Source organism: Spinacia oleracea, chromosome 6, assembly GCF_020520425.1.
Source record: "Spinacia oleracea cultivar Varoflay chromosome 6, BTI_SOV_V1, whole genome shotgun sequence".
Taxonomy (NCBI): domain Eukaryota; kingdom Viridiplantae; phylum Streptophyta; class Magnoliopsida; order Caryophyllales; family Amaranthaceae; genus Spinacia; species Spinacia oleracea.
Window position 1 is genome coordinate 19,690,824 of NC_079492.1, and position 72,089 is coordinate 19,762,912.

Genomic DNA, 72,089 nt, shown 5'->3' on the forward strand with positions numbered 1-72,089 from the left:
TAATAATAATATATTTAAATACGGAATTAAAAAAGAAAGGATAAAAGTATACGGAGTATACGGAGCAAGACACAACACACACACACCACACACGGTGTGCGTGTTTTTTGCGGGCAGCGACGAGCAGGCAACAACAGGGGCGACAAGGGCACGAGTAGCGCGGCACGAGGCTCGCGTGCACGAGCAAGAGAGAAAGACAGAGAAATTCTGAAATTTGTGAGGGGATCATTAATGAGAGGGGTCTTATTTATAGGTTCCTAATCCCTAGTGGGACTATGTTAGGGTTTTGCATTGGGCTTTGAAATTGGGTTTAAATTAGAATTAAATGCTTTAAGGCTTTGTTGGGTTCACCAACTAAATGGAATTGGGCTCGGAATTGAATTTAAATTGTTATGAAATCTGACCAAATAAATTTCCCGACTTAAATAATAAAATAATAAAATCATTTATTTTTATTTTGGAATTAAATAAAAATAATAAGTATGTTATTTAATTAAAATTACATTTAAATCTACATTAAATGTGATTTAAATTCTAAATTTCGTAAAAATACTTTATAAATACTTTAAAATATATTTATAAATTCAGAAAAATACGAGGTATTACAACCATAGATTAGGAAATCATCTTTGTGCCTTTTCAGGTACTTCAGAATGTTCTTGGCAGCAGTCCAATGTGCCTCTCCTAGGTCTAACTAGTATCTACTCGTAGCACTGAGTGCGTACGCAACATCCGGGCGTGTACATATCATAGCATACATTATTGAACCAATGGAATCTCACTCATTCGTCTTCTCTCATCTAGTGTTTTTGGACACTGAGTTTTTCTTAGGGTCATTCCATGAGACATGGGTAGGTAGCTTTGCTTGGAGTCAGCCACTTTGAACCTATCAAGCACCTTATTAATACAAGTGATTTGACTAAGTCTAATCATCTTTTTAGATCTATCTCTGTAAATCTTGATGCCCAATATGTACTGTGCTTCCCCTAGATCTTTCGTCGAAAAATATTTCTCAAGCCAAATCTTGACAGAGTTCAACATAGGAATGTCATTTCCGATAATTAATATGTCGTCGACATACAATACTAGGAAAGCAATTTTGCTCCCACTGACTTTCTTGTATACACAAGATTCGTCTGCGTTCTTGACGAAGCCAATGTCACTTACTGCTTCATCAAAACGTATATTCCAGCTCCTTGATGCTTGCTTTGATCCATAAATGAATTTCTTAAACTTGCATACCTTTTTAGCATTTTTTGAATCCTCACAACTATCAGATTGTGTTATAAACACGGTTTCTGTTAAAACGCCGCTTAAGAAAGCAGTTTTGACAGGGTAATATTGGGTTTTAACCATTAAAAAAAACGGACAATATATGTAAAAGCGGACGTCAAATAGCGTGGCATTTAAAAAAAATTAGACGAAGTACTCTAGTTCTAAGTTCTTAACTAACTTAGAACTTCTTACTAGGGATGTCAATGGGGCGGGGCGGATGCGGATGTATGTCCCTCCATCCCCATCCCCACCTAAAATTTTCATCCCCATCCCCGCCCCATCACCCATGGCGGGTACAAAATTCATCTCCATCCCCGCCCCAACGTTATAAACTAAAATCCATCCCCGCCCCACCACCCAACTGGGTATCCATCCCCGTCTTATCCCCGCCCCATACCCACGCCAATATCCGACTAATTTTTCTTATTTAGCAAACATTTTCCATATGTACGAAGTAATAAAAGTCAACTTTAGAAAAAAAAATACCTTACGACTAAAGAGACATATATAATCGAAAAAATACTCGTCATAACAAAAAAAATCTAAACAAAAAACTTAAAATTCTCACCTAAATTCATATTATCACCTAAACATGCACATAAATACAAACTCACCCCATCACCCATGGCGGGTATGAAGCGGGGCGAGTGGGGATGGGGCGGGGCGGGTTCAATACAAAATCCACACCCGCCCCATCACCCATGGCGGGTACGATTTCTATACCCATCCCCGCCCCATCATCCGCCAAACCTACCTCTACCCCGCCTACTTGGGGCGGATGCGGGGCGGGTCTCCCACGAAACCCGCCCCACTGACATCCCTACTTCTTACTCGTACTTCCGAAGAAACCGTGGTTTTCCCGCCAAAAAAAGCTGAAAACCCGTTTCTTTCATCAAAACATCAAATTAATTTTCCAAAACCCCTAAATTTATTTTAGGGTTCATAATCGCGAACAACCGGAGTTCAATTCCAACTGAATAAATGGAAGATTCCGTCAATCCTAGCACTTACTCTAACCGGTCAATTACCGCCCGCACAATTCGTAGTATAAAGTTGGAGAATTTCATGTGCCACAGCCATTTGGAGATCGAATTATGCGATTATGTTAATTTTATCAATGGCCAAAATGGAAGTGAGTCTACCTTTCCCTCCGAATTTCAGTTACAAAATCGTAGTGTTTTTGCCCTAGAAATTCCTTTTTTGGGGAATTCTGATTTGTGTAAATTTTTGTGGGGTGATTGAATTGTAGGTGGGAAAAGTGCTATCTTGACTGCGTTATGTGTTGCTTTTGGGTCCCGAGCTAAGGCTACTAATCGAGCTGCTACTTTGAAAGATTTTTTTAAGACTGGTTGCAGGTACACGGAGTACTTTCTTTCGCTCTCTTCCTCTAGTTGTTCTTGTCGTCTCGTATAAATGAATTGAATTGACCTGTACTCGATTACCTGACCTGAAATTATGTTTAAGTTAAAATCATTTTTATGCTAGATAAGAAATCGACCAGTAAATCGTTGTTGAACTGAATTCTGGTTTAGTTTGAACTGCAACATTAGTTGACAGTAGCACTTAAAATAGTTCAATGCTACTTGTTGCTATTGTAAATTACGACCTCACTCCCACTTTGCTCGTTCACATGTGGTTGGATGTCATTTTGAGGAATTCCATCAATATGCCGTAGTACAATTGTTCTGAACAAGCATCTTGTTATGATACTATAGATCATATTCAAATAAAGTAACAACTAATACGAGAAAATTCATAATTTAACTTACTAGAATTGAAATGTGGTTTACTCAAAATATATATGAGGCTTATTAAAGTGGGATCTGTATCACTGTATGTACTTCCTTTTGAATGTTAAGGGGTTTGCCTTACACAAATTTTCGTGAATGTATGCATGTGTGGGACTGTGGGGTCTTGATAACCATATAAATTGGTGATATATTGCAGTGTTACTTTTACCAGTTTTACGTCGGAGTATGTTTTAGAAAATTTTGCTTTGATGAAATCTGCCACATGCTTAAGTTTGTATTTGTCTTTCCACAGCTACGCTTCTGTGAAGGTGGTACTGAAAAATGAAGGATACGATGCTTTCAAACAAGAAATTTATGGTGAAAGCATCATTATTGAGCGCAGGATAACTGAATCATCAAGTTCACTTGCCTTGTAGGACCAGCAAGGTTGTTACTTGTGCATTTCTGATTGTCCCAAAAAAAAAATTACGAGTTAGAGTTCCAGTCAAAACCTTTTTAAAACTCACTAGTTGTGAAGTGTAAGGGACATTCAGTTCTATTCAGCACATTAAAAGAAGAAAAAGAAAATACCTAGTAAAAAATTTACACCGAAGGAGTAAACGTTTTTTCCGTTTCACAGAATGAATGCAGATATTTATTGAATGGAGTTGTGCATGACAATAGAAGCTATTTTAGAGGTCTTGCTTACTAGATCTTTCTGCCATGCCTTTCATGAAGCACTTACTGCTTTAGCTGTCTTTTGATCATTCTCCTATTTAGTTTTCTAATTTTTTCTTTATGTAATGGTGGCATATGGTTTCATTTCCTACTGGCTACTAGTTGGACTTAGATTCTCCCATCAGTTAGTAATTTGTTGAGCTTATACATAATTTCCACTATATTTGAATTGACACGGGTAAGTGTTCATCTAGCTTTCTGGAAGAAGACACAGAGGAGATCCAAAGTGAGTTGTTAAAGTGGATTATGGGGTGGAGAAGGAGCCTATCTTGTGCATTATTAGGAAGGGAATCCAGTAGCAAGATTATAGGTTTTGCATGAGTATCGACCATACGAAAGATGGGGTGGGTAGAAGCCTCTAATGCAATTAGGGAATGCAGCTGCCAGTTTTGTTGATAAAAGATGCTAATTGAGAACTTTGGCATCTTTGCCTAAGGCTAAGTTTAAGTCCTTAATATTCGCTACTCAGCGGCACTATTTCCAGCAACAATTCCAGTTGGTGATGTTAAGAATTTTGAGTTTATGCGTTGACACAACCTTTACTAATTCTGATTTTGTCAGAGAGGCTTTCCTTCTTTTCTTTCTAGTTTGTTTTTAGGCTGTTTACCTCTACTTCTACACTACACTACTGCCACTTAACCTTGCTGATTCTTTTAGTTTCTTTGACTTGTACAGGTAGAAGAGTTTCTAGCAAGAAAGAAGAGCTTCGGGAACTTGTAGAGCATTTTAATGTAAATCCAGCCCATTACATGTCAGTTTTCACCTTTTATTTGGGGAAATATTGGGTCGTCAAGTATCAAATTTGACATAATTTACTTCAACTTTACAGATTGATGTTGATAATCTATGTGTAATTATGAGCCAAGACAAAAGTAGGGAATTTTTACATTCAGGAAATGCCAAAGACAAGTTTAAGGTAAGAATTATATGAAAATACTTTGATGCGCTTCTTTTCACGAGGCCACCTGACGGGCTGTGAGCTTTCATTGATTTGCAAAGATTGGCACGGCAAGACGGGTTGTCAACAAGCTGGCACATTCAACATTTCAACTATTGGAATAAAAAAGGAACACCCTTAAGGTGGCCTGGAGTCTGGCCCAAGTGCCCAACACTGCTTGTGGGCCTAGACCCTTGGATGATCGCCGTAGGCTGTGCTGCCTAAAGGCCACGGTACTCCGGCACCGCTCAATGTCAATCTGCCATGTCTATGAAATACATTGTCTGCCTCTTACATTTTTGTATTGATCACTTTTGTTTTTATGTGGTTGCTTTTATACCTGGCTGTCCACTTTTTTTTGTCCTCGTTGATTGTTTACTCGGATTGTTGTCATGGATGCTCATGTATCCTATTGCATTTCTAGTTTTTTTTCAAGGCAACCCTTCTCCAGCAAGTCGATGTTCTATTGCGTAATATCGAACAAATCTTGGGATCTGCCATTGGATTAATTGAAGAGCTGGAGAGATCAACTGAGCCTGTAGCTAGAGAACTTAATGAACTGCAAGTGAAGATGAATTACACGAAGGATGTAGAACAATTATCTGAGAGGGTAAAAGAGATGGAGTTCAAGCTTGCTTGGTCGTGGGTCTATGAAGTAGACAAGGAACTGACGAAGCAAAGTGCAATAGTTGAAGAGCAGAAAATGCGACTTCCAATCTGCCAAGAAAAAATAGATCAGAGCCTTGTAAGTCCTAGAGACATGATAATCTGAATTACAGCTTCTGAAATAAGATTCTTTGGATAAATTTATATTGCCAAATCCAGCATAATGATTGATTTAATTTGTTCCTAGTATTGCTTGGCTGCTAATTCAGTCATCACTCTATATTTTTCTCTTTTTCCTTCTTTCCCCACATATTTTCTCAGCCATATTATTTCTTACTCTTAGTGGGTAAGGGGCATTAGAGTTTCTTACATGTCTGCATGACAGTATGTTTGCTACAGGCAGTCATTATGCCCCTCCTATATATCTCATATCATCTGATGGTTGTTACTGTTTGAAGTAAGCAAAAAGGACTTGGGAATCCTTTCCTATTTCCTGTTAGCTGGTAATCTGGCATTAAAAATTTGAGGTATATATTGCAGGAGGAGATTGAACGTTTGAGAAAAGGCAGTCAGACGTGAAAAGTCGTTATGAAGGTATCAACCAGAAAGAGTCAAATGTGAAAAGATTGATGGTTGAGTTGCAGGGAGATCTTTCCGAGGTATTAAAACACTTTTTACTCTCTATGTTAACATGAACGATAAATAGCTGTCCATCATTGTTTCTGAAAAAATACGATATACGATAGTCTCAGGGTGTCTCTCAAGGAGTCTAGGTAGTATACACTGTATAATTAGCAGATCCACAGATTTCAGATCTACAATGAGAAGAATACTTTTCTCTGCTAAGTGTTAACTTGAAAGAAGAGATATTATGGTCAGTTGGTCACTGAAGCATTGCCCTCTTTCTGAGTTCCAATGGAAGGATTTGTAGAAAGAGAGTTTATTTGATATTGCAATTCTTTACTTCAAATAACCTCTGCTTCCATGTGCACCATTAGACTGAGATGAGCTTGTTTTGTGCAATCCAAATTTCTATTTTTTCTTTTCCAAGCCACTATAACGTCTTAGCTTGAAAATAGTAAAAAGTCCAACTAATACTTATTAATCCATAGAAATTTGAAGAATGAATTCTTGTTCTTTGTAGTTTCTTCTGACTAAACTTTGTAGTGGCTGCTGAGAATAAAAATTTCTTTATTAATACGGAGTACTACTTTGTAGAGCCTTTCCCTCTTGACAGTTGACAAATACCAAAAACATGCTTTAATTTCCAGAGAGAGTGTGGTGCTTATTGTTCAAAAAGTAATATTTATACTAAAAGTGTGAACTCTGAAGTCCTACTACTGTTTTCTCTTTAAATGACTCCATGCCAGAGTTAGCTTGAATATACTGGCATTTGGGAATGGTATCAGGATAATGCTAGTGCTTATATTTTTTTATTAATGATGTATTTATTTTAGTATCATCTTGCTATTTATTTAGTTCACTAGTCAAGTTTTGATATGATTTTTCTTTTTAATTTTAATTTTTTTTATATGAAGTCATATTGCTTCGTCTATTGATTTCTGATGTATGTTTTCCCTTTGCTAATCCCCCCCACCGAGATAGGTGTAATTTGTGCAATAGCTCAGATCCTTGACTCTTGAGTTCTAAATTCAAATAAATGCTCTTGCTTCTGTGCTATATTTGAATTAAATCATTTTGCTCAACTACATTTTTGTCTCCTTCGAAGTGGGTAACACTAGCTTAAGAAATGAAGCAAATTACTTATCTTCTGTATTTCTACGTTTCATCTTTTATAAATTCTCCCTTAACTGGTAGATTTCTTTCTAGCTCTAGTGCTCTACCGAGCTACATGAAGGAAATCATGTATCCTAACTTTTTGGGATTGGTAAATATGTTAGTACCTTTTTTGAATATCTGATTTGTATAGAATATGTGAGTTTGAGAACTAATAGTGGTGATTCTCAAGCTGCTCGAGTACATTTGAATCAAATCATTTTGCTCTTGTACATTTCTTTTTCTCCTTATGATTTTGCTCGGTCAAACGAACTTCACAAAATCTTGTTGTTAATTTAGAGTCGAACGGACCTACACTAAACAATTTGATCAAACGGACCAAATAATAAACTAACTAGAAATGCTAGTATGGGCGAATACGTATCTCATCTACTCTCATAATTTTTATCACAAACCTCAAAACTCTATTAATCTCATTCACAACGCGTCAATAAAATAACAACCTAAGGCCCTTTATATAAGCAATATAAGAATTCTAAATCACGTAGAACACAAACACCTAATTATGCTAGGACTCCTAAAAAAAATAAATGTATTATAGTTTAAACTCCTACTAAAACACTAAAAGATATGACTTATCCTAACACGAGTAGGATTAAGCCTAGTAGACTCCTTGTGCGTCAAGTTTCTGCCACTGTGTAACTTTTCGATCTCGAGCTATGATATTGACTTTGAATCTTGCCATAGCTATTCAAATCCACATCAGACTCCCCTTCTTTTGAGAAAATCCGGCCTTGAATGTTTCCCACTCTTGAAACCAACATTCGAACTTCTTTCTTGGTGTGTGCTTTGCTCCAAATTTATCAAATTCATCAAAAAATTTCAAATAATTATCCAGAACCAAATATAGAACCTTCAAGTTTACTTGTTTTCTCATCCTCGTGAAAAATATCAATCTGGTGGTGTCTCAACAAATAATGCAGAACATTCTTCCACAATCTTCGGTCGTGAGTGCTCAAGAAAGTTGTCAACTTTATCAAAGACCATAGCTTCAGAGTGTTGCTCATCACTAGTTACGACAATATATTCCTTATGCTTCACCTCTTGAGTCTTGACCAACATTATCTACATAATTCGAAATTTTTTCATCCTGAAATTCTTTCTGAATATCTTCCTCAACTAATGAAATTTCTTGCCTTCACAATTTTTGACCTTTTTATATCTTTTTCTATATCTGATAATTGCAACTTGAGTACTTTCAACTCAATTCCCATCCTCCGAAGATTAAATTGGAATCTAATAATTTCTGTTTTCTCCTTGAGATATGCATTATGAAAATAAACAAGAATCTATATGAAATAGGATAATTGATCTTATGTCATCCGATTTCAAGTAAAACTAAGAAATCATTTTATCTACTTAACAATCTGGTTGAGTATTAATGCACGTTCCAAGAAAACAAAGCAGAACCTCAAAAAAAAGAAAAAAGAAAATAAAATACTCCACATAACTAAGGAGCAGCAATTCCCAACTTTACGAACTTTTTTTTTTCTAGAGATATGTGAAACAGATAAAATAAAAGGATACAATCACCAAGATCCGTAAATACTAGAAGGACTGACAATAAACCTAGGCTCTTGGTACCAATTGATATAATTCTGGTCGGTCACACAAACTTCACAAAATCTAGGTGTTAGTTTAGAGTAGAACGGACCTAACTAAACAATTTGATCAAACTGACCACATAATAAACCAACTAGAAACGCTAGTATGGGTGAATAAGAATCTCACCTACTCTCATAAGTTTTATCACAAAACTCAAAGCTCCATTAATCTCAATCACAATGTGTCAATAAAATAACAACCTAAGGCCCTTTATATATACAATATAAGAATTCTAAATTACGTAGAACCAATGTTTTAAAGCGCGAAGCTCTAGGGCGAAGCGCTTAATTAGGTTTGAGCGAAGCGTTTGTAATTAAGCGCACCGAAGTGCGCTTAAGCGCATGAAGCGCAAAAAGCGCGTACGTTGATTTTTTATAATTTTTATTATTACTTTACGTTGAAAGCTTTTTTTATATGTTGCTATTGTGTTTTGGACTACACCCTATTAATCCTTAGCAATAGAAAGTGGGCCAAGAGTCCAAAAGAAAAGGAAAATGAAGAAAAGAAGAAGACAACAGTAACAACAGCCGGCCCTAGCTTCTTGATAAACACTATGTTTATATGCTACTTCTCCGTTTCAAAAATAGTTGCAACACTTTGCTTTTTGCACTATTCAGTATTCACATAATCTACTTTGTTTATGTTTGATGATCTATACTTTAGGAAAAACATATTCTTGGTGGGGTCTTGTTAGATTCGTCTTTACGTATATTTTGCAAAAATCAAATTTTTATAATTTTTACTTATCGATAATTAAAGATAATAATTGTTCAAGTTATGCATTGGCAAACGTGAAAAGCAAAGTGTTGCAAGTTGCAATTAAAAAGAAACGGAGGAAGAACTTTATTGTCAATAGTTTGGAATCGTATAAGTATCTTACCCTTCATTTTTCCATCTTGCCAATGATTTGGATGTTTTTAGATATTTTTAGGATTTGGAATTGTTCTGGATGTTTGGAGGTACTTTGAATCAGAAATTTTGGGCTTGGGAGAATTTATTATTTTTTGTAAGTAATTAGAAATATATTAGAAAAACACCAAGTGGGTATCAGTATCACCCATATGGTCATATACAATTTGATGGCTGAGGACAAATAATCGCCCTCAAGCTATGGTGAAACCCTTCTTCTATGAAATCAAGAAACATGTATTATTGCTAAGAACCTAGTACTGCATCCAGCTACAGAAGCTCGAGAAAAAGAAGCTTAAATCCTAGAAAAGGAGAATCTTACTTACCCTCAAACATCTATTGGTTTCTTTTCTCCAAGTGCACCACCAATTTACGGAGAGAACCATCTTCCGCACTTTAGTAAGCCAACCTTCTTCATCCTTGTTTCCGAGCATCAAGAACATTAGCTCAACCCAATCAAGGATAATTATAATTAGAAAACAAAAATAACTCAACGATAGAAGTGTAAACGATGTTTAACAATTTCTCTCCTCAAGGCTTTACTGCAAAGGCTTGCAATAACATTATCTTTCTCTTAAATATGTTCTCAATAATTAATAGAAAATTACAAAAGATCCATTCTTGTTGTGCCATCAGACCACTTTGTCATTCCCTCCGAATTGAAAGCCCCAACAAAAAGATGCCGGTGGGTAAAACATAGGGAAAATTGTCATGGTATGTGTGTGTGTTATTTGTCTTTGTGTGGTATTCCTGGTTGGATCTATTCTTAGAACTTTTAGGAGTGAAGTGTTGTGTTCTGGGATGCTTTGGAGTGAAGTTACTTTTTCGTTTTCTCCAACAATGTTTTCCCTGGGTATTCTTTATCAGATATTCAATGGTTTTAGAATTTCAAATATAATGCTGCTTTTGCTTTTATTATCATGCCTTAATGAGATTCAAGTTAAATATGTTTCTTTCATCACATTCTTTTTAAAATGTAAATATTGTTGTTGAACCTGAAGTTATGACTCGATTCTCTTTCTATACAATTATTGCTTCTAGAGGTTGCCTGAAGTGGCCGGTAATTTGACTTCAATGTTAATGGTTTAATGCTTTATGGAGATCAAGGGCCATAAAACACCCCCCCTATAGCTCACTGTTATGGACAAGGTGAAGATTGCTATTAGTTGTATTATCACGAGTAGAATTTCGGTGTAGCAAGCTGTAAAAGTGAGAAAAGAATAAGCACGTATTTTTTTTTGGGTTTGGTTTCCCAGGGTGTCCAATCCATGACTTGTAAGATAGGAACGGACGAAGAAGAATAATCATAATCGTGAAATTTGATTATCTTGACTATTCTTGAGGTACTCATTGAAGTGATGGAAGGAAAATAATGGATTCTAGGTGACAATGTTGTATGTAGGTACTCAATTTTTCTTTTTTCTGAAGTAGTTATATACTAGATGCAAGATTTCATTTCGACATTTATACTCCTTATGTTCCTTATGTTTTACTCATTTTCCATTTTGGGTGTTTCATGATGTTCTATTTACTTCTACTTTATTCCATTTCGATTTGAAAACTAAGTGGCCGAGTATTGTCAAATTTTCAGCTTTGGATCACAAGACATCAAAAGTCTTAATGATATAATGCTAGATGCATCAAATTTCTTAATGATATATGGCAATGGTGATTATCTAATAAGCCATAAGCTTGAGTCTGATTACATACTTCCCTCCGCCCACAAGTAAATAACAGAGGACTGTAGAGTTCCTTGGTAGACAGTGTAAAAGAAGGAAAACTAATCAGAGAAACCTTTTGAATAGGCCTTTTTGCGAGAGACAACCTTTTAAAAAACTCCTACCAACTTACAACCTTCAAATATTTTTTTTTTGTGACAAGAAACCTTGTCCTGTTTTTGAAGTTGACTTTGCGTGCCGGTTATGTGGTTTTTTTTTGCCCTATGTTCACTATTTGTCCCCTCAAAATCTACATTTTATTCTTCATCACAATTATCATCAATCACCCAAAAACCCGCACTTACTAAAGTTCAACACCCTTAAACTCTTCATATTCCCAATTCTTATAGGAACCTCCCAGAAAAATTATTAAAAATGAGATTCATAGTGGCCAGATTAATGATTTGAAGAACTTCATTCTGGACTATTCTAGTCAACTCATTTTCACTCAAATTCAATACTTCTAAACTTTGATCATCAAAGTCAATAAAACCCGAAAATCTGTTCCTCCTAATTATAAACCCTCAAAAACTTCCAAATTTTTAATGAGATTCCCTTTAGTTTTCACAAATTCATGAACTACTCTTGTAGTTTTTAAAATTCACCGAACGTCCTCGAGCTGTTCAGAAATACACAACATGCCCTTACTACTGAAGGAAGTCTAACTCGGTTTACATTAACCCCTAATTAAATTAATTAATCCACTAATCTGTAATTAACGACTAAATAAACCCATTAAATGACATAATGCCCCTAATGTTTCCTCTCTCCTTTCCCTTTCTATCCTCCCCTTCTCTCTTGTCACCCCACAATCCAACCAATGCCGGCCGTCTACCCCTTCTTTATCCTCTCTCCTACACCATCATGCCTGATCACATCTCTCCGGCAATTCAACAAGACAACAATCACCAATTTTACTATTTGAGCTTCACCACTCCAATTGGTATTGAGGGGAAACCGATGTTGGTATGGGCTTCAAAATATCGCGGACATGGATTTTAATCTCCGGTTTTGCAATACTTTTCGACACCGAAGTCGGTCATGGCGGCAATGACAAAGGGGATTCCATATAGAAGTTCTTCTCAAAATTGTGTTGGATGAGGTTAACTGCAACCATCTTTTTCAAAAAAAATACTTATTTAACAAAAGCACGAATTAGTTTAATTTGAAGATGAAGTAGTTGAATGGAATTTGTGAAATATTCTTTTTTTCTACGGTAAGGAAAATCTATGTTTTAATTGGTTTTGTTTGTGGAGAGGAGAGAGAAAACAAGGAATGGGAAGGAGATGGATTAGCTTGGTAGGCATAGCACCATGCATGGCGTCAGTAGCTTGTGAAGAACCAACAAATTCTTCCTTCACTCAGTCACACACTCGCACAAAAATATAGAAAAGAAGAAGCTTTTGATTAGCACCAAACAGTACGGATACAAATAGGAAGTAGCTTGAGGCTATAAATCTCCAAAAGAGTGACTTTAGGTCACAAGTCTCACAATTCACTACCTATTTCCTGCCTTCTCCCTCTTCCTCTCATTCTATTTATACTAACATTCTCTGCTGTCCCTGTTATGGCTGTTGTGTTGCTATTGCTGTTGGGCTGCTCTTCTTGGGCCTCATTAGTTGGGTTCATTACAATACCGACCCCCTAAACATCCACCTTGTCCTCAAGGTGGATAATAGTCAGCACTAGATTCTCGGCCTCGATCATGATGGGCACTATCGTCGTTGATGCCTGGCTTCCACAACCTATCAAGCTCTGCATTGGTGAGCCTTGTTACTTCTACTGTCAGGATAGAGAAGAAGAGATGATTTGTGTCCTTAGTAACATTCTTAGCACTTACTTCCCATATGTTTTGACACTTGAAACTGATAACTTGCTTCTTCTGGCCTTGAAGCTCCTTAACAGTGAGGTGGTGGCTTTCCATTAATGGCATGACTATCAAAATATAGTCCTCGGACATGCCATTGGATGATGTCAGAACTAGTGGGTTTGAGAAATGGGTATAATTGGTTTTAAAAATTTGGAGTAAAGAATTGGGCTGAAGGTGAGCTGTGGGTCGAAGAGTGTAGATGTGCGTGGAGGATTGTTGATCAGAAAGTTGATTGGGGCTGTATGGATGGGGTTGGGCAATGAAAGAAGGGGAAAAGTAATTGGGTTTTAATATATGGATTGGGTTATTGGGCTTAGTGTTGATTTCTTTAAATAAGGTCCTGATCTCAAAGTTCTCAGATGAAACATAGATAATGGTCTCTTTGTGGGTTTCAATTTGGTGGCCATTTACCAAGTTGCCCTCAACAACTTTTTCTGGAATTTTCTTCTCACTCCCATCCAAGACACGTGACTTCATCCAATTCTGATCTACTATGTCATCACTTTGCTGAATTACGAAATTGCCCTCAATTTTTGAATATTCTGAATCTGACTTCCTCCTCAAGCCAAACGAAAATTCTTCAAAGCTTTTCCCACACTCCATAACTTGAAGGTTCTGCAACAATAAACAATGTGAGCTCCACCCTACTCTGCCGCTTAATATTTCGCCGGAAAATAAGTCTGAGCCTTCGCCGGTATTTATACCTAAAATTTCTTCAGCTTCACCACCTTTAACGAATCTATATCCTTCTCTGTTCAGATCGCCCGTGGCACTTTCACCACCAAATTTACATTTCTCGACAAGGAAACCAGGACCACCACCGGATCCGCTTCCTCCGACACCACCTCTCGTAAAATATCGTCCACCGTGGTCGTTGTCGGAGATGCTATTTCTACAACTGACACTGAAAACACAAGGGACACTACCATCAATATCTGGTAACATACCAGATCTACATTTCTCGATCTCTATTCTTTTTTGCTCAACCTCCGAAATCTTTGGCTCCGTGAAATTCGCCCCTACTGGATCTGCTTGATTTTCTTGCTCATCAGGCTCCTGCTCCAATTCTGTTGGAGAAAATGCTTCACCAATTATCTTCTTTACATCTTCTTTAAACTTCTTGATTTCCTCCTCCAATTTTTCCTTAAAATCTTGCTCTGCTTGTGGTGAGAGGATTGCAGATCCATTAATGAGTCCTCTATTTGGCACCAACGTGTCTCACTGCGTGGGCTAACAGTACCAGCAGCAATTTCAGTCAGTCCGCTATAACCGTGACTTGAGGATGAGTGTCGGTGCTTGTCATCGAACATTAGCGTGGTTGGTTCTTTCTGCCATGAAACCGCTGGTGAAGAACCAAAACAACGCCTCACCTGATTCTTCAATTCCAGCCACCTATAGAACGGCCAACGCTGGTGTTCCCACTCAAACCACCGCTTCGCTTCGCCGTCAAGTGATATTATGGCAGCCTTTAACTTAGCCTCTTCATCTAACCGGAAAAAATGGAAGGTGTCCTCTAATTGCAGAATCCAACCATCAAAATTCTGGAAGTTGAAGCTCTCGTCGGATTCTCCGCTCATCCTCGAGGACTGGTATTCCTCTACCTCTCTTACATGTGATGTACGAAAACTCCTCCTGAATCCATGTTTGCATTTGGTGTGCTGCATATTCTCCGGCAAACTCCATTTTTGATTATTCTTTTTTTTTCTTTTTTTAAATAAAAAATCAGAACTTCTGATGAAACTTTAATCTTTAATCTCCTAGAATCGTCTGCTCTGATACCAAGTGTAAAGAACCAACAAATTCTTCCTTCACTCAGTCACACACTCGCACAAAAATATAGAAAAGAAGAAGCTTTTGATTAGCACCAAACAGTACGGATACAAATAGGAAGTAGCTTGAGGCTACAAATCTCCAAAAGAGTGACTTTAGGTCACAAGTCTCACAATTCACTACCTATTTCCTGCCTTCTCCCTCTTCCTCTCATTCTATTTATACTAACATTCTCTGCTGTCTCTGTTGTGGCTGTTGTGTTGCTATTGCTGTTGGGCTGCTCTTCTTGGGCCTCATTAGTTGGGTTCATTACATAGCTTGCAGGACGTGGTGGGAGTGATGGCGGTGATGGAGAGGAAGAGGTGGTTTTGGTGATTAGGCAGGGTGAAGGAAGAGGAAGGGGTGGTTTTGGTGGTTGTCAGGTGGTGGTGGGAGGAGAGTTAAGGGGGATGGCATTGGAGATGGTGGTTGGTGGGGCTGGTGGAGGAGAAGAGAGAGAAAAGAGGGACATCCACGGTGGTGAGCAAGGGTTTTTATGGCTGCCATATAGGAAAGAGAAGACAAGGGAAGGGGGAAAGAAAAGAAGAAAAAAGAAGAAAGAGAGAGAAACCATTGCCTTCGATGAAAAGGTTGCCAACTTGAAGGAGGTGTACGCTAAAAAAGGCTGCAGAATGTAAGACTGATGAATCCTTTTCTATGCTTCAACCACTATGATAGATAGACCATAAGGTCATCATGAATAAGGCCATTGTGTACTGTCCTGTGACTGAATAATTATTGCATCTGAAGAAAAGATGAGATTGCTTATTTTCTTTTCCTTGCAATTATCCTTTTATTTTTGGGCTTTGGATATCGTCTACCACTTACTTTTTGTGGAGGTTGGACACTGACCATCGAGTTTCACCAAGGGGTTGCCTCATTTGTTCCTTGGCTCCCTTTGAGCTGTTGCATGTGCTGTTGCTGCCTAATATTACGACTTTCTTTCTCTTACTTCCTTTTTCCGTTGTTGACCTATGATGCTAGGACTTAACTACAGGTCTGAGATCAGGTGTAGATCAAGGGAGTCTGGAAAGGGAAAGTTTAATTTGAAGGTTCGCGGGACATGGTTAAAAGTGTCCAAATTAGAATATTGACACGTGGATATATAATATCAAGATTATATATCTTAAAAAATAAATTTGAAAAAATTTAACAAGAGATATCCAAGTTTGATTTGTCTTCTATTACTTGGTAGTAAGACCAAGTTTTGATAATGCTAGAACAGTCCAATTTATTCAACCAAACAAACTGTGTTTGGTTGCGCAAATATGTGACTCTTTACCCGACACCGCAATAAAGTGTGAATTCATGGTGTGGGATTGAATTTAATTACTCACGGTTATCAATGAAGAAGAGGTATGCCTAAAAAGAATTAAGACGAAGATGACCAAGGGTCTTTACAAAGTTCAACCAGACGAATGGCTTTTGGTTGCCCAATTGAAATTAAAAGTAAATATGTGACTCTTTACCCGACACCTCAGTAAAGTATGAATTCATGGTGCACTATTGAATTAAATAAATTAGTCTTAGTTATCAATGAAGAAAAGGTAGGCCTGAAAAGAATAAGACGAATGAGACCAGAAAGGACTTGAATCATTTGAGATTAAAAGGGAAATGCTCTTCATAGAAAGTCATGGCATGTTAGGCGAGCATGTGTGATTATGTGTAAACATCTAAACTTTTCAAAGTTGAGAGCCTTTCTAAAAATGTTTTGCCTTGCCATTCTCACTGTACCTCAATTTGTCCCTCAAGTTTACTTGAAGTAATGCCTTACGACGGTCTTGTGTTTGGTTGCAATTTCTTTGAAGCTTGGTATCTCTTTCTAGCACGGCTCTAAATTTTAGGCCATTGGCGGGAAATCTGCTGGGTTGTTGCTACTGAATTCTTACATAATCGTGTAAATTCCTTTCCAGTATGTGGAATTGTTTGATTTCCTTGATTACTTCCAAGAGGGTAGGGTGAGGGATAAAATTGATTTCTTTTATTACTTCCTTCTTGATTTACTCTTTTGTTATTGTAGGGGGTTCTGATTTTTCATCAATGGTTACATTTTTAGGTTTTCTCGTGGATCTGTTCAAACCATTCTTCCTCCGAATAAAAAAGCTCGAACTGGCCGCCTTTGTAGTTCATATGGTGATCATATTAAGGGCCTGGAAACAGATGCATCGGACATACAGAAACAATCTCAAGATGCCTGTCATAAGAAGAGAATTTCAGAGGAGGAAGTATATGATCTTCAGGATAAGTTGCAAAGTGTCAAGGTACTAATACTTCCATCTTCCATTCTTGTTTGCATACGCATCAAAGTGTTTGCTTGCATCTTATTGGTGTCTTTTGTTTTAGAAGTCCTTCTTGAGTGCTAAAAGATCTAATAAGTATATGAGTATATCATCCTTACTAGTTGCCTCCTGTTTTTGTGATACTTCTTTACCTGTAACTCTAGAATATCTTTGCCAAAGATTAAATTCTTATTTTTTATTGTATTTTTATTACCAATCTGTTAAGACTTAAGAGTATCATATTCCCCCCCACTCTTCAATTCCTGGCTTCACCCCTGATTGTGCCACCTGACGATAAAGAAGTTGAGGGGAGCAGGTTGTGCAGCCCCCAGCCGAACTGACAACATGTACAATGGTACAAATAATCGGCAAGTTGCCTGTGTCCATTTTGAAGCATATTACAATTAGTATATGCAACTCATTCTTTGCTATCATGTAGATAGTATTCCATGCTGTTGGAAGTTTGGAACCATAACCAAACAATTCTGACAAGATAGTATTTGAATAGGTGATTATCCTTATATGTCATGGCTTTCATTCAAGAGGATAGTATCAGCTGTTAAAATGAGTGTTGAGAATTTGAGATGCAGAAATTTTCATGGTATTCATCTCAAATTTTAAAAATAGTTTCAATTTAAAGTCTTACACATACATTAGGAAATCATCTAAAGGGTGACTCAAAATACCGTTCATTAGTCCTATATTCTTTTTGAACATTAATTGTGAAAAACGTGCAGTTTTACAAAAGGTCCATGGCTTCCGTTGACACTCCCAAAGTCCCAATGCATCACAATTGTGGTTTGTGAGAGGATAAAGTAAGGAATGTGATCTTTGTGTGAAAATGTGAACTCGATTTGAATCAAATTACAAATATGTAGTGGAACATTTTGGGCCAGGGATTTCAGGGGGGGTGGGGAGGCTATTAGTTAAGCGCAACTTTTTTAGCTTGGTAGCTTAGTGAGTCAAGCTAAACTAGATTTTTCTTGACAAATTTGAAATTCACTGAAATGGCGTTCTATGTGCAACTCCGAATTTGCAATTTACCATACACGTCTAATGTCTTATGATTGGAAAATGGAAAACAGGACGTCGGTTTTTATACTATGTTGAATACTTCTAAGGAGTCCAACACTTAAAAAAAAAGTCCTAGTAACATAACCCAACATCACCTGCTTACAGTGTTAAAGCATTATGTACTTTTAACATTTAATATGAGAAGGTGAAGATGTGCCCTTCAACTAGTCAAGATTAGATAAGAGGTTATCAAACTCGTGATTTTCTTTTTATCCTCTCAGAAATAATGTATACTCTGGGAATATCACGGCTTCTATTGTCGAGGTCCAAGTATGTGCAATTTGCAAACTGGATAAGACAAAATGCACCCTGACCTTGGAACTTTAATCGTTAGTAGCATGAATGCGAGAAAATGATTGCAATTCCTCTTATATATACTTATATTTGAGAGTCTTAGACTACAATTTTGGTTTGTCTTCATCAACCAATTTTAGAATGAAGCATGTGATATATGTGTCAGTTCTTGTGGTATGAAATAATTTTCCCATGTTTCTATTTCTGATGATTATATATCACAATTCACAATATGTTGCTCATGAGAACACTTGTTTATCTGAGGCCTTTAGTAGAGGTTTGCAATGAGTGTTCGTGATTCAACTGTTCGTAGCTAAGAAAAGTTAGCAATTCATTCCGAAAATTGGAATAACGTAGTATAAGGGCGCTACTTTATAACGAAAGTAGCATGATAGATAATCTGCATTGCATTTGAGGTGTCATGGAAGCAAACCTCTAGGAGCAAGGGTGCAAGGTTTTGACCCTCAGACTCCATGACGAGACTGGTTCTGTTTAGAATGCTTTTCAATAGCGGTTTAATTTATCAATACTACAAGTAGTCAGCAACTTATTCATGAAATGAGGCATGGCTTCACCCTTACTCCAATAACTGAATACATTTTTTTATACATTTATTTTCGCCTTCCTTTGCTGTACATAATGCTATCAGTATTTTTTTTTATTCAAGATCGTCTTCTGCTGTTTTCTAAATGATTTAGGGAAGGTGTTATTCTGTGGAGCGGGAGATTACGTCGAAGAAAGTTTCTGTTGAGAACCTGATGCGTACACATATTGCTGAAGCTGGTGAACTCCATGCTTCTTCTGTGGATGAGATTTGCGAGGATAAATCAGTTAGTTCAACATGTCTACTTTATATGATATTTCTCTAGATTGTTCATTGTTATGGAGTTCTTCTCTCTGTATTGGTCTAATAGTCCTCTTATATTTTGATTAGAGAGCCCAAGCTGAAATACGAGAAACGGAAACCTTGCTTGGTGGACTCCAAATGCAGATGGATGAAGCTCAAGATAAAGTCAGTGATTTGAAAACAAAGCTGGAAGAGTTGCACAGTATGTCAATGCTGCTTTTTGCGCTTATGGTTGCTTATAATCTCCTATTGTCCATCATCTTTTCTCGACTATTTCGTGACTATTGCAGAATCAGCAAATGAGGACCTTGATACTCTCACTAAAGTTCAAACAGAGTTCGAAACTATCACAGAGAAGTTAGATGAACTAGATAGGTTTGATCTCTCCCTCCTTCCCTCACTCTTTATCGTGCATTGTTGTATGTGGATTGGAAGTTCTTCTCTTTCCTTTTATTTCTCATAACAAAGGAATTTAGAATTGTTATGCAATGTTACTTTTGTTATCTAACTATTCCCTTTGCTCTTTCAACTTTGATGTTTTAAGGCATACATGCCTGTATTCTAGAGGCTGGTCTTTCATGGTATTAATGGGAAATTCATCAGTTTATCATTGATGTAGGCAGTGTATAAAAAAGCGCGAAGCGCACTAAAGCGATATGAGCCCTAGAGCTTAAGCGCAAGCACAAGGCGCGCGTTTCATCGAAGTGAAGGCCACTTTTTAAGAATGAAAAGGTTTTTTTTACTATTATGCATATATATCTTACTAAAATAACCACAAAAATATACTTCCTCCGTTCCGGAAATATCCGCACCATGGTTGACTTTTACTCTAACCATTATTTTGACTCTTAATATCTCAAATTATGTGCAAGTAAAAATTATAAAAAAAATAATATTTAAAAAACATATATCGGCACGAATCTAACATGACCCCACATGACTAAAATTACCTTACGTACAAATCACAAAAAATGGCCAAAGTCGTGTGAATAGTGTAAAAAACAAATGGTGCGATATTTCCGGAAGGGAGGAAGTATGAACATCAGATTTGCTTCCAAAAATATATTACTCTTTGTTTTAAAAAAAATAAAGCATATAACATAGTGTTTATCCAGAAGCTAGGCCCGGCTGCTGTGACTGTTGTCTTCTTCTTTTCTTCGTTTTCCTTTTCTTTTGGACTCTTGACCTACTTTCTATTGTTAAAGATTAATAAGGAGTGGTCCAAAACACAATAACAACATATAAAAAAAAATAAAATTCAATTAAGCGCCAAAAAGCGCGCTTTTTGCGCTTCGCTAATTCAGCGCTTTTCCCTAGAGCTTCGCGCTTAAGCGCCTTTTTTTAAACACTGGATGTAGGAACTAGTTATTGCTCATTAAGAGAACAAGTTCGGAGATGTCATTTGCGATTTATTGCAGTTTTTGGGGAAAAATGAATCTCATTTTCTTATTTATAGTGTCATCTCAGCACGATGCCTTCGGAATATGCAGATTTTTTTCTTCTCCAAGGGTGAATCATCTATTTTAAGGCTCCTCTATTGTGGAAGTGACTGCATAAGAAATTGACTTTTCTGAACTGCTGCAATGGTTTTCAGAATCAAAGTTCAACTTGTGTCAATATTTTAATTGAAACTAAAGTGCTTTTAATTTTATTTTGGATAATTGTTTTAGGTGTCACTATTTTCCTTTCACCTCCAGCCTTAGAAATATTAAGCCTATTGTTTTTGGGTTTGAATGAGATCTAGTTCGTATTTGATTGGGTCATGGAAGTTACGCATGCTATAAGGAAGCATGTATACCTATACTAGAAGGTATAGTTATGTCGTCATCTAAGCACTGATATTACACTTCCAATAAGTTTTACTTTTATTGAAAGAGACTCTGAAACGGTAAAAGCATCCACTAGAACTGCAGCTGGAACCTAGTTGATCTCTTTCACTGCTCAACATGAAGTGTCTGGTCTGTGAGAAGATTGGTACACTTTGTCTATGGGTGACCCGGGGGGGGGGGGGGGGGGTGTGTGGGGTGTGTTTGATGAGAGAAATGCACTAGTAATTTGAGTCTGAAGATGCAGTATGTCTTTTTTGGATATGCCATTAGATTTTCCAGCAAACCTAAGTCGATATGGAAATTGACACAATCTGTGTTTGATTCTTCAACTTGCACTTGAACATGAATACCTATATAAACCACAAATCATAGTGGTTTTAGAACTGTAGTTTAGCAAACACTGAAACAGAGAAATACCTATATAGCACTGTTGTATCTGTTCTTATTTTCAAGCTATTAGTATACACTTTTTTTACGTCTTACAAAAATATAATCTTTGTTTGGTAGTCAAATGACCAGTTCAGTACTTCAGTCATTGTTTTTGTTTATTGAGTTCATCTAGTTAAAATCTAAATCCTCATAGCTTTTTGCTTTCATTTTGTGTCTAGCTGAATGGAATATCAAGTCACCTGATCATCTGTTTGAATGTCTCAGGAGAAAGAACATTATGAGAAGATTCTAACTGAAAAATTGTTACCTCATATGAAAGAGGCGGAAGCGAAACATCAACAGCTTGAGCTGAAACGCAAGGTACATAATTCTTTGCTTTTGCAAACCTCTGCATTAAGTTGATGTATAAATCCATGTATGTGACGGCTCCCGAGTTCTGGAACCAAAAACTCAGGCTATCTAATCTGCTTCTGTTGACATTTCATTGGATTTCCAGGAGAAGTTAAAGTTTTGAGATAACTTTAATCAAGGGATGTGACCTGAATGCAGTCTTAAGTAGGTCAGAGGAAAAGATCATAAAAATATGAAAATAATTTCTCTAGAGAACACTACGGGGAGAGGTTTTCGCATTCTGTGATCTATAATAGATAAAAATAAAAGTATTTCAGGAAAATATTTCTAATAGGAGATAATGCCTTGGAGTCATGCATTAACTGATGCAACTCTAATGGTTCAGGCTACTGTTATGACTTATGAGATTGGGTACGGGTACGCAATTCGCTACCTAATTTGCTAGTCCCTCCGTATTTATTTAAAAGATAGTACACTTTCTTTATTCGGCCGTATTTTTTTAAAAGATACACTTTCTATTTTGGCATGTCGTGGTCCCTACTTTCAATTATATTAATTTTTATCTCCCTCTTGTGGTCCCCACACTTACTCATATTCTCTTTGTACTACATTAAATAATTCACCCACTATCAATTTCTTACAATAAATAATAACTCAATACCCCACTTTCATCTTATTTTAATAAATTCAACTCATCTCCTAAAACTACGTGCCGATCAAAGTGTATCTTTTAAATAAATACGGAGGGAGTATATTAGACCAAAACTGTACAATTTTCATGTTATAATTCGCTTTTTCGGTTCGTGGGGTGATTAGAGAATTAGGTAACACTGGTTCAACTCATTAGTGATTGACCCAAAATTTTAAACTAGATACAGAATGAAGTAAACAAACCACCCAAGAGCTATCTGAAAAATGTAGGCTTTTTTTGTCTTGTATCACTTCATATAGCTATTTGATCTGAGATCTTGAAAAGATTGAGAGAGAAGCATGCATGTGAAATCTGTTAAAATCCAAGTGTACCCCGACAATCTTAAGGAAGTTAATGATTGGTCAGATGGATTAGTTATAACAGTTTCCTACATAACTCCAGCACCTTTGTTGAAGATGCTTTAGCAAGTACGGAGTATGAATTTTGTTTGTGTGTTTGCCCGTGTGCGCTGTTATACAAGATGTATTGCTTGGTACAATGTAATGTTGTATTCCCTGGTTCCAATTTGGACTTCTTTGACATTTTTTGGTCTTCAAGGGTTATCTTTGTTCTACAATTCGCGTATGGTATAATTGGAAAAGTTGCCACATTGATATCCTGAGGCTCAGTGAAATTTCACTTTGGTAGCCTGTGTTTCATTTCCATTTTTGGTGACTGGGCGTTGGAATTACTACATACTCTAGTGTACTTTTTATTCCTTTAAGACCTTTGTTTAAGTATTAAGACAAATTACTTGGTAGTTTAGTGACACATGTCAAGGAATGAAACTCACATGCTTAAGTCCCTTGAAACCTCCCCAATCCACGCAAAGCATTTCCTTCCAACTGTCATTTTCTCAGTGTGTCAGCGATGGTAGAAAAATCACTTAGCTATTCAAGAGTTTTGAGTTCAGTTTGGTGTATCTTTTAGTAATGATCTTAATTTTTAAAGCTATATTTCTCATGGAAATTGTGTCTATAACTTGCTGATATCCATGTCTCCTTCCAATCCAAAAATCGAATGCAGGATAGTTATGAGAATGCGTCTGTCATTTGTTCTGAGAGTGCAGTAGAAGCTCTGGGAGGTTGTAAAAATAGTAACCCGGAGGTTCTCAGAGCTCAACTTACCCGACGGATTCAAACAGTTGAGCATGCTAGGGATAAGTAAGGATGCCATGTTTCTTTCTTCTTTTCTGGATGTTTCTGCCACTGGTATTAAAATATCAAGGTACAATCTTTGCAGATGTACAGAGTCTGTTGATGACCTCCAAATGTTGTATGAGATGAAGCAGCGTATAGTTTTGAAGAACAAAACGACTTGTGAAAATTTCCGACAGCAATTACAGGTAAATTGTTATGATCTCTCTGCCAGTGCATAGATGTGCCGTCAGATTCAGCTTTTCCTTTATTGTTTCTTCATGATTTTGATAGACGTTAAATAATTCATGGGGTAAACAAGAATTTAAACTGAAGAAAGATACTTGGAAGAATGACACCTTGAATACAAATTTTGTTTGGTTTATCAAATGAGGCCTGCCTTAACAGGATGACAGGCACGAGAAAAGCAAATCAGCTGTGATTTGTGAAATGGCAAGAGTAAATGATAGAGATCATATTGATTTTATATAGGAAGTCCAATGCCAATGCCCCTTTTAGTGACGGAACTTCATCTCAAAACATGTGTTTTCTTTGTACATTTCCATTACCACACAATAACACCTCTAAAGCGGTAATGAAAATTAATGAAGAAAAAGAGATACTTGAAAGTCCACAAGCGTTACTGTTAGGACTTCTCTTTCACAATTACGTAAATATTCACTATCATTACCAATGTATATAAATGTGTGCCAGAGGCGAGCCTAGGCACGTGGTGATTTCAAAGAAGCACTTGGCTGGGAAGGCGCACACGTGCCTTTTTTACTCCAAAATATTAAATTTAATTGAGTGAGCCCTACTTCAATGAGGCGCGTGTCTTATGCCTTTTCTTACATTTTGCATTATTGTCATTTATTTATTACCACAAAGTAATTGTTTTTGATCCATGTTATAAAAACTTGTCCGTAGTAGAACATATGACCTTGATATATTTTTTGATGGAACATTTGACCCTGATGTGAAAATACCTTTTCCCTAAAACTGACATGGACACAATTTTTCTTCTGTTCTGCACTTTTGCTCTCTTTGTGGCTTTATTTTGAGAAATTTCTTAAATATTTATGCTTTTGTTGTAAAGTGTTGTTTTAGATCTACCTGTTCGAAAATCTTTTACTGAGAGTTGATCAGAGAAGGGGGTATTCATTACTAGGCTATGGTTATGCTAGTCAATTTTGTCTGACATCTCGGCTTATAGTTGTCGTCAGTGTTGTCGTCCAAATACATACTATCTCCATCAATATGCATTTTCTAACGAACAGTGATCGCATTCTCGTTTTCCTGTTACATGGAATAACTTTGGTACTTTGAATTCTGTTTTGCAGATTGCCCATGAAGCTTTGAAATCACGAAGAGATAAGTTTCTCTGGAGTGCTAGTTGTCTGAAACTCTCACTATCAAGGAAGTGAGTACTTTACATTCCGTGCCCAAGTTTATTTGATGTCCAAATGAATTTTTCCTTGTCTCATATCTCTCTACTGTTTCAATGTGCTTTGATAGTTCGTTGAGTGGCCGTTAATTTTTTTGTCTTTTTTTTGTTTTTTTTAATATCTTGTACTAGTTTTAATGCAAATCTAGCACAGAAAGGGATCAGTGGTAGCATAAAGATGGATTATGACAACATGACTCTCCTCATGAAGGTGATTATATACTTCACTGCAATTTCTCAATGTTTTGTATTTGGCCAGGCATTGTTAGGATTGGAATTTCACATGTTTACTTGCCTGATTTAACAACAGGTCAATATGCCACATGATGCATCAAACTCTGCTGTTTAGGACACCAGAGGGCTTTCAGGTCCCATCATTTTCTCAAATTTTTGACATGGATTGTTGATTCCATCAAGTTACTCCCAATGTGCCGTGCTTCCTAGATTTTCCAATTTCTTCAATGTAGTATTTTTCACTCTCCGAATTGGAACCTTTCAAGTAACCAAGTCCTGTAAATTCCATAATGCTTTCTCTAGCGGAGTTAAAAGATTGATGAAAAATAAAACAGCAAATTATACACTAGTGTTGCTGTAGAGCATGTTGTTGATTGTATTTACTGGTGTGTGTTCAATCAGGCGGGGAGCGTTCTTTCTTTACATTGTGCTTTGCATTAGCTCTTCATGAGATGACAGAAGCTCCTTTTCGAGCAATGGATGAATTTGATGTATTTATGGTAGGTGGACTTTTTTGTATACAGAATACCTGGAAGCTGAAATTCTCGTTTATTTTCTCTTCAAGCTTGTGATAGTTTGAATCTTCTCATACCTTTAATCTAACTTTCTCAGGATGCTGTCAGCCGGAAAATTAGCTTGGACACCTTGGTTGATTTCGCATTATCACATGGATCACCGTGGATATTCATCATCCCCTATGATATTAGGTAACTAAGGATGAGTTGTGCATGATGCTAGTCTGGTTTTCTCTATGCTAGTTTGTCATGATCCTGTTAATATAAAGCATGGAATAGAACTTTTCATTTGATCTTAATGGCTTACCTTGAGAAGAGAAGTAGAAGGTTCATCCAACTTTTGTGCCATGGGATGAGAATCCATAACATATTAATGAGTATTGGATACAGATTAAAAATATGCTTCCTTGGGAGTAAAATCAAATGCTAGGTTATTAGAAAACCTGAGAATTCATATAATTATTATGTGGATTAGTTGGAAATGCATTTTATAGGACTTTAGTGCAAGTTTCTGGGTAGCTCCTCGAACCATTGCTTGCTAGCATAAGCTATGTTCCTCTGACTCTGGTATTCGTGTCGGGCACAATACATATCCAAGTGTCTGTCTGGGCTATTTGTAAACAAAATCCATAATTTTGGTCCAAAATGAAGTTTCGAGTACTTAAGGTGAGATGAACAGTTAAAGCAACATAGACCAAAAGAAGTCACCTTTGCTTTCAGTAAAGAACTTAGGACTGTAGGTTAAAAGAAAGCTTGTGTTATTGAAAAGTAATGTTTGTAAAAACATTCAATGTGGATTCCATTGCCTGTCTATCTGAATTTTGCTGTTGGTAGGAATATGCAGATTCTCTAAATTTCAGCCATTTTAAGCTATAAAGGATTAGGGGCTGCCTGGCTAAGTCAGAGGTAAATATGAAGCTGTAAGACTGAGCTGGGTGCTGTCTTTTTACTGGTTACTCCTTATGTGTATAACTCCCTGTTAGTTTGAAGCTTAATTTCGGAAGAGCCATTTGGTACTAGCAACTTGCAGCATGGGAACCATGTACGCCATTATTAGAAATGATAGAGTCAGCATCAGCAGTTGATTGAAAATTCATTCAGCAAACGAAAGAAGAAAGTTGAACCCAGTATTTAGTTATGGTCAGAAATTCCTACGGAGTCTGGACTTGGTTATTTTGCCTTCAAATATCGTTTCTTGATAGGAATAGGATGTATCGCCTTAATGTATTCTGTTGGTAGGCTAAGTTAAGGAATTGGTTTAAACTTTTAACTGCATATTATATAAACTCCATTAAGAGAACTCGCAATTTTCTTTGCAGCACGGTGAAACGGATAGAGAGAGTAAAAAAAAAGCAACAGATGGCCGCTCCTCGTACTTAATCTCACTCGCCCGGGCTTGAATGCTGCACGTCTGCACTCTTGTAAATTAGTTTGATTTGAACATTCAACTAGGTTTGTTACGATAGTCCCTTATAGTATATACGGAATATACGGAGTATTATTAGTGTTAATATTGTAAAGCGATAAATATGTTAAGTTCCTTATTTAGCCTTACTAGGTTAATTATGATGTACTATATAAGTGTTGGAGATTAATGAGAATACAAGACTTTGAACCGTATTTGTCATGGTATCATGAGCCTAGGGTAATTGACCTAATTTTTTTTCCGCAAAATTGAACAACGAGAAAGGACGTGAGTTTCCTAGAGAAAATTTGTTCGTGAGATCTCAACCATGGGCAATAGTGGAGATGATTCATCTAAGGGAGAGGTCGATCTTGACTACTATCTTAGTTCTAGCGATGGACCAGGTGTAGTCATTACTCCAGTCAAGCTACGGGGTACTGTTAACTATGATGAATGGGCGAAGGCGGTTCGCCGTAGCATGATTTCGAAGTTTAAATTTGGCTTTCTTGATGGTACTGCTACGGAACCAACGAAGGAGCCGACAAAGATGAAGCATTGGGTTGCGGTAAATTCAATGTTGGTGTCATGGATTAGTACGATTGATGAGAATCTCCGGTCTACGGTTGAGGATTTTGATATTGCTGCTGAATTGTGGGAGCATTTGAGGAAAAGGTACTGTGTTGTAAGTGGGACAAGAGTCTGTCACATTAAATTGGCATTGAGTGACTGTAAACAAAGCCAAACCGAGTCTGTGACGGACTACTTTGGTCGTCTTTCGACCGTCTGGAAGGCGTATGTTCAATACGCCAGGGTACCACGGTGTACTTGTGCAGGTTGTTCCTGCAATATAGCTCGGCAGGTGGGAGATATACGTGAGGAAGAACATTTGCATTGTTTTTTGATTGGCCTTGAGAATCACTACGAAGCAATACGGGCTCAATTGTTGGCACAATCTCCCTTACCTTCCGTTGATGAGGCGTATCAGACGGTGGTCAATACCGAGAATATGCGAGTAAAGGGTGGTAAGGCTAAGGAGCCCGTTATGGCCTTCAAAGTGGACAGCAAGTCAGGCATGAAATCCGGTGATGCGGGTGACAAATTTTGCAACCATTGCAATCGTGAGGGACATAACGAGGATAGCTGCTATAAATTAATTGGGTTCCCAGATTGGTGGGATGAGAAGAAGAGGGGTGGAAGAGGCCCTGGTAGGGGCGCCAGAGGGAATAGTGCACGAGGTGGTAGAGGAAGTCGTGGAGTGCAGTATACAGGGACTGCAGTTCCTGTTCCTGCTCGTGCAAATGCTGTCAGCACGGGCAGCAGTAGTGGCCAGACGCAAGCTACAGCGGCACATGTGCAAGGCATTGCGGGTGTGTCCGAGACTCAAGTGCACCAAATTCTCGAAATTCTAAATAAACCACAGCCTAAATTACAAGGTAACATGGATGAACGATGGATTGTTGATACAGGCGCTTCTAACCATGTAACGGGTAATCTATCAAGTTTGAGAAATGTCAAAACGTCTGCAAACTCTTCGGTTGTGTTACCGGATGGTCAAACGGTTAATTCAACTCAATGTGGTTCCGTAGTTTTGGAGGGTGGATTTGTGCTGAATAATGTTTTATTTGTGCCTGATTAAACTGCAATTTAATTTCTGTAACTCAATTAAGTGACGAATTACAATGTTCGGCCCAATTCACTAACAAAATATGTGTATTACAGGACCATTCGATAAGGACGGTGATTGGCGTGGGTGATCGACAAGAAGGACTATATTTTTTCCGAGGGGTTCCAACGGTACGGGTGCTTGCGGTGGATTGTGTGGTTGACTTATGGCATCAGCGTATGGGGCATCCGTCGGAGAAAGTATTGCGGTTGATACCTCCGGTGAATCATACTTCTAGGAAGAACAATAAAGTCTGTGATGTATGTCCGCGTGCAAAACATTGTAGAGACGGTTTTCCCGTTAGCGAAACACATGCTAGTATAATGTTTGAATTAGTTCAAATTGATTTGTGGGGTCCCTACAAGACGCCATCGTCTTGTGGTGCCAAGTATTTTTTAACGATTGTTGACAATTTTTCGAGAGGTGTTTGGATTTATTTAATTAGCAATAAAACAGAAGTTGAGTCGATGTTTCTTAATTTTATTGTTGTGATTAAACGTCAATTTAATCAAGTTATTAAGGTTGTTCGTAGTGACAATGGTACGGAGTTCAATTGTTTGCAAGGATATTTTTTTAAACATGGCATGTTGTTTGAGTCTTCGTGTGTTGCTACCCCCCAACAAAATGGGAGAGTTGAGCGTAAACATCAGCATATTTTGAATGTCGGGAGAGCTTTACGTTTTCAAGGAAATTTGCCTAAAAAATTTTGGAGGGAATGTGTCATGGCTGCCTGCTACTTAATAAACCGTACTCCTTCTCCGCTCCTTGGTAATAAGACTCCGTATGAAATGTTGTTTGGGAAGCCGCCTTCATATGTTCCTATTCGTGTTTTTGGTTGTTTGTGTTATGCGTATAATCAACGGAGTAAGGGTGACAAATTTGAGTCGCGTAGTAGGAAATGTGTGTTTCTAGGTTATCCATTCGGACGAAAAGGGTGGCAATTGTATGATCTAGAGACACGGGAGTTCTTTGTTTCTCGTGATGTCAAATTTCATGAACGGGTATTCCCTTCTGCGGATACATCATGTGAGTCGTTGATGGTGCACAATGACAATGGGGACGAGGGGAATGTATGTGGTGGCATGGATAATTTTGATCATTGGAGTTTAGAGGTGTGTGATGAGCGTAGGGGTGTAAATTGGATGGACTGGATTGGACTTTGCCAAGTCCAAATCCAATCCAAAATTTTTTGGACTTGGATAATTGAGTCCAAGTCCGATCCAAACTTTTTTCGAGTCCGATCCAATCCGATCCATAAAAAAATTATTGAGTCCGAATCCAGTCCAATCCGATCCGATCCAATTTATTTTTTGAAAAAAAAAATGATTTAAGTTATATTTTAAAATTTTTTTTTTTTAACTCAAACGGTTCGAAAATAAATGTAAATAATTCTGTTACCGGGTAACTTTTCTAACACATAAAATAAAATACTCCGTACACGAGTATCAAATAGTGGGTATTAAATGATTTAACACCTATACTATAAGTCACTCCTTTATAAAGGAAAAATAAATAGCCATTAAGCAATAGATATAATTGTAAATAACAATATGTTATACACATTAAACACTTAGCCAAAAAAAGGTTTCAGTTCTTAAAAAAACATAACTTTAAATATATTAAAACTCAATAATCAACCATCACAGCCGACGAGAGAAAGCGGAAGAGAAAGAGGTTGACATGATATTTTTGGGTTATGAGTTTTATATGGAGTGTAATATTTTGTTGTTTTTTGTTGCACATAGTAAATAAGGCCCAAAAATCACATATTTCACAATAGTTTTTAAATTACAAATATTTATCTATAAATAAAATCTTAAAACTTTGGACTTAATTGGATTTTTGGACTCCAAAAGGTTGAGTCCAAGTCCAGTCCAAAAATAATTGGATTTGATAATTTGAGTCCGAGTCCGATCCAAAAAATTTCAAGTCCGATCCAGTCCGACAAATTTGGACTGGACTGGATTGGACTTTGGACTTTTCTCAATCCACTTACACCCCTAGATGAGCGTGGGATGGGGTTTGTGAGTGAGGGAGCGACGGATGAGGGAAGAAAAGCAATGAGTGAGACGCACAGAATTGAGTAAGAGGCACAGGAGGCGCTGCTCAATTCTGGCGAGGCGCAGGGCCTGGCTGCTGAGGTGCTGCGTGAGGCGCAGCAAGAGGCGCACGCTGAGGCGCTGCGTGAGGAGCGGGGGCTGAAGGAAATATGTCCTTCACCGAAGGTGCATTAAGTCTAATACCAAGGTTCAGATTAATCGCGAACAATTAATTCAGTGAGATCAAGTGATCGGAACAGCTAGCTGGAGCAATGCTTCCGATCAGTGAGTTCTAATGGATATTAAACTCACAACTTACTCTTGACTGAACCTACAAGGTCACACCAATGACACGTAACAGATCACCGGATTAAATGAATTGGAAATTCATTTAATAGCTTTTCGGGAATTAAGTTGGAAACGTATTATACGATACGACCTTGCATCGGAATTGTATATCGTATCGCGAATATTCGTAAGCTAGGCGAGACGAATGAATCGTATCATACTACGGTGATTCGTCGTATACGAAATTGATGTGGCCTAAAAGAATGCCACCTGACTGCACTATCAAAGCCCAGAAGAAAGAGCCCAAAAGCTTGCCTACGGACATTTTTCAAACTTCACAGGGCCAGGGCCCAAGCGATTAAGAAGTCCACATTGGGCCTAAACAAGCCTCCAGAACCAATGCAGGACACGTGTCCCAATCTTGCTTAAACACTCAATCATGCAGGACCAGTTCCCGAGAAACCCTAGCACTATAAATAGTGCAGATCCCTAGGTACAAGGGGAATCAATTCATTCCCACCAACCTAAGAACTATCTTTGCTCTGCCTTCTCTCTACAAATTACTTATCTCTCTAGCTTATACTTACTTAAGCATCGGAGGGAATATTCCTACGGGAATATTCTTGTTTTGCAGGTTGCCAGAAGTTCGTGCTAGGTCATACTTGATACCTCCGAGGAACGCGTGCCACATCAACACTGTAAAAGATCCCACAACATTTGGCGCCGTCTGTGGGGAGGTACAGTGTCATGGCCGAACTACACCCTGACAGATAGCATGCTGGTGAAGAAGAGAGACGGCACATTGAAGAGACTAATCGAATTGCAAATGCAGGGAACACACCAGGACGAATGCAAGCTGAGGTGGTGGTGGAAGAAGAACCAATAACCGAGGCGTCTTCGCCAGGTGGCCATCTAAGCCCTAGCGTCCGAGACGTCGTGTTGGATGAGAATCTAGATTTGCCAGTATCAGTGGGCTCCCTACGCGAGATTTTAACAGGATTCCAACAGCAAATGAATCAGACCTTCCGACAACAAATGAGCACTACCCTGCAAGATGAAATTCGGAAGAACATGTTGATCTACTGCGCTGAGAGGACTACTCCACAGAGGCCCCTCAGTCTAGGCGTCAATCGGATAAGCAGAATGCCGCTCAGGTCCAACGTCTGGAGAGCTGGAGAAGGTTCTCGTCCACAAGCAAGCAGGGGAGTTAGCCCTGTGCCTGAGCACTCAGAATATGGCCGTGACCCACCCACCTTCTTACCTCGAAGGGACCCGATCATACGACCATCATCTAGGGGAAGTCCCCCAGCCGTCTTGCGACCAGATGCAAGGCGTCAAGAGCACTATGAGGCTGAATCTGAACTATCAGACACCAGGTCCACCCCTGTGATGGAAGACCCGCCATTTTATCCCACTACACGTGGACCAACCCATATGACGCCCCATAGGGTAAGCATGCGCCCCCGCCTGCTATCAAGCCGCCGTGAACCAACCTATCATATTCAGCAAGGATTCAACAACGATTCAACAACCTGACGTTAAGACACATGAGTACCCCTTTTTCTGACGAGATTATGAACGCCCAGAAGGAACCTAAAGTAAAAACCCCTACCATTGAAGCTTATGACGGGACCACTGATCCCGACATGCATCTTGTCGCATACCGCCACCACATGTACGTACAGGGAACCAATGAAGCCACTTGGTGCAAGTACTTCCCAGCCACGCTTAAGGGAGTAGCGTCTAAATGGTTTGAACGGCTGCCTCCAGGATCAATTGCTTCTTTTAGCGAATTACAGACTTTGTTCTCTACAAGGTTCATGGCACACAAGGAAGAAAGGAAAACTAGCATGCATTTGGGACGGATCAGCAAGGGAAGGACGAGTCCCTAAGAAGCTACGTGAAGCGTTTCAACCTAGAGGCGGGATAGATCCCAGACTTGCCCGATGGTGTCTCTTTTGATAATTTTATCAGGGGATTGAAGAAGGGCTCCTTCAAGTTTGACCTAGTTAAGAAGAGTGTAAGGACTATGGCAGAGGTCCTAGACGAGGCTGAAGCATTTATCCATGCAACGGAAATATGCAGCGTGTCAAAGGAAGGGAGGATTGGAGAAACAACAGACTCCTCCGGGAAGAAGGATAAGGTGGACCGAAAACCTCCACGGGTAAATGGCACATGGGCTCTCTCTAAAGAGCATGATACCAACTTTCCGGGGCACAAGAGAGAACGACCGCAAGAACGGGAATATTTCGAGTACAACACAAACCTTCTCACCATACTAAAAGACGTGGGGGCAAAGTACGACCTTGATCGACCCTTCCCATGAAGTCCCCTGCTGAGACTCGAGATCCCAAATTATATTGCCAGTTCCATGAAGATATAGGACATGAAACCAAGAATTGTAGAAGCTTGAAGAGGGCTTTAGATGGTCTAGCCTCCAAAGGACATCTCAAGAACTACTTACGGAAGAATGCTCATGGCTTTGGAAAAAACCAATACAAAAGGAACAAGTCCCCTTCTTCGCCGACTAAGGGACAACACATCGACGGAGGATTTGTAGCCGTCATATCTGGAGGACCAGCCGTTGGAGGACCTACCATGAGAGGACAGAAGGATTATGCTCGCCGCTTAGGGCAAGTGCTGCTGTCAGCCAAAGCGCCCATGGATCCATTCCCAAAGATTGAAATATGTGAGTCAGACGGTGGACGGATAGCCACGCCGCACGATGATCCACTTGTGGTTGAATTCAAGATAGCTAACATGAGAGTTAAGCGCATACTAATAGACACGGGAAGCTCGTCCGACATAATGAGTCTGGAATGCCTCAATCGCCTAGCACACGATCCCAAAGCCATCGAAAGAATTCACTATCCCATCATTGGTTTTGGAGGGAGTATCATTCTTCCTGTTGGCGTTATCACTCTGCCAGTTCGAATTGGAGATAGGCAGAATGGGCGGAAAATGGAGGTGGACTTCTTAATCGTCAAAGACCTGACGGCATACAATGTCATCCTGGGACGACCCACCTTAAACAAAATCAAGGCTGTAGTCGTCACCCATCTGATGCTTCTGAAATTCGTGTGCGATGATGGAGTTATAGGCACCATACATGGAGATCAACAACAGGCTAGGGATTGTTACCTGACGACCCTCAACCCGTCAGCATGGAAGCAAGATTCTGCTGAAGTCAGAGGAAAACGAAAGCATGAAGATGAACCCCAGGTCACAAAAGAAATCGAACCCGTCCAAATAGAAGCGGTCAAAATTGAAAAAGGCGGCTAAGAGTAGAACATCATTAGGGTAACCATTGTACTCACAGCCTACAAAACGGCCTAGCTATTGTACTCAGAGCCTACAAAACGGCCTAGCTATTGTACTCAGAGCCCACAAAACGGCCTGTAAATACCCGTCTAAGACGCGGTGAATGTAGCAAGCAATTTAGTAAATTAACACTTATCTGACGAATACAAGTCTCTGTTGAAAGAAACTCACCAGAAAACAGTTCCTAAACTGGCGTCCCTATCCGCTAAATAAACAATACCCAGTGCTAATAAACACAAAGGGTTTGGATGTACCCCGTGCTAATAAACACGAAGGGTTTAGACATCCAGCATGACGCCTTTTCTTTGAAAAGCGCCCAAAAAGACTCAAACAAAGAGCAAAACAATCAGACTTAAGACCTCCTCCTTGGATGGCGTCTAAAAAGGCTAATCGTTTAACGGCCCGAGAAGTGGCCTAGATTAGCGCCTCAAAATAGGCTCGCGAAACATTCAGACATAAGACCTCCTCCTTGGATGCCGTCTAAAAAGACTAATCGTTTGACGGCCTGAGAAGTGGCCTAGATTAGGGCCTCAAATTAGGCTGATCACCTAAAACACTGAGGTTTCTGTCCAACAATTGGACCCAAAGAAATTTTTTTAAAAAATCAGTACCGAACTGATAGAATTAAAATACAGTGCACAACGGCACAGACTGTTTATACATAGCGCCCAAAGCGCAAACAAAGCAAATCAAATAAATGCCCGAAGGCACCAAAGTTATTACAAACGCCCACGGCGTCATCTAAACCAACTACAAGAAAAACCGCTCAAGGATGAGGGGCAATAGAACTCCCGTCCTGGACGTCTTGGCCTTCAGGGGAGTTCACCTCGTCTTCCTCTATGTCCTCCTCCCCGTCACTGACGAACTCAGGGGGATCTAAGCCTAGGCGCCTAGCCGTCGAGACGGCTATCTGGTGGGAGATACGGCGTTTGAACCAGGAAAAGTCCTTCCCGTCCATAGACTGATCCCATGCCTTTTGGACACTCTCCAAGATGGACTCCTCGCCTAACTTAGAGGAGCTTGCAGCCTCCTTGCGCACGGCCTCGATCTTCCCCTGCATGGCCTTGAGCTGACCTTCCAGAACGATCACCTTGGAAGAAAAATCAGTCACCCGCTCTAAGACGGAAGAGTACTCCTTCCTCAGCACGGCAAGCCGCCCCTCATGTTCCAGCAGCTTCTCTTCATATTTCTCAGCGTCCATCTCGGCCTTCTTCAGTTCTTCCGTCTTCAGAGCAATCTTCTTATCCGCGTCCAAGTTGATCAACTTGGCCGTCTTCTCAGCATATTGCTCATGATTCTCGATCTGGTCCTTGTGCTTGAGCATCTCATTGTGCATATCAAAGCGGTAGTTCCTACTCTCAGCACAGCGAATGAAAAGCTGCCAAAAGACAATATAGAATTAAAAATAGCGTACACATATAATCATAACCACAGAAATACAGGGGTAAGTATCTCACATCAAGGACGAGAGACTGAATGGACCCAAAGAATCCCAAGTCAATCCCGGGGAGTGACCTCACGTACTCCTCAGGGATGGCCGCATACACATCGGCAAGGATTTTATCCTTTGCCTCTGAGCTAAAACCGGCAGAAGGAGGGATGCTCGCCACCTCGGCCCGACGCATCCGCTTGAACATCTCAACTGAACCAAACACCAAGATTAATAAATATCGTGCAAATCCCAACCTGATATCACAAATTTAAAGTACAGAGACGCTAACCAATTGGCGAAGCGGCAGGAGGAGTAGAGGCATTATCAGTAGAAGGAGCCTCAGTCTCCTTGCCTTTACCCTTGTCCTCTCTGGACAAGGCGGGGGCGTCAGCCGCCGCAGTCTGATCGACTGCTGCCTCGTCAGCAGCTGCTCCGACAGTACCATCCATTTCGGTGTCCACCTGGGAAGGAACCTCCTTTTGCTCAGGAGGAGGAATGGGCATCTGGATAGGAGGAACCTCCCCCTCAGCCGGGGGAGCGGACGGTTTTGGTACCGACGGCTTGGTGACCGCGTCGGCCGGACCATGTTCTTAAAGAAGGGCCGTTTTGGCTTAGGAGCCTCCGTCGAAGATGCCGGACGCTTCTTAGTAGCCGGCAAGGTGGGTTCCTAAAAGAAAAAGATATCAGCGACCAAATCATGACCATAAATGAACAGAGGCAAAAAAAAAAAAAATGTATATATATTACCTTGGCGACGTCGCCAGAGGCACCCTCACTGGACTTCTTGGGGGAGTCCTTCTTCTTGGCCTCCACGGCCTTGAGAATGTCCTCGGTATATACTTCGGACAGCCAAGCGGGTACTTCCACTACACCCTTGTCTTCGGGAGATAAGCGATCCATGGCAGACCCTACAAAGCCAAGGGTTAGTAAAAAAAAAAAAAAAAGAGAGATGGAAGAAAAATATCTGAAAATCTACTGGAGAACTACCTCTACTCAAATAAGAACAAAGACCAACGGCCGAAAGAAAGACTATATTGGTGAACTGGCCGACATGGGGAAGCCAAGCATTAGGCACCCAGGCATGGATTTTTGACGACAGCCGATACATCTCAGCCTGGAACAAGGGCTTCACTAGTCCCCACTCCCTGGACGAGAGGCGAGGGTAGGCGTCATCTCTAGAAAAATAACGGGGCCGACGGTTCCAACGAGAAAGACGCCTGGAAAGAGAGAGGTCTTCCATTCGGACAACAGACCACTTCTTCCTCCACCAAACCCAACTAGAGGTCTTACCCAACACCGTCTTATATCCCCGGCGGCTGTAAAGGGTAAACCACCCCTGGGGAGAACGAGAAGAAGGGGCAATAACTACGAGACGAAGGAAAGCAGGAAAGGAAGGGGTGACGCCGCTCAAAGCACACTTGGCAATAAAACCAAAAACATTTGCCCATGAGTTGGGCGTCAATTGAGCAAGGCCAATGTCATACCCCTCTAAAATGTCCATCACAAAGGGGAGCAATGGAAATCTAAGGCCCAACCTAAAGGCAGCAGTATAAACGGCTACCTCTCCTTGGGAGAGTTGGTCTACGGAGTCATGAGGTCGAGGGCTCCTAAGGCTAAAACCTGGGGGCAAGAGCAGAAAACGCTCAAAGTCACGTCCCTGCTCCCTCAGGTACCGCAGCCATTTCATGCTGGGAAAGATATCCGACGGAAACAGATTGACGTCTTCCTTCCCCCGGACCATAGGAGGAAGATTTTTTGCAAACTCCTCGTCTGAGGAGCTAGAGGAGTCATCTTCAAAATCCTCACGTGGAACGCGGGGACGGGAAGCCACATTCTTCCTTCTCGTAGGAGAATGTGCTGTTCTAATGGCCCCGTCTCCTGTATCATGGGAAGAATGGACTCCACTCCTACTTCCTTGGGACGGGTTCGAAAAAGGAACCCTATCGTCCCCCTCTCGCGGTGCAGCCCATGCACGCACGTTAGCTGTCTGTCTAATTCGAGCCATACCGTCCTGCATAAGGGACAAGACGTCTGACTTTAGCAAAGAATGAAAGGGATAGGTGTCATAACCCCAAGACGCCTCCGCATAATACTATAAACAATAAACGAGAGAGGTCCCACAAGCATACAAACAACAAGGTGTTGATAGAAAACTTACCAGAAAATGATCAAACTGATGAGAATTCTTGGCAAATCCTCTAAACCCTCAAGAACACTGGACATCAAATCCAAGAACACTCAAGCGCACGCACCAGCAGATCTTTGGCAGGACGAAATTTACTTTCTCTCTCTAAAGAAAAAATCGCTCTGAAGTAACAAAAGAAAAATGAAGGAGGAATTGAAGCTTTTAAAGGAAAATCTAAGATCTGAAAAGCCCTCACACGTGGCATTCCTTCCGATCAAGCAGCCTACCCCACAGTGACAAGGGGCATCCTCCTTGAGGGGCAAATGATGTGGCCTAAAAGAATGCCACCTGACTGCACTATCCAAGCCCAGAAGAAAGAGCCCAAAAGCTTGCCTACGGGCATTTTTCAAACTTCACAGGGCCCAGGCCCAAGCGATTAAGAAGTCCACATTGGGCCTAAACAAGCCTCCAGAACCAATGCAGGACACGTGTCCCAATCTTGCGTAAACACTCAATCATGCAGGACCAGTTCCCGAGAAACCCTAGCACTATAAATAGTGCAGATCCCTAGGTAAAAGGGGAATCAATTCATTCCCACCAACCTAAGAACTATCTTTGCTCTGCCTTCTCTCTACAAATTACTTATCTCTCTAGCTTATACTTACTTAAGCATCGGAGGGAATATTCCTACGGGTATAATTCTTGTTTTGCAGGTTGGCAGAAGTTCGTGCCAGGTCATACTTGATACCTCCGAGGAACGCGTGCCACATCAGCACTGTAAAAGATCCCACAACAGAAATGATAAATAACATATCGGAAATATATTAAATCGCGAATACGAGGAGCGGCCCACGAGCCGAGTGCACGAAGCACTCAAGGCCCATGGGCGCGCGCGCTAGGCGAGCAAGCAAAGCAACGCAGCAGCGAGGCCCATGGCCGAGGAGCTGTGCGCGTGCGGGCCGAGACCACGACACAGCCGTAGCAGCGCGGCCCACGGCCCAGCTTGCTGTGCGTGTCCGTGTGATGGCGCGCGGGGCTTGCTAGCCGGCCTTGCCTCAAGGCTTGGTCGGTTAGTAAGGTTATGTAAATAACCTTCTAACCTCTTTCCAACTAATCATAACACAACACACACAACCCTAGGAGAAAAACAGAGAACCCTAATTCTCTCTGTGCCTCCAAGGTGTGTTCATCCCAAAAGCAAAGTATCTTGATCGATTGTCTAAGCTACGATAATCAAGACGGATCTGAACGTGTCGGTGAACCAAGTAGAGGAACGACAAGTGGAGTTCTTTGTTCGTGTTCGTTGACATATTATTGTGGAAAACACGCTTCGAATGTAAGTTTGCTTAATCTGTGCTTTATACATGTTTCCTGGCTTTGGGGATTGTTTCCGCACATGTTATTATGTTTAACTGTATTCCCCTACAGTGGTATCATGAGCCTTATGTATTCAAAGCATGAATTAGCATGATTTTATTGTTTTTGCATCTGTCGAAAATTTTGAATTTTTGTTGGATTTTCGGAATTTTTTACGAATTATTGGATGAATTGCGTAATAATCAGGTCCGAAATAAAAAATATTCGTTTTTTCGAGTTTTAAAACCCTAATCTGATTGAAAAGGATTTTCTAAGATCATCTAATGAGAACGGAATTGCAAAAACAGGCCTCGAAGTATCGTTTTTTGGGCGTTTTTGTTAATTTTTCATTAAAAATTAAAAGTGTCGGACAGTAATTCAATTAAAAGGTCGACCTAACTACTCGGAATTGCTTGAAATTTTAACACAATGTTGCTGGGTATATTCTTGATCAATGGTAAAAATTTCAGATTTTTCCGATACGTATAAACCCTAATTTTGCCTTTCCCCAATTCGTAAATTTTGAAACCCTAATTGAATTTTAATTAATTTTGGTTTAATAATTCGGTTAATTGGGAAAGGGGATATAATTTCATGGGTCAGTGGATAATTTTAAAAATTATTGGATTAAAATTTTGAATGGTTTTGTTAATTTTAATCGCACTTAAACCAAATTATTAAAAATCTGAAATTTAATTGTTTATGAACGATTTAAAGCTTCGGATTTTATTAATTAAAAGTTCAAAATTTAATGTTGATTCGTTCGTTCTTAAAAGTTTGAATATTGTTAGCCCTTGATTTAATATTTTACGAAATTGGATTGTCGTTGGAATTTATTAAATCGTTAAAAATGTTGTTTTTCGAAAATAAAAATCGTAACTTTTTGAAAAATAAAATTAATGCAAGTTCGTGAAATTAAATTAAATTTTAATTGAGTTGGTCCGTATCACGAACCAAAGGCACGAACACAAGTGTGGTGGACGTATGGCTCGTCGAGCCATACGGGCTGCTATGCATTGGCCGAGCCGCAGCGACACGGGCAGCAGCAAGCGTGCTGCGTGCCTCGTGCGCGCTTGGCAAGAAAGGGGCAGGCATTGCTTGCGGGGGCTGCGACGAAGCAAGGCACAAGGCCATGCGACGTCCAGCGCACGAAGGCACAACGGCGCAGCGCAGGGGCAGCGACAGTTGCGGGCACGCGCGCGCGCGAAGGCCTGGGGTGTGCGAGCTTGCTCGTGCGCCTCATGGGCCACACGCAAGGGATTGGGCTGGGCGCAAGCCAAGTCCAAGTACGTAATCAGACTTTTTTCGTTGAAAATTGTTTATTTCGTTGGGCTTCGTATATTTGCATTAATTTGGGCTAACGGGAAATTTAATTTAATATTATATTTGCTTGGGCCGGGCCGCGAGTTTTAATTTAATATTTATAATTAATTATCCGGAATAATTATTGGTTTGAGTGGGAGCCACTAAATGAAATTAAAATGAAATAATTATTTTAATAATTTTCGTAGGTCGCATTATTTTAATTAAATTCAATTTTAATTAGAATAAAGTATAAGGATTAATAATTTGGAAATTGATTAATCTTTTAGGACGCGTTTATGTGAACGTGAATTTTAATTAATCCACGTAAATACTTGCATATTTACATGGGCCATTCGTTTTAGCACACTAATGGGTGAATGCATAGAATATATATTTTATGTAATGCAGGTACTCCAAGTGACTAGTATGGCCAAATTTAGGATAGTTAAATACGGTATGCGTACCGTTCTATCTTTGAATGTAAAGTTTTAAATATGGTCTGCGTACCATGGAAATTTTGATGTAATTTATTATTTTCAAGTATTTCTAAGTTTAGAACTTTAAGTTAGCATTTGAACGAAGATTCAAGACGATGCCAAGCTAATAAGGAGGTGATGAAGATTGGATGCTTCAAGACAAGATGTTTTGGGCCATACTAGATCACCATTTATTTATGCACTTCTATATATATATATATATATATATATATTATGCGTGAATGTATGTATGCTTTGCATGAATAGGTTGTTTCATATGACTCGATTAGATTAAGTTCATTAAATAATCGAACCAACATAGAAACAACTAGGTCCAAAGTAATATTGAGTTTAAAAAAAAAAATTGCCTTCCAAATCAAGCACTTGCAAAAATCTAAGGATCTAAGATAGTAGGTTTACGCTAAAGCGAGGTGTTATTTTATTTGACTTAGGTGGTAAGGCGTCCTAAAGGAGCACGTTGATTGTGGTTTCAACTCAAACAACAATGGCATTATGTTGTGGCAATGGGATAAATTATGGTATTAATTTATCAACCAAGAGTAATTTGGAGATTACTAGCAATAGGTTTTGCTTACCTAAAATCTTAAACTACTTAAGACATGCTAAAGCTGCTTAAGGATTTAGGACTTTTGGGGTCTTGGAATCGTTTCATTCATTTTTGGACCATGTTTTATTTTTTGCATGAATGAAATGTTTAATAGATTTGATGATTGCGTGAATGATTTTATTTCAAGTTATTAAAGTATGATAAGTGTTTTTCTTTGCTAGTTCATTCTGTAGAATAGTACATCTTCAACCTTATTGCGTTCGGACAATAGAACTGCGATATTTCCTCGATCGATTGGTAACTAATTTTGAGAGCGATTCTCAAAGAAAAGGAGAGTGAGAGCGTATCTTGAATGCTATTTTCTTATAATGATCTTCATGGTTGTTTTCAAACTAGAATTTGAATGGTAGACCAATTGGACCTCATATATTCAGAATACTGGGTAGTTTTGAAACAATGAAGTATTGAGTTAAAGACTCATGTATAACCAATGGTTAACAACCAATTTTCTTTTGATTCTATGATGAATTAGACTCATTGGATGTTGTCATTCAAAAAGAACAAAAGAAAGGGACTTTGTAAGCGTAACAAAGTAAGAAGATCAAGCAAAGAGTAAAATCTTTAGGACTATAAGAAAACGTGCTAGATAGGATAGGAAAGGGGAACAAAAGAAATGAATTCAATATTCAATTTCTACCTAAAAGTTTGTGTTAAAGAGAAATGACTTAGCAAATAAACTCCTATGGTATTAGATTACCGCTTGAGGTTCTAAACTCTTGTTAAGAACTCAAATTCCGGGAGCTAAGTCTGGTAATTGACCTACAAGTGGGAAATGAAGCAAAGTTGTGCTACATTAACTGTACGGTCATCATGTTTGTTTTAAAGTCCTTCTAAAGGCTGGAAGTTAATGGTATTATGTTCCATTAATCATCATAATCAATTTCTGTTTGGACAACGGAAAGACTCACATTCAAAGTAAACAAAAACATTCGTTGAGTGTTTATTTGAATGAAATGGTCACTTAAGGGTTGAGTCATATGATTGATTAATAAACAAACGAATCTCTTCACACTCAAACTTCAGAAGGTTCAAATCAAACATTTTGATTTGTGTTCCACATATCTTTGGCAATGTCATACGACCATATCAACAAGTCAACATTCTAAGCATGGCATGGATTTCTGAAAGTTGGTTAATTAAAGACACGTGGGTCTTGCTTGTTGAACATGACATAGAAATGGACCATTGTTAGAAGTTTCTAGACAATGCAGTTCATGGGCCAAAGATGGATTTTATGACTTACCTATTTCACAAGAATTTGAGAAAATATGGCTATATTTACTCAAAGTGAAATGTGTGAAATGCTTCAATACAATTCACAAAACGGTATAAAATCAACTTGGCAAGAATTTTGGAACATCTAGCTGGGTCAAGGTGATTGCATAAGCCAAGAAAGATTATCTAGATTGTTTATATGGCAATATGACAATTGAAGCTCCATAAAAATATGGTATGTCCAAATGGAGAAATCGGAATCTATTTCGATTAACGATAATCACGACTATTTTCCTATATAGTTTCTAAATGATACTCTCGAGTGACTATCACACTAAACAAGGTTGTCAAAGCTAAGGATAAGATGTCATAAGGATTGAACTTCGGTTCAGTATATCTTTTCAGTACATATATATCTAGGGTTGTCAAACCCAGTGGGAGTTAGTGTTTACATCAAACAAACTCAAGGATAGATATATGTTTCTTTATGAGAGACTCATAGAAACAAAAGGTATTGATTCTACCACAAATCTGAGAACATATGGTTGTTGCTCTAGATAATGTCTTTTAGGAAACCATCATATTTCCAAAAAGGCAAGTGGGAGAAAAATGACCTCGAATGGACTTCGAGTCAAGCAACAAACAAATGTAGGATACTTAGGAGTCTTAGGAAAAGCTCCGTACTTAGAAGCCTTTGGAAGAGCTTCATGAAGACTTTAGAAGTGCTTCAAGAGAATCCTAATACTCAAAGGACTTGAGTAATGTCTTTATAGACACTAACATTTGATGTTCAATACCTAGGTAAATCGTATAAGGAATAGAATTCAACCAAGATAGATACATAGATATCTTGAGGAATGAAAACTATGAAGACTTTGGAAAGTGCTTAAAAAACATACGACTTACAGGTTAGCTACGACGAATTAAATATTCCCAAGTATGGTTTGAGGCCATCAGAAACATAAGTATGGTTCGAGGCCATACAAAATGGTTAGAGGCCATTTCATCCAAAGTACCTTCATCTTGAAGAATCAAAACTATGATTTGGTTGATTTGCATAAAGGGTTCACTCCCATTAGTTGCAAACATGTTTTCTAAACATACAATGTTGTTTTGCATAAAGGGTTTTACTCCCATTGGTTGGAAACATGTTTTCAAAACATACAGAGATGATATTGTATACACATACAAAAGAGAAGCTAGATTGGTGGCTAAAGATTGTAAACAACTTCACGGCGTTGATAATGTTGAAATCTTTTTCACCAAGTCGGAATGCTTGAACTATTTTGGATAAATCTAGCAATCATTGCATATGGAAATATGGCAATTGGAAAATGAAACACCTTACTCAATTGGACTTGTAGAAAGAAATTGTGTACATCACACAATGTAAAAGTTTTGGATGCTAGATAAAAGAGCAAGCTTAAGAAATCTATTCGTAGATTAAAGCATGCAAGTGGGAATTGGACCATATTTGTCTAAAAGGCTATTGAGCAATCATAGATTTATGAAAATATGGATCATCTTATAGATGAGGATTTTAGGGGGAGCTAAGTCCAGTTTATTGGTTCTATATATGAGATACATATCTCTGTATTGAAAATGACATTCAAATTCTAAATGGTTAGATTTGAAAGTATTTTATTAGAACCATGGCGAAACTTAGAACATACTGGGTTAAAGATCTATTGGATAGGATCTAAAGCGTTGTTTGGATTCTGTAAAAGTAATTACTAAATCAAACACAATGGAGAGACTCAAAAGAGACTCTCAACCCATATGAGTAAGTCTAAGTTATGAATGCTTTAACTAAGTATAAAGCTAGGCTATTATTACTAAAGTTAAGCATGAAGGACCTTGAAGAGGTGCCTTCACCTTATATCACATGGCAATGCCAAGATTTTAGCAAGATTCAGTGTCTCTTGAAACAGAATGAAGCTAAAAGTTACATGAATGGATTTTAAAATGCGAATGGTTTTGCGTTACAATCAATCATGTATAATGTGATATATAGATCGCCAAGATAACTCGTGAACATTGAATCGTGACGAGTTTATACCAATCTCTATTGATCTGGATCAAAGATCATTGGAACACTATCAAGAACATCCAATACATTTGGAAATGTAGGATGAGCACTTGATAAGAGGAAGTGAAGATAACTAAAGTTTTGATGCTACATGCATTTTCCTAAGCAAAAGTTAGATCTTATTGTTAGGCAAACCACAAACAAACACGGGCAATTAGGCGTCGTGATTAAAAGGTGGTTACATAGGTTCTAAACCATATGTGATGCATGGGAAACTGAAAATGATTAGTTTCCAAGTTCTCAGTTGAAAGATGTATCTCCCACATCTATGTGAACTGGTTGGAGCATTCCAAAAGGGAAACATCATTCAAAAATTCTACATAATTGAAATGAATTCATTGTTGCCTAAGAAGCAATTAAAGGGAATTGTTTTTAGTGGGAGTTCTTCAATGAACTCAGGTTGATCACAAGTCTGCTACCTGGATGATTTTCTATTTTAGATGTGATTATCATTCTAAACAGCAACGAAAGACTAGATCATTCTAGAAACACATTCAAAGATCTTTTCATCTTACATCGAAAGGATTTCTATAGAAAAGATGCTAAGGATAGCAAAGTATGATAAACTAAACCTCTACATTAAATGATACACAACATTCATATGCATATAAGGAATCAAGTTTGAGTTCCATGAATGTTTTAAGTATTGGGTGAAAGGCCTATATCTGTAAAACATTAAATGCTTGATTTTGGGTTAGAGGCCCACAAATTGGTAAGCATTTGGTTTAACATTTATCATTTATGAAATTATATTTCATAGTTCATTTAATCTTGGTTTAGTATTAAATGATAAGTCCATGTGATTCAAATCATTCAAATGGGATGTCAAGATGGATTCTTCGACGAAGAAACACCCATAAGTGAACTTGAATATTGAAGTCACAAAGGATCCCTAATCCAGGTCATTGAAAGGTGGACGACCAATGACTAATGAAGATTAGATTGCAAGTAGATTACTTAGTTCTGTTTCTTGAACTAGAGTGACTGGATGTCAGAATCTGCATAGATACTTATTGGATCTTGTATCGGATTGACCATGAGAACACTTTAAGAGATTAAAGTCATGTCATAGGTAGTTCTCATTAATGGTGATTAGAAACCGTTCCTCAGAACATGAGCGATTATGTCTGCTCGTTTGAGAATTAGTTCGCTTTGATACTAGCTAAACGTCGCACCGTAAAAGGAGGCTATAAAAGCAGTTATTGGGCGTACTATGAATCAAAGTGAGTGTTCATAGATTGCAAGAATGGATTGTCCTCCTATCTTTGATAGGATATGGTGTTGTTGTGTAACAAGGCCTCTCGGAGAGTTAGATACTGTAAAATGCATGGCCGTGCTCAGAATGGTTAGGCTTAACCTTCTGCAAAAGTTTGACAGTTGAACTCTGTAATCCGAGAAACACTTCTGGACCTAATAAGGATGGCTTGGATCTTACCTTATGTTCAGTAAGTAACGCTAAGTGACAAAGGAATGTGGATGCACACTTGTCTGAATGACAAGTGGGAGATTGAAGGAAATATGTCCTTCACCCAAGGTGCATTAAGTCTAATACCAAGGTTCAGATTAATTGCGAATAATTAATTCAGTGAGATCAAGTGATCGGAATAGCTAGCTGGAGCAATGCTTCCGATCAGTGAGTTCTAATGGATATTAAACTCACAACTTACTCTTGACTGAACCTACAAGGTCACACTAATGACACGTAACAGATCACCGGATTAAATGAATCGGAAATTCATTTAATAGCTTTTCGGGAATTAAGTTGGAAACGTATTATACGATACGACCTTGCATCGGAATCGTATATCGTATCGCGAATATTCGTAAGCTAGGAGAGACGAATAAATCGTATCATACTACGGTGATTCGTCGTATACGAAATGATAAATATCGGAAATATATTAAATTGCGAATACGAGGAGCGGCCCACGAGCCGAGTGCATGAAGCACTCAAGGCCCATGGCCGCGCGCGCGCTAGGCGAGCAAGCAAAGCAACGCAGCAGCGAGTCCCATGGCCGAGGAGTTGTGCGCGTGCGGGCCGAGACCACGACACAGCAGCAGCAGCGCGGCCCACGGCCTAGCTTGCTGTGCGTGTCCGTGTGATGGCGCGCGGGGCTTGCTAGCCGGCCTTGCCTCAAGGCTTGGTCGGTTAGTAAGGTTATGTAAATAACCTTCTAACCTCTTTCCAACTAATCATAACACAACACACACAACCCTAGGTGAAAAACAAAGAACCCTAATTCTCTCTTTGCCTCCAAGGTGTGTTCATCCCAAAAGCAAAGTATCTTGATCGATTGTCTAAGCTACGATAATCAAGACGGATCTGAACGTGTCAGTGAACCAAGTAGAGGAACGAAAATTGGAGTTCTTTGTTCGTGTTCGTTGACATATTATTGTGGAAAACACGCTTCGAATGTAAGTTTGCTTAATCTGTGCTTTATACATGTTTCCTGGCTTTGGGGATTGTTTCCGCACATGTTATTATGTTTAACTGTATTTCCCTACAAGGGCTTGCTGCTGGGTTGCCTGCTGCTGTTGCGCAAGGTTCTGATGCTGCTTTGCAGGCGCAGCATGCTGCAGTGGGGTCTGCAGTAATGCACGAACAACATAGGGAGACGGAGGGTGAGATTTGAAAATCAAGTTTGGGCGGGGAAAGTGTAAGAGAGGATACGGGGCAGGAGTTGGGAAGAGGAAAGCGTGAAAAATTTCAGTCGACGAAGCTACGAGATCATCTTTTACATACAATACGGAAAAAATATAGTGCTTATACAGACTCACCTACGACTTCATCTTCCTCAGGTACTCCTTATCCTATCACATATTTTGTTAATTATGAACGTTTTTCGCCCAAACACAGAAATTTTATTGCAGCATTGCAGGAAGAAAAGGCACCCAAAACATTTAAACAGGCTATGAAACATGAGGGGTGGTGACAAGCAATGGCCGCTGAGATTACAGCTCTTGAGGTGCAAGGTACCTGGACATTAGAGAGTCTGCCAGCAGGAAAGAAAGCACTTGGAAGAAAATGGGTGTATACTGAGAAGCGAGACGAAGATGGAAATTTATTGCGTCTAAAGGCACGGTTGGTATTTTAGGTAATCATCAGGAGGAGGGATTAGATTACAATGAGACTTTTGCTCCAGTAGCAAAAATGGCGACCGTCCGTACTTTCTTAGCAGTTGCAGCGGTTAAGAATTGGGAGGTTCACCAGATGGATGTTCATAATGCATTTTTACATGGAGACTTAGACGAAGAGATTATATGAATATTCCTCCCGGATTTCAGAAAGGTAATTCTGATAAAGTGTGCAGAATGAGGAAGTCGTTGTACGGATTGAAGCAGGCTCCCCGATGTCGGTTTGACAAATTGTCTACGGCCTTGATCTCCTACGGGTTTCGGCAATCACTCTGAGATTATTCGTTGTTTACTCTTTCCAAAGGTTCGTTGCAATTAAGTGTACTTATATATGTCAACGATATGATTATCGCCGGAAATAATACATTTGCTTTGGCGAGTTTTAAAGCATATTTGAGTGAATGTTTTAAAATGAAGGATTTGGGGGCTTTGAAGTACTTTCTCGGACTCGAGGTGGCTGGCAATAGTGATGGATTTTATGTATGTCAGAGAAAGTATGCACCGAATATTATTTCGGAGTCTGGATTATTAGGAGCAAAACCTGTAGACTTTCCGATGGAGCAGAATCATAAACTGGCATTGGCAGACGGAAAGGAGTTGGCAGACGGTGAGAAGTATAGACGTCTGGTTGGGCGTCTGATTTATCTGGCTGTCACAAGGCCTGATTTAGCTTATTCTGTTCATATTTTATCCCAGTTTATGCAGGCGCCGAAAGAGGAACATTGGGAAGCAGCATTGCGAGTTGTAAGGTACTTAAAGAAGTGTCCGGGCCAAGGGATACTTCTTCGTTCTGACAGTGAGTTGCAGTTGGAAGGGTAGTATGATTCGGATTGGGCAAGTTGCCCAGTGACTCGTCGTTCGTTGACTGGATGGGTTGTGTTGCTTGGTCTGTCTCCGATTTCCTGGAAGACCAAGAAACAACATACTGTTTCTCGTTCCTCCGCGGAAGCGGAATACCGTTCGATGGCAGCCTTGACGTGTGAGTTAAAGTGGTTGAAACAATTACTTTGTGATTTGGGAGTTGCACACAAGCAAGGTATGAGTATGTGTTGTGATAGTCAATCTACACTACATATTGTACAGAATCCAGTGTTTCATGAGAGGGACGAAACACATTGAGGCAGACTGTCATTTCATTCGTGATGCGATTAAGGAAGGGATTATTTGTCCGTCGTATGTGTCGACAAAGTTACAATTGGCCGATATTTTCACCAAAGCGTTGGGAAAGGCGCAGTTTGAGTTTTTTATTGACAAGATGGGAATTCGAGATCTTCATGCTCCACCCTGAGGGAAGATGTTACGATAGTCCCTTATAGTATATACCGAATATACAGAGTATTATTAGTGTTAATATTGTAAAGCGATAAATATGTTAAGTTCCTTATTTAGCCTTACTCGGTTAATTATGATGTACTATATAAGTGTTCGAGATTAATGAGAATACAAGACTTTGAGCCGTATTTGTCAAGGTTTTTTATTCCCTCATTTTTAAGTTGTTATTTTAGCTCTGTTTATGGGTGGTTTGCTCCATATAATGTTCGTATACATTAAAAAATGTCAAACATACATGGGTTTGTATAAGGTTCGAACCTCTAACCTTGAATTTAAACAATAAAGCTTTTACCACTAAGCTGTTACATGTTTCATGTTATAGTTGCAAAAAATATATTTCGTATATACGTAAGTAAATGTAAATGTTATTAATGTAGTAGCCCGGGGCATTGTCTAAACCCAGAAACTAGTAATAGTATAGTAAAAAAACGAAAAAGGAAAATAATGAACTTTGAATAACTTACAATGACATAATTTTAAAATGGGAAAACGGTAAGGTGTTAGTGATCCAAACAAAAACATACTTTAAAATAATCTTTTCATATATAGTAAATATAAAAGTGGTGTATTTTTAAGGTATTAAATACTAAAATATCTTTTTATTTATAATAAGCGGGTTTTTGACGAAAATAAGACTTGTATAAATAATTACAATAAAAAATATAATAAAATAATGACAAATCTTGGTCTACTTTATTGGTCAAATGCAGCGGAATTCATTTTAATTTATCAAAGGAAAAATTACTATAAATAACCCAACCTTTTGACGATTTGCCGTCAATAATCCAACATTTGGATTATTATCCAATAATCCAACCTTTGCATCTCATTAACTTTTAATGCACCCAACAGGTCACCAACCCAATACAACAGGTTACCAATACACTTGTCAAGCAACCATTCGTCATAAATTTCTTTTATAAAATATTTCTCTCTCTTTTTTCCACTCCCTCTCCAATCTCTCTTTTGTTTTCTCCAATTTCTTCCATTAGTTTATGCAATCGGTAGTAGCTCCCTTCGTTTATGGATGTTCTTTCTTTTATGTAATTCCAGTTTATTAATCTAAATCACCTTCTTCTTCCAAGTCCATCAACAATGGTGTCTAAGCAATATTGAATGATAGTAATGCCATACATAAAATTTTACTCCTCTTGTTTCATAGAATTATAGTAATGCCACGATATTTCAATTGAATGAATCAGAAGAACTTATTTACAAAGGGTTGGGTAAGTTATTTTTTAGGAAAATTTTAAGCCATTTCTATGTAAATATTTGTCCCTAATTTCTCCTACCTCCGACAGCCAACACTACCACCACTTGACCTCCAACCCGAAACCACCGCATCTGACCTCCGACCCTTTCTTTTCCTCTCCTTCATTCTGAATATCACCTACATCTATTCTCCTTGCACCGAAAATCACCAACCACCCTCCGACACCGAGCACCAACCACCCAGACCAAAATCCAGAAACTCACAACACATAATTTCTCCTTTTTCGTTTTCTGATCTCCGCCCACCAAAATCCAAAACCCTAAAACTTTCAACACTAAATCATCATCCCAAAACCCAATAAATGTGATAATTAAAACCCATTGAATAATCTAAATACACAAACAAAATCACACGCATCAATCAATTTCATCATAATCATTAATTTTTCTCTTAATTGATCTATTCACTTCAAGTCTCACTTCGATATGCATCAAATCGTCGGCGGCGGCTTCAGATTCCCAGAGGTGGGTTCGATTTTGGGGGTTGCCTCACTGGGAGATGAAGAAAGGAAACTACATATTTCTTCAAGAAAGTAATTTTTTAAGGATGAGTTGGACCGAGGAAGTGGAGAGGGAGAGTAGCCATTGATGGAAGCTTGAAAAGGAGGAAGGGGGAGAAGGGGGTTCGGGAAGATGGAAAAAGGAAGGGTGGGTTTTTTTTTTTAAAAAAAAAAAAAATAAGTTGGTGACTTGTTCTTCCGGTTACTGGTTGTTTGGGGCAATAAAAGCGAACGGGGTATAAAGGTTAGATTATTAGATAATAATCGATAGGTTGGATTATTAATGGAAAATCGTCAAAAGGTTGGATTATTTAAAGTAATTTTTCCTTTATCAAATTGTTGCTAGGTTCATTTAAATTTACCAAAGTATTACTGGAGATATTTGTTTTTACCAAATTGTCGCCAACCATCCTTTTTTTAACGAATTTGTTCGATTGGCCTATCTTCATCTTTATATTGTACTTGTTGTGGGATCTTTTACGGTGCTGGCGTGGCACGCGTTTCTCGGAGGTATCAAGTATGACCTGGCACGAACTTCTGGCAACCTGCAAAACAAGAATATTCCCGTAGGAATATTCCCTCCGATGCTTAAGTAAGTATAAGCTAGAGAGATAAGTAATTTGTAGAGAGAAGGCAGAGCAAAGATAAGTTTTTGTTGGTGGGGATGAATTGAATGCCTTTTACCTAGGGATCTGCACTATTTATAGTGCTAGGGTTTCTTGGGAACTGGTCCTGCATGATTGGTTGTTTATGCAAGATCGGGACACGTGTCCTGCTAAGGTTTTGGAGGCTTGGTTTGGACCAAGTGGGCCTCTTAATCGTTAGGGCCTTGGCCCTGCGAAGTTGAGAAAGGCCCGCATGCAAGCTTTTGGGCCTTTTTTCTGGACTTTGATAGTACAGCCAGGTGGCATTCTTTTAGGCCACATCATTTGCCCCTCAAGGAGGATGCCCCTTGTCCCTGTGGGGTAGGCTGCTTGATCGGAGGGAGCGCCACGTGCGAGGGCTTTTCAGAGCTTAGATTTTCCTTTAAAAGCTTCAGTTCCTCTTTCATTTTTCTTTTGTTACTTCAGAGCAATTTTTCTTAGAGAGAGAAAGCAAATTTCGTCTTGCCAAAGATTTGCTTGTGCTTGCGCTTGAGTGTTCTTGGATTCGTTGTCCAGTGTTCTTGAGGGTTTAGAGGATTTGTCAAGACTTCTCATCGGTTTGATCATTTTCTGGTAAGTTCTCTATCAAAACTTTATTTTTTGTATGCTTGTGGGACCTCTCTTGTTTATTGTTTATAGTGTTCTGTGGGGGCGTCTTGGGGGTTATGACACCCATCTCTTTCATTCTTTTGCTAAATTCAGACGTCCTGTCCCTTATGCAGGACGGCATGGCTCGAATTAGACAAACAGCCAACGTGCGTGCATGGGCTGCACCGCGAGAGGGGGACGATAGGGTTCCTTTTTCGAACCAGTCCCAAGGAAGTAGGAGTGGAGTCCGTTCCTCCCATAATACAGGAGACGGGGCCATAAGAACGGCACATTCTCCTAGAAGAAGGAAGAATGTGGCTTCCTGTCCCCGCGTTCCACGCGACGATTTTGAAGATAACTCCTCTAGCTCTTCAGACGAGGAGTTTGCAAAAAATCTTCCTCCTATGGTCCGGGGGAGGGAGGACGTCAATCTATTTCCATCTGATATCTTTCCCAGCATGAAATGGCTGAGGTACCTGAGGGAGAAGGGACGTGATTTTGAGCGTTTTCTGCTCCTGCCCCCAGGTTTTAGTCTTAGGAGCCCTCGACCTCATGACTCTGTGGACCAACTCTCCCAAGGAGAGGTAGCTGTTTATACTGCTACCTTTAGGTTGGGTCTTAGATTTCCATTGCACCCCTTTGTGATGGACGTTTTGGAGGGGTATGACATTGGCCTTGCTCAATTGACGCCTAACTCTTGGGCAAATATTTTTGGTTTTATTGCCAAGTATGCTTTGAGCGGCGTCACCCCTTCCTTTCCTGCTTTCCTTCGTCTCGTAGTCATTGCCCCTTCTTCTCGTTCTCCCCAGGGGTGGTTCACCCTTTACAGCCGTCGGGGATATAAGACGGTGGTGGGTAAGACCTCTAGTTGGGTTTGGTGGAGGAAGAAGTGGTCTATTGTTCGAATGGAAGACCTCTCTCTTTCTAGACGTCTTTCTAGGTGGAACCGTCGGCCTCGCTATTTGTCTAAAGCTGACGCCTACCCTCGCCTCTCGTCCAGAGAGTGGGGACTAGTGAAGCCCTTGTTCCAGGCTGAGATGTATCGGCTGTCGTCAAAGAGCCATGCCTTGATGCCTAATGCCTGGCTTCCCCATTTCGGCCAGTTCACCAATATAGTCTTTCTTTCGGCCGTTGGTCTTTGTTCCTATTTGAGTAGAGGTAGTTCCCCATAGATTTTCACTCAACATCCTTTTTTTTTTTTTTTTTACTAACCCTTGGCTTTGTAGGTTCTGTCATGGATCGCCTATCCTCCGAAGACAAGGGTGTAGTGGAAGTACCCGCTTGGCTGTCCGAGGTGTATACCGAGGACATTCTCAAGGCCGTGGAGGCCAAGAAAAAGGACTCCTCCGAGAAGCCCAGCGAGGGTGCCTTTGGCGACGTCGCCAAGGTAATTTTTTTTATTTTTTATTTTTTGCCTCTGTACATTTCTGATCATGATTTGGTCGCTGACTTCCGTCATCTTTAGGAACCCACTTTGCCAGCTACGAAGAAGCGTCCTGCATCTTCGACGGAGGCTCCTAAGCCAAAACGGCCCTTCTTTAAGAAGATGGGTCCGGCCGATGCTGTCACCAAGCCGTCGGTACCAAAACCGTCCGCTCCCCTAGCTGAGGGGGAGGTTCCTCCTACCCAGACGTTCATTCCTCCTCCTGAGCAAAAGGAGGTTCCTTCTCAGGTGGACATCGAAAGGGATTGTACTGCCGGAGCAGCTGCTGACGAAGTAGCAGTCGAACAGACTAAGGCTGCTGACGCCACCACCTCGTCCAAGGAGGACAAGGGTAAAGGCAAGGAAACTGAGGCTCCTTCTACTGATAATGCCTCTACTTCTCCTGCAGCTTCGCCAATTGGTTAGTGTTTCTGTACTTTATATCTGTCATGTCAAGTTGGGATTTGCACGATGTTTGATAATCTTGGCGTTTGGTTCAGTTGAGATGTTCAAGCGGATGCGGCGGGCCGAGGTGGCGAGCATCCCCCCTTCTGCTGGTTTTAGCTCAGAGGCGAAGGATAAGATCCTCGCGGACGTGTATGCGGCCATCCCTGAGGAATATGTGAGGTCACTCACCGGGATTGACTTGGGATTCTTTGGGTCCATTCAGTCTCTCGTCCTTGATGTGAGACACTTACTCCTGGATCTATGTAGTTATGATTATATATGTGCGCTATTTTTAATTCTATGTTGTCTTTGGCGGCTTTTCATTCGCTGTGCCGAGAGTAGGAACTATCGCTTTGATATGCACAATGAGATTCTCAAGCACAAGGACTAGATCGAGAATCATGAGCAATATGCTGAGAAGACGGTCAGGTTGATCAACTTGGACGCGAACAAGAAGATCAAATCCAAGACGGAAGATCTGAAGAAGGCCGAGGAGGACGCCGAGAAGTATGAAGAGAAGTTGCTGGAACATGAGGGGCGGCTTGCCGTGCTGAGAAAGGGGTACTCTTCCGTCTCGGAGCGGGTGATTAATTTCTCTTCCAAGGTGAACATTCTTGAAGGCCAGCTCAAGGCCATGCATGATACGAGTTTAAAAACTCGTTGTATAAACAAGGATAGTTGATTAACAAGCTAGACCTTTAACTCGTTGATCGTGAATGCAAGACAAGACCTATTGACTCACAATCAGTTCTTTGAATAGGAAACGCGTCCAAAACAAAGAAAAAGGCTGAATTATAAACTATAATTCGAAATGTAACAAACAAGTGTTTTAATCATCCAGTTGGTTCTTTATTCCAATCAAGAAGCTGACTATAAATAGCCAAAAACCAACAGCTACAAGAGCTTTAAACGGCTAATTAAGAGCCATAGTTGATTAACAAGCTAGACCTTTAACTCGTTGATCGTGAATGCAAGACAAGACCTATTGACTCACAATCAGTCCTTTGAATAGGAAACGCGTCGAAAACAAAGAAAAAGGCTGAATTATAAACTATAATTCGAAATGTAACAAACAAGTGTTTTAATCATCCAGTTGGTTCTTTATTGCAATCAAGAAGCTGACTATAAATAGCCAAAAACCAACAGCTACAAGAGCTTTAAACGGCTAATTAAGAGCCATTTAAGAGCCTTTAAAACTGGCAGTTACAAGCTCTAAAGCCTCCTAATTCAGTCACTAAATTGGAGGTTACAAAGGCTTAAAACTCTCCTTACAAACAACAATATTCAAAGCTAAGTAATGACTTAATTTAAATTGGGGATTTAAACAAATATCCCTTTATTAAACCGACTTTAACCAAAGCAATTAAAAATAATAAGTGCGTACAATCTGTTTAAACAAGCGGACCAATGTGATTAAACGGACCAACTTGATTAACGTACCACCTTGATAATAAGGACCATATAACGAGCTCACTCAATCCAAGTCACCATGCACACAAAATGAGCCATTGAACCCAAATCAGTTTTGGTTCCAATTGCTAGCATAAGACTATCACTTTCATCCATAACCGTATCATCCCCTCCCCCTTTAAAAGGAATTGACCTCAATTCAGCAAGGCCATCATCATCAAGATAAGGTGAAAGATCACCTACATTGAAAGTAGCATGGACACCATAGTCTCCCAGAAGCTCAATCTTGTAAGCATTATCATTCACACGTGCAACCACCTTGTAAGGACCTTCAGCTCTAGGCATAAGCTTCTTCTTGCGTTTGCTTGGAAAACGCTCTTTCCTTAAATGAACCCAAACTAAATAACCTTCTTCAAACAACCTCGGTTTGCGATTCTTATTTGATTTCTGTTTATAAGAGGCATTAATAGCTTCAATTCGCTCACGAACTTGTTGGTGCAGTTTCATCATAGACTTTAACTTAGCATCGGCATCCTTGTGAACCAACTCATCTTTTGGTAATGGAATTAAATCTAAGGGCAAGTATGGATTAATCCCATATACTACCTCAAATGGAGAATGACCAGTAGCATAAGTAGGAGACCAATTATAAGCAAATTCAGCGTGAGCAAGCTTGACATCCCAATCCTTTTGCGTTTTACTTACCAACCCTCTCAATAGCGTTCCCAAGGTTCGATTTGTCACCTCTGTTTGCCCATCAGTTTGAGGGTGATGTGAAGTACTAAACAACAACTTGGTTCCCACCTTTCTCCACAATGTATTCCAAAAGTAACTCAAGAACTTGGAATCTCGATCAGAAACAATAGTCTTTGGAATTCCATGCAAAAGAACAATCTCCTTATAATACAAATCAGCCACATTACAAGCATCATCCGTTTTGTGACAAGCAACAAAGTGAGCCATTTTTGAAAATCTATCCACCACGACCATGATAGCATCCTTACCTCTTTGAGTACGAGGCAAAGCCACTATAAAATCCATGGATACATCTTCCCAAGGGCGAACTGGAACCGGCAAAGGTGAGTATAAACCGGGTTTGAAAGAACTCTTGGCCATATGACAAGTCACACATTTATTCACAATGTTCGTTACATCACCTAACATTTTAGGCCAAAAGAAATGTTCTCTCAAGATTTCCAAGGTCTTGGCTATGCCAAAGTGACCAGCCAATCCTCCCCCATGAGCCTCACGCACTAGTAACTCACGAATTGAATGCTTAGGAATACAAAGGCGATTACCTTTGAAAAGAAACCCATCTTGCAACATCTACTCTCCATAAGAACCAACTGCACATTTCTCGAATGCAACTCCAAAATCACCATCATCGTGATAATAATCTTTTAAGGTCTCAAACCCCAACAAACGAACATCAAGTGTAGCAAGCAAAGTGTACCTTCGTGATAATGCATCAGCCACCACATTGCTTTTACCATCTTTGTATTTCGAAGAAAAATGAAAGGATTGCAAGAACTCAACCCATTTAGCATGCCTTGGGCTCAATTTTTGTTGCCCATTAATATACTTCAAAGATTCATGATCAGAATGCAAAACAAAGTGGCTAGAACGCAAATAATGACTCCAATGATCCAAAGCTCTAACAATGGCATAGAACTCTTTATCATAAGTGCAATAATTCAAACGAGCACCCCCTAACTTTTCCGAAAAATAAGCTATGGGACGCTTACCTTGGATCAAAACAGCACCAATCCCCACTCCACTAGCATCACACTCGACCTCAAAAGGTTGAGAGAAATCTGGCAGCGCCAAAATAGGAGCAGCACACAAACGCTCTTTAATCACATCAAACGCCTTTTGAGCGTCCTCTCCCCATAAAAAAGCACCTTTCTTCAAGCAACTAGTGATAGAACTAGTAATAGTACTGAAATCACGAATGAAACGTCTATAAAATGAAGCAAGACCATGAAATGAACGCACCTCACTTATAGTTTTAGGATAAGGCCACGATTTGATAGCCTCGATCTTGGACTAATCCACGGACACTCCATCTTTCGAAACCACATAGCCTAAGAATACAACATTGTCAACAAGGAATGAACACTTCTCTAGCTTCCCATAGAGTCTTTGAGCTCTAAGTGTTTCAAAAACATCCCTCAAATGAATCAGATGCTCCTCTTTGTTCCTACTATACATCAAGATGTCATCAAGATATACCACAACGAATCTGTCCAAAAATGATTTAAGCACTTCGTTCATTAGCCTCATGAACGTACTAGGAGCATTAGTGAGACCAAATGGCATGACGGTCCACTCATACAAACCATGTTTTGTCTTGAAAGCCGTTTTTCACTCATCTCCTTCACGCATCCGAATCTGATGATAACCACTTCGCAAATCAATTTTTGAGAACAACTTCGAACCATGGAGCTCATCTAACATATCATCAAGTCTCGGAATTGGAAAACGATACTTGATGGTAATGTTATTCACAGCCCTACTATCAACACACATTCGCCATGTTCCATCTTTCTTAGGCACAAGCAACACCGGAACAGCACATGGACTCAAGCTTTCTCTAACATAGCCTTGATTCACAAGTTCATCAATTTGCTTTTGTAATTCATTTGTTTCCTCCGGATTGCAACGATAGGCAGCCTTATTAGGGAAAGAAGTTCCTGGAATAAGATCAATTTGATGTTCAATACCACGAATAGGGGGCAAACCTGGTGGTAATTCATCCGGAAATACATCCTTGAACTCAAACAGCAATTCGGCAATGGGACTGCCTTCTTTCCAATTTTGGCCTTCAATTGGACTCTCCTTAGCCACGAGCAAATACACCAACTCTCCATGATCAAGAGCTTGCTCAATTTCTCGTTCACTAGCCAACATGGTGAGATTCGGCTTTTTCTTTTGTTTCACACTCATGGATCGAACTGCTTGAGATGACATAGGCTTTAGCACAATTTTCTTGCCTTTGTCTCTCAATTCATACTCATTGCTTCTCCCTTTATGAATCACGTCCCTATCAAACTGCCAAGGACGACCCAACAAAATATGACAAGCATCCATAGGAATAACATCACAAAGAACTTCATCCACATACGAACCCATAGTAAAACCAACCCTTACTTGCTTCGACACTTTTACACTATTACCATCATCAAGCCAATGGAGTGCGTATGGCCTAGGATGGGCAGTAGTGATTAAGCCTAATTTTGACACCATTTCACTAGAAGAAGCATTGGTACAACTCCCCCCATCAACAATTACACTACACCACTTATCCTTCACTTGACATTTAGTATGAAACAACTGATCTCGTTGGTCTAGACCAGTAGGTGAAATTTGAGTTTGTAGCGCTCTAAGAACCAGATTTGTGTCATAAATTGGAGCCTCATACCCTTCCTCTTGTTCCTCATCACCACTCTCATCAAACACAAATACGTCCCCCAACCTCTTTTCCTCTTCAAACAAATCCTCACGACATTCAACAGCTTCTCTCAAGGTCACTACTCGTTTATTTGGACACGCATTTTGATAATGCCCAAACCCTTGACACTTAAAACAACGCACCTTGGACAGACTTGTTTCTTTGGTTGGGTTAGATGGTTTAGGGGCAGCCGTAGAATTACTTGACCTACGGTACTAGGTGATGTGTTTGGTTTCAAGCTAGGTTCGGATTTAGCCCAAGACTTGGCTTTACCATCCATACTAGACCCTCCCCCATATTTTGCCTTCCCTTGATTTTCCAATTTTAAACAAAGTCCACAAAGAGTGTCAAAATCAGAATATGGATAAAGGTCTACGGTATTGGCAATATTATAATTTAGACCCCTTAAAAATCTGGACAGTTTTTGTTCCTCAATTTCCTCAATTTCTCCCATTAACGACAACTTTTCAAACTCATCAATATATTCAGCCACACTCATTTTTCCTTGCCTCAACTCGGCAATTTTACGATAAGTTGTTATTCTATGAGTTGTTGGCACATACCTTTTACGTAGCTTACGTTTCAAAGACTCCCAAGAGGTAATTTTCTCCTTCCCTTCACGTATTCTCTTGGATTTCAGTCCCTCGAACCATAATGAAGCCCCTCGTCCTAGCTTCAATATGGCATATTTGCAACGCTTCTCATCATCAATGTCCTTGAAATCGAACATTCTCTCTATTTTGCGCTCCCGCTCCAAATAGGCTTCCGGATCTGTTCCACCAACAAATTCAGGAAGTTCGGTGACTTTGAATTCATCCATAGCCCGTAGATCACGCCTAGGAGGCCTAGGATACCCCCCATCTCTAACGTTCTTCAAGGCTTCTTGGAGATGTTGTAGAAAGTCAGGATCATCAAAATCCATATTTCAGTTTGTAAGAATTACGAACAGCAGCTCTTTTTTTTTTTTTTTTTTTTTTTTGGGCGGATCACACGAACAGCAGCTCTGATACCACTAATGATACGAGTTTAAAAACTCGTTGTATAAACAAGGATAGTTGATTAACAAGCTAGACCTTTAACTCGTTGATCGTGAATGCAAGACAAGACCTATTGACTCACAATCAGTTTTTTGAATAGGAAACGCGTCCAAAACAAAGAAAAAGGCTGAATTATAAACTATAATTCGAAATGTAACAAACAAGTGTTTTAATCATCCAGTTGGTTCTTTATTCCAATCAAGAAGCTGACTATAAATAGCCAAAAACCAACAGCTACAAGAGCTTTAAACGGCTAATTAAGAGCCATTTAAGAGCCTTTAAAACTGGCAGTTACAAGCTCTAAAGCCTCCTAATTCAGTCACTAAATTGGAGGTTAGAAAGGCTTAAAACTCTCCTTACAAACATCAATATTCAAAGCTAAGTAATGACTTAATTTAAATTGGGGATTTAAACAAATATCCCTTTATTAAACCAACTTTAACCAAAGCAATTAAAAATAATAAGTGCGTACAATCTGTTTAAACAAGCGGACCAATGTGATTAAACGGACCAGCTTGATTAACGTACCACCTTGATAATAAGGACCATATAACGAGCTCACTCAATCCAAGTCACCATGCACACAAAATGAGCCATTGAACCCAAATCAGTTTTGGTTCCAATTGCTAGCATAAGACTATCACTTTCATCCATAACCGTATCAATGCAAGGAAAGATTGAGGCCGTGCGCAAGGAGGCTGCAAGCTCTTTCAAGTTGGGCGAGGAGTCCATCTTGGAGAGTGCCCAAAAGGCGTGGGATCAGTCTATGGACGGGAAGGACTTTTCCTGGTTCAAACGCCGTATCTCCCACCAGATAGCCGTCTCGACGGCTAGGCGCCTAGGCTTAGATCCCCCTGAGTTCGTCAGTGACGGGGAGGAGGACATAGAGGAAGACGAGGTGAACTCCCCTGAAGTCCAAGACGTCCAGGACGGGAGTTCTATTGCCCCTCATCCTTGAGCGGTTTTTCTTGTAGTTGGTTTGAATGATGCCGTGGGCGTTTGTAATAACTTTGGTGCCTTTTGGCATTTATTTGATTTGGTTTGTTTGCGCCTTGGGCGCTATGTATAAACAATTCATGCCGTTGTGCACTTTATTTTATTTTAATTCCGTCAGTTCGTTACTGATTTCTTGGGAATTCTTTCTTTGGGTCCAGTTGTTGGACGGAAACCTCAGTGTTTTAGGTGATCAGCCTAATTTGAGGCGCTAATCTAGGCCACTTCTCAGGCCGTCAAACGATTAGTGTTTTTAGACGCCATCCAAGGAGGAGGTCTTATGTCTGAATGTTTGCTCTTGTTTGAGTCTTTTTTTTTGGGCGCCTTTCGAAGAAAAGGCGTCATGCTGGATGTCTAAACCCTTTGTGTTTATTAGCACTGGGTACATCCAAACCCTTCGTGTTTATTAGCACTGGGTATTGTTTATTTAGCAGATATTGACGCCACTATTTTAGGGATTGTTTTCTGGTGAGTTTCTTCACCCCTTAGTGTTCCTTTTTTAAAGGTTCAACTGAGACTTGTATTCGTCAGATAAGTGTTAATTTACTAAATTGCTTGCTACATTCACCGCGTCTTAGGCGGGCATTTACAGGCCGTTTTGTGGGCTCTGGTACAATAGCTAGGCCGTTTTGTAGGCTCTGAGTACAATAGTTACCCTAATGATGTTCTACTTTCAGCCACTTTCTTCAATTTTGACCGCTTCTATTTGGACGGGTCTAGTTTCTTTGGCGACTTGGGGTTCATCTTCATGCTTTCGTTTTCCTCTGAATTCGGCAGAATCTTGCTTCCATGCTGACGGGTTAAGGGTCGTCAGGTAACAGTCCCTAGCCTGTTGTTGATCTCCATGTATGGTGCCTATAACTCCATCATCGCACACAAACTTCAGAAGCATCAGATGGGTGACGACTACAGCCTTAATCTTGTTTAAGGTGGGTCTTCCCAAGATGACATTTATGCAGTCAAGTCTTTAACAATTAGGAAGTCCACCTCCATCTTTCGCCCATTCTTCCTATCCCCAATTCGAACTGGCAGAGTGATGATGCCAACAGGGTGAATGATGCTCCCTCCAAAACCAATGATGGGATAGTGAATTCTTTCGATGGTTTTGGGGTCGTGCGCTAGGCGATTGAGGCATTCTAGACTCATTATGTCGGACGAGCTTCCCATGTCTATTAGTATGCGTTTAACTCTCATGTTAGATATCTTGAATTCAACCACAAGGGGATCATCATGCGGCGTGGCTATCCGTCCGCCATTTGACTCACATATTTCTATCTTTGGGAATGGATCCATGGGCGCTTTGGCTGACAGCAGCACTTGTCCTAAGCGGCGAGCATAATCTTTCTATCCTCTCATGGTGGGTCCTCCAGCGGCCGGTCCTCCAGATATGACGGCTACAAATCCTCCGTCGATGTGTTGTCCCTTAGTCGGCGAGGTAGGTGACTTGTTCATTTTGTATTGGTTTTTTCCAAAGCCATGCGCATTCTTCTGTAAGTAGTTCTTGAGGTGTCCTTTGGAGGCTAGGCCATCTATAGCCCTCTTCAAGCTTCTACAATTCTTGGTTTCATGTCCTATATCTTCATGAAACTGGCAATATAATTTGGGATCTCGAGTCTCAACAGGAGACTTCATGGGGAAAGGTCGATCAAGGTCGTACCTTGTCCCCACGTCTTTTAGTATGGTGAGAAGATCTGTGTTGTACTCAAAATATTTCCTTTCTTGCGGTCGTTCTCTCTTGTGCCCAGGAAAGTTGGTATCATGCTCTTTTGAGAGAGCCCATGTGCCATTCATTCGTGGGGATTTTCGGTCCATTTTATCCTTCTTCCCGGAGGAGTCTGTTGTTTCTCCAATCCTTTCTTCCTTTGACGCGCTGCATATTTCTGTTGCATGGATAAATGCTTCAGCCTCGTCCAGGACCTCGGCCATAGTCCTTACGCTCTTCTTAACCAGGTCAAACTTGAAGGATCCCTTCTTCAATCCCCTGATAAAATTATCAAAAGAGACGCCATCAGGTAGGTCTGGGATCTGTCCAGCCTCTAGATTAAAACGCTTCACGTAGCTTCTTAGGGACTCGTCTTTCCCTTGTTGGATCCGTCCCAAATGCATGCTGGTTTTCCTTTCTTCCTTGTGTGCCATGAACCTCGTAGAGAACAAAGTCTGTAGTTCGTTAACAGAGGCAATTGATCCCGGGGGCAGCCGTTCAAACCATTTAGACGCTACTCCTTTGAGCGTGGCTGGGAAGTATTTTCACCAAGTGGCTTCATTGGTTCCCTAAACGTACATGTGATGGAGGTATGCGACAAGGTGAATATCGGGATTGGTGGTCCCGTCGTAAGCTTCAATTGTAGGAGTTTTTACTTTGGGTTCCTTTGGGGCGTTCATGATCTCGTCAGAGAAAGGGGTACTCATGTGCCTTAACGTCAAGTTGTTGAGCCCTTGTTGAATATGATAGGTTGGTTCACGGCGGTTGGATAGCAGGCGGGGGCGCATACTTACCCTATGGGGCGTCATCTGGGTCGGTCCACGTGTAGTGGGATAGAATGGCGGATCTTCCATCATAGGAGTGGACCCTGTGTCTGATAGTTCAGATTCAGCCTCATAATGTTCTTGACGCCTTGAGGCTGGCCGTAAGACGGCTGGTGGGCTTCCCCTAGACGATGGTCGTATGACCGGGTCCCTTCGAGGTAAGAAGGTGGGGGGGGTCACGGCCATTTCCTGAGTGCTCAGGAACAGGGCTGACTCCCCTGCTTGCTTGTGGACGAGAACCTTCTCCAGCTCTCCAAACGTTGGATCTGAGCGGCATTTTGCTTATCCGATTGACGCCTAGACTGAGGGGCCTCTGCGGAGCCGTACTCTCAGCGCAGTAGATTAGCATATTTTTCCGGGAATCCTGTTGTCGAAAGGTCTGATTCATTTGCTGTTGGAATCCTGTTAAGGTCTCGTGTAGGGAGCCCACCGAGACTGGCAAATCTAGATTCTCGTCTAACACGGCGTCTCGGACGCTGGGGCTTAGATGGCCGCCTGGTGGAGACTCCTGGGTTATTGGTTCTTCTTCTACAACCACCTCAGCCTGCATCCGTCGCGGTGTGTTCCCTGCATTTGCGATTCGATTGGCTTCTTCAATGTGCCGTCTCTCTTCTTCTCCACCAGCGTACTCTCTGTCTGGGTGTAGTTCGGCCATGACATTGTACCTCCCCACAGACGGCGCCAAATGTTGTGGGATATTTTACGGTGCTGACGTGGCACGCGTTCCTCGGAGGTATCAAGTATGACCTGGCACGAACTTCTGGCAACCTGCAAAACAAGAATATTCCCGTAGGAATATTCCCTCCGATGCTTAAGTAAGTATAAGCTAGAGAGATAAGTAATTTGTAGAGAGAAGGCAGAGCAAAGATAGTTCTTAGGTTGGTGGGAATGAATTAATTCCCCTTTTACCTAGGGATCTGCACTATTTATAGTGCTAGGGTTTCTTGGGAACTAGTCCTGCATGATTGGGTGTTTATGCAAGATCGGGACACGTGTCCTGCTAAGGTTTTGGAGGCTTGGTTTGGACCAAGTGGGCCTCTTAATCGTTTGGGCCTTGGCCCTGCGAAGTTGAGAAAGGCCCGCAGGCAAGCTTTCGGGCATTTTTTCTCGGCTTTGATAGTACAGTCAGGTGGCATTCTTTTAGGCCACATCAGTACTTCCTTCGTATTTTATTAGGAGTCATACATATTACTTCCGGCTGTATTTTTTTAGGATTCATACTTTCATTTTGGTATTCCCTCCGTCTCTTTTTGTTTTTTACGTAATCCTTTTTGGGTATTTCAAAATGTTCTTTACATTTCCTTTTATATCACATAAATGACTTATTATTCTATCAAAATTTATGTCCAATTATTATTTTAACCAATTAAATTCATTGGGACATTAAATTTTTCACACTTTCCCATTGGGACATTAAATTTTTCTCATTTCCCAATATCAGAATTTTGATAAAAGTGAAAACATTATAAATAAACGTAATTTATCTTGTTCAAATAGAAAAATTGAGGAATCTCGATGCAAATTAATTAATCGTTAAAACGCGTGAAAAATACCAAACGTCAAAAACAAAAAGAGACGGAGGGAGTAACTTTTACACGCACTCTTAAATTGTTTATTATTTATTAATTCCTTATGACCCCCAGTTATATCATAAATAATTCCATTTTTTTTAACTTTTACACTCATTAGTTTTTTTATAATATTTTTTATTGTCAACTACTCCACTTACATCTTTATTATATTAAACTTAACTATTCTTCTATAATACTTGTACCGTTTAACATATGACTCCTAAAAAATACAGAGAAAATATTAATTTTTTTCATCCGATAAGCTTTTGTTTATGGACTTTATTACCTTAATGCCATATTATAATTTTATTACATGTACCAAAGTTATCAACGGAGGGGGTGGAGTACAATGTTTGTGGGCTTTGCAATGATGGGCTCCTGCATCAACGGATGCAGGCTGGGCCACCTGCTGGATTTAACTAATTTGCAAGATTATGCTCACTCAGCTGGTGAATTTCTTCCCTTAGGAATTTATAGGGCCTGTTGGCAATCGGTTGTTGGCTATTTTACTTGACATGTTTAAGTGGCTATTTGTATTAGTTTTTTATGTTAGATGTTTAATGGTTAACTTTCTAAAAATGTGTTTGGTAAAGTTGGTTGTTGGCTATTAGTTGTTTCATAAGAAATATAATTAGTAAATTGAAAAGTCAACCAGAAATGTAAAAAAAACTTCTCTTAGCTTTTGTGAGAAAAATTAGGTTTTTAGCCAAGGAAAAAACACTTATCAAACTTGTATATTGGTTGCTTGACCGCCTGAAAAAACTAAAAGCCAACAAAAAACCAATTAGAAAAGCTGAGTATATGAAATTTGACACTGTAATTCAAGAGCAAAAGATACACAACAACTGATTATCCCGAGGGTTATTTTGAAAATTTTAAAAATTACCACAATACTCCATACTCCGTATTATATTCTACCAGCACAGGTCGTCCCCATAATCTACGTCCAAGAAGTACGTAACAAGTATGCCTAAACGGCTTAATTAAGTGTTCTGGTGTTGTAAAGATGGAAACAATGGGCTTCGAATGAAGGCCCTTTCGTATGTGTTGAAGATCTTGCTTGCTTGGATGGGTCGAGTCCGAATTCACCTGCACAAGAGCAAAGTCACTAGCCTCGGGGGTGTTTCCGAGGAAAGCCCCTCCGATGCCTAAGTAAGAACGATGCTCGGATTCTAGAGAGAAGTTCTCTAGAATAGTAGTCTTAAGGCGATAAAATTGGACGTACCTTGAGGTGTGAGCCTTGGTGGCCTATTTATAGTGTTTGCATAATAAATGCCCATAGGTCATTTATTGCTATTGGGCCTTGGGCCTTAATGGATGGTTGAATAGCCATAGTGGTAAGGTTTGATGCTGTCGTTTAGAGCCATTGGGCTTTGGACTTAGTGGCCCAATTGAATATCAATTGGGAGCCCAAACAACATGCCCCCCAGACCCGGTCCATTTAGAATTAAATGGGTGGGTTTCCAGTTGTCAGAAGTCCGAAAGTTCCCTCTCTTTTTTTGAAAAGGGATGATTTGCATTGATGACAAGTGTTGGGACTTGTATTGTGTCGTGGAGATCGTGGGTTTGAAAAGAAGTTGATGCGCCTCTTTTTTTCTATAAATACTGGGCGCTTAGCTCTCTTCAAACTTTTACTTTCTCTCTCTTTCAAACATATTTCCTCTCTTTTTCTGGCGATCGCAGTTTTCGAGTTTCTTCAGATCTACGGAATTCGGTCAGTTCTGGACTTCGGGAACTTGTGTCGTTCGTTTTGTCAGCGAATTCCGCTTCGGGAAAAGGTAACTTGTTTCTGAATTTTCCTTATTTTTTCGCTCTTTCCTCTACTCCTCAATCTAAACCCTAGACCGAGAATTCGCGACCATGGCAAAGAATAAGGGAAAAAGTAAGTTCGTCGTTGGTTCTTCTAGTGAGAGGGAGGATGTGCCCTCGGGAAGGGTACAGAAGAATTCAAGGGGTGGACCCTCGGAGAGGCCGGTGGAGAAACGTTCGACTGGTTGGGATGCTTCCAAAGATGGTGCTGTTGGCGGGTCTGGTGTGTCTGAACGTGCTACTTCTGGTAAGAAAGCTGGTTCTTCGGGTGTACGCCGTCCTTACCCTGAGTTTCCAGTTCATTGGACTGAAGCTGATCCGAAGGGCAAGTATGCCCCGATCTTGCATGAGACCACCAAGATCGATGGTCCGTTGGAGAAATCGGTCAGTGGTGACTGGTTGGTGGAGGCGAAGCTGGGGAATTACCATCGGAGGGCCGAGGAGCTATACGGAATCCAGCACGCCTTGGGGTACTGGTGTGAGCTTCCCGATCAGGAGCGTCCTCGGGTGACTCATCCGCCGAGGGGGTTCATCTCTGTGTACACTCATCACTTGGAGAACGGTCTCCGTTTTCCCTTGGATCCATTCATTTCCGAGCTCCTGGTGTCGTACAACATCAGTTTGGCCCAACTTACACCCAAGTCTATGAGGCACATCATCGGATTTAGATGGGTGTGCGATTTCGTTAACTTTCCTTGCTCTGTCGCCGTTTTTCGGGATCTCCACGATCTGTCTTTCAACCATGCTTCCAAGGGTGATGGGTATGGTTGGTGGACCATCATCAACAAAAAGTCCCGAAGGAGAGGGGAGCCGAACTATATTACGGCATACCCTTACCTTAGTTCTGACCATAATTGGAAGACGGAGTGGTTGCTTGTTCGCGTGCCGACGGATCCGAAGCACCCCAATTTTTATCGCCCTCCAAAGTGGTTTGTGACTCCTGATCCTGATATGGGGGGCGTGGCTGCTCCGGATCGGAACCATCACCACTACGTGGATCTCCTCCAGTGGTTCCTGGCTCGGGAGGATAATTATAAACTGCCGTCTAGCTGGCTCCCGAACCTCAACTACATCTTGCGGGAGGACATTCTTGCTGTCGCCGGTCTCAGCAGGATTTTTGACAGGGGTAGGTGTCTTTCGGCTGGGACCGTGTTTCAGTGAGTTTGTCCTCCTCTTTCTTCCCCCGTTTTACTGACTCGTTTTTGTGCTTTGTTTTTGCAGAGTACGGCTTTAGCTGCCTTGATCCTGCGAAATTGGGCATCTCTTTGGATCTGAAGACTATTCACGACCCGGCTCCTGATTACAAGTTCGGGAAAGAGAATCCTCGTAATCCTCGCCTGAAGGATTACGTGTTGTCTCCTTCAGGTGTTGCCCGGATATCCGAAGTTCGAGCTGATCCGTGGGATTCTGCCTCCTCTCCCGAAAGCTGTTCCAGTGAAGGTCGTGCTTCCTGTTTTGAAGACAACTTCAGATCCGGTGAGTGTTTCTATAGGCTCGGTTTTTGTTTGTCTTTTCTTTCTCTTTGGTTGGCCGTCGGCTAACGTCTTGGTCCTGGACCATCTTTCTAGGGTCCTGGGACTGACGCTGTGCCGCGTGCCGTTCCTTCGGTTTCATCTCCGGCTCGGATAGATATCTCTTTATCTAGGAACCGGGTACTTCACCTTTTTTCTTTATTTCCTCTTTTGTCTTCCTCTAAATTTATTGACCCTTGGTCTCCCTTTTTAGGATCAAAGGAAAAGGAAGGGTAGCACTCTTCTGAGGTCTTCCGCGCATCCGAAGAAGGCGAAGGTTTCTCAGTCCTCGGAGAAGGTATTTGCTCTGACTTGGGGGTTTTCTTGTAGTCCGTCTTTCCCTTTTTCGAAGCTGATCTTTGAACGCTTGTTTTGTAGGAAACGGTTTCGGAAGACATGCCTCCTCCCAAGAATCTTCTTCACTTCATGCCCTTGCCAGGGCAGAAGTTAAAGAGTGTGGTGGTTGCGGAACCGCCGCCCGTGGATCAACCGTTGGCCGAGGAGGATACCATCCCCTCTCCGCTGAAGCCGTCTACTACTTTAGGGATTGAGATCCAGGATATCACCAAGGTGATGGAGGCGATTGAAGCCGACTTTGTTCCTGGCTCGGATGCCCCTATCGTGGCCGAGGAGAAGAAGGAATCTGCTGACGTTTCTCTCGAAAGAGAGAGAAGTCCAGATAAGGAGATGGTGGATCTCACAGGCCCCAATGTTGAGGTTCCCGAGGCTGAGAAGGATGTTCCCTCTGCTGAGGAGGAGCAGCCCGAACAGGGTCTGACGAGGAAGAGGCGCCACTCGACTTTGGGTTCTACTTCGACCTCGGCCCTGGATAGATTGATCCATGCTGACCCTTGCTCGGATGTTCCGCTGAAACGGATCCCTGAGGAAGTAGGGGAGGCGATGGCTCGATATGCTAGGGCTCCGGTTTTGGGAGAGAATCCCATGGCTCACGTGGGATCATTGGTGGGTCCCAAAGCTGCTCGGGAGAATCTTCTTCGGGCCAACCCGCAGTGGAGGGTTCCTGGAGGTGAAGAGAGGAACCCGGCTATGATGGCCCAGTACTACCTGAATGAGGTAAGTGTTGGATTTTCTCTTTGAGTTGTGTTTTTGTTTTATGTTTTTCCTACTTTTGCTCATCTTTCCTTCGCTCCCAGGCTGTTTTCTGGTCCTCGTTCGCTTCCGAGTGCAGCTCGGTTGAGGAGAGACAACTGAGGAGATATCAGGAGGCTTATGCTCGTGATATTCCTATCTTGGACCAGAAGGCTGGGCAGCTCTTCTCCGAGCTTGTGGAGGTCAAGCAGCTGTACCTTCAGTACAGTCGTGAGGCTAGAGCTTCTGCTGAGCAGATCGGGGCCGAAGTTGGAAAGCTCACCTTCCAAGTCGAAGAGGATGCTGAAAAAATAGCTTCCTTCGACAAGGAGAGGAAAGATATGGCCGCCAAGTTTGCGAGCGAACTTGAAGAAAAAGACAGACTTCTCAAGGAGATGACGTCTAAATTTGAGGCGGCCGATAAGCAGAGCCAGGATGCGGAGGCGAGGCTTCATCAGTTTGTCAAGCATCGGGAGATTATTCAGAATCAAGCTGACAAGGTGCCTGTTCTCCAGCTGAAGATCCGAGAGAAGGATGCGGCCATTCGGAAGTTGGAGCAAGAGCGAGTTGACCTCTACACTGCTGATCAGTGTAGAGAGCAGTATTCGAATGGCATCCTGGGTGCTCGGCGCATGTTTGCGAAGCATATGCCTCATTTCCCTTGGAATGAGAAAGTTCCTCTCTGGATGCGGGCCCAGGATCACTTGGTGGAGTGCCAGGCTGATCGAGACGAAGCTGAAGCTGAACGCCAAGCTGCTCTTGCAGAGGCTCGGGCCCAGAAGGCGAATTCCGAAGGTGACACTACTGCTGGGGGTTCTTCGAAGGATGCTCCCCTAGGGGCTGCTCCTGAGACTCCCAAGAGTTAGGGATTCGGGCAGTCGTCTTCTTCAGAGTCGGTCGGTTCCTGTTGAGGACTTCCGAATGTGTGCTTGCCTTTCCCCCTTTTGCCTCGGCGTTGCGTTGTACTTGTTTCTTTTTGCTTTTTAGTACTTCGGTAGGCCGGTATTATCTGTTGATGGCTGCCGATTTTAACTGTTTCATTTTCTTTTCAATTTTTGAGGGGCCTCGGGTGTGTCCCGAGTTGGTTTGATGTATTTGTACTTCCCCCACAGACGGCGCCAAATTGTGCCGGGCTTCGTCTAGTAGGTCGAGAGCTTCAGACAGAAGTTGGTTGTTGCTTTCTCCTTGGAGTCCATCATACCTGTTGTATGCCTGGATCCTCAAGCTTTCTGTTCCGATTTCCACAGGGATGACAGCTTCGGATCCATATACAAGGTGGAACGGTGTTTGCCCGGTAGCTTCTTTCTCGGTGGTCCGAAGGGACCATAGCGTTCCGGGTAGCTCTTCTAACCACTTGTTTTTGTCATCCTCGACTCTTTTCTTGAGTGCGTTGAGGATGAGTTTGTTAGCAGCTTCGGCTTGCCCGTTGCTTTGTGGGTGGCAAACTGCCGAGTAAGCTAGGTGTATGCCGAACTGTTTGCACCACTTTTGTAGCGGGGTGTTATCGAACTGTTTCCCGTGGTCGAAGACCATCAGTCTTGGTATGCCGAACCTTGTGATGATGTTCTGCCATATGAACTTGCGGACCTGAGGTTCGGTGGTGGAGGAGACAGCTTCAGCTTCGATCCATTTGCTAAAATAGTCGACTCCTACAATCAACCACTTCTTCTGGTTCGTAGCTGAGGGGAAGGGACCAATGATGTCTAACCCCCACTGTGCGAATGGTAAGGGATACAGTGTTGATTGTAAGGTTTGAGCTGGTTGATGGATAGCTGGTGCGAACTTTTGGCATTTCTCGCATACCCTTGCCATCTGCTTTGCCTCGGAAACCATAGTGGGCCACCAGTATCCGGCCCGAAGGGCTTTGTGTGCCAATGTCCTGCCTCCGATGTGGTTTCCGCGTATCCCGAGGTGGATTTCTCTTAGGATAT

General features: G+C 40.5%; 1 pseudogene; it reads left to right on the forward strand.

The window, feature by feature from the left end:
• Nucleotides 1–2,074: 2,074 nt before the first annotated feature.
• On the forward strand, nucleotides 2,075–27,698 carry LOC110802573 (structural maintenance of chromosomes protein 6B-like; annotated as a pseudogene).
• Nucleotides 27,699–72,089: the final 44,391 nt, after the last annotated feature.